The sequence below is a fragment of the Trichosurus vulpecula genome, chromosome 8, assembly GCF_011100635.1.
Source record: "Trichosurus vulpecula isolate mTriVul1 chromosome 8, mTriVul1.pri, whole genome shotgun sequence".
In the NCBI taxonomy this organism is placed as follows: Eukaryota; Metazoa; Chordata; class Mammalia; order Diprotodontia; family Phalangeridae; genus Trichosurus; species Trichosurus vulpecula.
Genome location: NC_050580.1, coordinates 22,254,578 through 22,326,666, shown reverse-complemented (window position 1 = coordinate 22,326,666; position 72,089 = coordinate 22,254,578). Strand labels below are relative to the sequence as shown.

Here is a 72,089-nt window from a genome sequence, read left to right as displayed (position 1 = left end):
CATATCTTAATGAAAGAAAATTGTTCTGGCAGTTGGATGAGGATGCAAACAACAAAAATAACAAGAACACACACACACACACACACACACACACACACACTCAGAGTCGAAAGATTTGCATAGCGCTGTCATATATTATTTCACCTAATTCTTGTAATAACCCTGTGAGCTAGATGCTATGATTATCTCTATTTTACAATTGAGGAAATGGAGGCTGACAGAGGTTAATGATTTGCCCAGGGTTATCCAACTAATAGGCATTTGAAGTAGAATTTGAATTCAGGTCTTTCTGATTTGCAGTCCTAGACTTTATCCGCAGCACTGTCAAGCTCCTCAGAGAGTATATAAAATTATATTGAGAATATATTGGAATAATTTGGGTTGGGTGACACTGAGGGTCTCACTAGGGTGGTGGCAATGAGGCAAAGGGGCCAAGTGCCAAAGATATCGCAGAGGTGGAATTGACGAGACTTGGTAATTGGATATGCTGGGCAAGGGCAAGGGAAGCCAAATATAATCCCCAAACTTCAAGTGTGGAAGACCAGATAAAAGGTAGGACCACAGACAGATGGAAGGAAGTCAGGATATCGTTGGTCCATTTATTTCAGTCACCTTTTCTTAAATGAAACAACCATGTGACTTTCCCTCTCTCTGGCTGGGGAGGGGGAAGTGGAAATCAAACAAAAGCACTGGGCAAGCGTGGAAGAAAGAAAAGTGATGTGGGATCAAGGAGGAAGAAATGGCTTAAACACAGGGAAATGCTTACCTCCATTATCTCTAACGTAACAAAGACATATTCAGGTAGGATTTTGAAATTTGAAAAGCCCTTTCACATATGTTCTTATTTCTTTTGATTATCACAACAATCATTCGAGGTGGTAAGGGAAAGTATTGTCCCCAGTTTATAGGTGAGGAGGCGCAGGCTCAGAAAGTTGTGACTTTTGCTCAAGATGATACCAGACTACTGCTGCTTCTGCTATACTCCATGAAAATCCCTCATTTGGGGCCAATGCGCTCTACCTGACATGCTCTCCTTCCCCAACTTGTCCATTTTAAGAAAGAGGCTGAATAGTTGAAAAGTGCCTAGGGGAGAGTAATTATATGAGATTCTTTCTGATTGAAGGAACTAGAAATTGGGAAAGGCTTGGCGAAGCGTTAGGGGGAACAGGATCTCTTATCTTTAAGTATTTGTATGGTAGAGAGATGAGCTTTATTCTGCATGGCTGCAGAGGAAAGAACTAGGAAAATCGCCGACTGAGGCTTGGTGTTAGGAACCTCCTCCTAAGCCCTAGTTATACAAAAGCAGCATGGGCTTCTCCATCACTAGGATCTTTGGTTGTCCCACTCGTTGGGTCCATTGTAAGGGGGATTCCTGGTCAGGTACAGATTCAAAGGCCTCCTGAGATCCCTTCTGATTGATTATATTCAAATATAATTTGACTATTTTGATTAAGCCCAGTTTCATTTAAACTGTTATTTTCTTCCCTCCTCTCCTGCTCCCAATGCTGGTCATAAGATTTGGAGCTAGAAGCAACCAGAGAGATCATCTATTCAAATCTACTTTTAGAGATGGGAAAACTGAGTCCTCAAGTGGGGAAGTGGGGAGAGCCAGCACAGCACAGCTTAGTGGGAAACCAGGGCCTGAACGGACTGAAAGAAAAGTCGAGTAGGTTGGAACAAAAAGCTGGAGGCTCCCTGGCTGAGTCGGTTGTGAATGGGGTCCTTGAGTGAGGTCTGTGCTAAACTACAGGGCTCCTGTGATCCTTTCAATTCTGGGGTTCTGGGATTCCTACTCATCCATTAACGGTCAATCAAAATGCCATCTCTGGGAAGCCTTCTTGAATTCCCCTGTCTCCACCCAGAAACAGCCATCCGCCTCACTCCTCAACTAGCATAGAGGCTGAAGAGTCCTCAGAGGTCATCAGGTCTTACTCCCTCATTTTACAGATAAGGAAACTGAGGCCCAAGGAGTTAAGAGACTTGCTCAAGGTCACACAGGTTCTATCAGGAGCAGGTTTTGAACCCAGATCCTCTTCCCTATAGAGCCAGTGTTCTTTCCATTGTGCCTCAGTGCTTAGCTCTGTACCTCTAATGCATTCACATGTAATGTTGTATTTCACAGCTGGGGTGGTGTTTAGTTCCACCCTCCCCCACTAAATGAATTCTAAAATCCTTCCACCTTTAACTCTCAGCCTATTATCCTACTAGATTGTAACTCCTTGAAGGCAGGGGCCTGATCTCATCCAGACTGCATCTCACTCAGGGCCTCATCCTTGTCTATTTCCCAATTCTCTCCCCCTCAATCCAGCATACTTCTGCTCCCCTCTTAAAGCACTTCTCGTAACCCAAATATCTGGGTTAGACCCTGAGCTCTGTACTCAGGTGTCACCTCCAAGATCTCTCCTTATCTACACTGTATCTTTCAGCCGCCCAGCAGGCAGTAGGTGCTCAGTAAATGGTTACTGTAACTTCACGTCACTGTGTCTTCTGTGTATAAATGTGGCCTCCCATTTAAAAGACATTTTCTATCAGGATCATTCTAGAGGTTGACAGGACATTAGAAGCCACCCAGTACAAGCACCCTCCCCCAACATTGGAGAGACTTGTTTGTATTTGCATGGGCACTAAGTGGTAGGGATTGAGATCTGAACCCAGGTCTTCCTCTGTCTAAACCCAACCTATCCGCTAAGCTATTTTGCTGGGTAGTGGTCACAAGCTCTCCTCAAGTCATTGATGAGGTCACCAACTGCCCAGACTTAGCAATTTGTGCCCCTTCTCCTTGAAAAGAAAAAAACCTTGGGTTGGGAGGAGGACAAAGGAGGCTGTGATTCAGGGGGAAGACCTCTGGATTTAGAGAGGCGACCTGAGTTCAAATCCTGATTCTAACCCACTCATTGCGTGATAAGACCCTCCTCCTCTCCAGGCCTCAGTTTTCTCCCCAGTAAATATCAGAGGGTGGGCAAGATGCCCTTTGAGGTCCCTGCCAGCCTTGAATCTATGAACAAATAAACATTCTTCTGTAGTCACTCTCCCCCTCCTGTCCTCCTTCATCCTGGCTATTTTCAACTTCTACAGCCTGTAGATCTGCCCTGCCCACGAGACAGAAAAATCTTCCTTGCCTTCTATACCTTACTGAAGCATTGACTTGCATTTGGCCAGGGACTCTTTTGCTCCTCATTCCCTAGGGGTCTCTAGTAGGCTTCTTTAAACTAGTTCACTCTGGGTTCCAACACTTCTCTTCTCTGGACCTCAGTTTCCCAACCTGTAAAATAAGTGTTGAGCCAGATGATGGCTGAGATGATGACTCTTTCCAGGTCTAGTTCCCTAGGACTTGGGGAGGGGGCAGGCCATGAAAAGCCAGCTCTCTGACTTGTGGCCTTTTGGCTGGGGACTGGACAGGCAGGGGGAGTCAGGAAAATAGGGAGGACACATGTAAACAGGAGGGACATAAAGTGTCCTTGGCTCCCTCTTCTGAAATCCCACTATCCCTCCGGGTCCCACCTTGGCTCCTTAACTTCATTCTATTCTCACCCAAACATCCTCCCCTTCACCCTAAGGTCTGTGAGTCAAACATATCACCTAGGCATTCAGGCACCCCTGGAGTGATCTGTGGGCCATCCCTGGAGCCAGAGGCTGCATTTCTAACAAGTTCCAAACTATTTGACTTTGGAGATGTCGCTCCCTTGGTTTTGCTCCTCAAGTTTCCTCCTTGGTAAAATTAACACAACATTTTCAACCCCCATCTCTCTGTACTGTTTGCAGAGAAACCCTTTGGGATCATACAATTTCGAGCTGGAAAGGATCTTGGAGATGGCTTTGGATTCTTTAATTTTACAGAAACGTAAACTGGCCCAGGCAGGGGAGCGACTTCCTCAAATTCCAGTAAGTCCCCCCCGAAGCCAATGCTCTCCCCCAAATGTGAGAGCCTGGGGCTTGGAATCCCAGTTTCTGGACATTTCAGGCTGTGTGGCTTAGGTCCTTCTCCAGGCCTTAGCTTTCCAATCTATAAAAGGAGACGACTGGACCCGATGATGGTTCTCAAAACTGAGACCTCAAGGCACTCCGTAGATGGGAGCTGTTCTTGTTAAGAGTAATAAACTGATAAGGTTGGGTTATTTTCCTAATGGCTGACGTTAAAATCTGCTTGGGGGCAGATTTCTTTGAAACAGGGAACTTGCGATCCGCTTTAGACCGGGAGCTCCCAGACAGCAGGGAACGTTGCACCCTTTGGTTGCACCCTCGGTGCTTAGCGCGTGCCTGGTACCTAGTAGATACTCGAACCCATTACTTGTGGAATTGATTTGCAGAAAGAAAACTTCGTCAACGCAAAGGTATTGTGCTTGGGCACAGAGAAGTTGTGATTTCCCCAGTGTGCTCAGAAAACGCTCCTTCCAGCATCGGAGGCTGGCTGTCCACTCACCTCTCCTCTCTTGACATTTATAGATGGCTTTTATTTTTCTTTCAGAAAATCAAGTTAAAATTGCACCATCTTGTTATATTCATAAACTCACTTCCCCCTTAGAACGACCCTCGGAGGTACCTATTACAATTGTAATTTCTCATATTTTATAGACGGGGAAGCTGAGGCTCACAAAAGTTAAAGAGATTGGCCCAGAGTCACTCAACTGGTGACTGTCGGCGGCGGCATTTGAACCCAACTTCCTAAGCTCTCCGCTCCACTCCCAGCTGGCGGGGTTGCCTGGGAGAACTGGCTCCCTCCTTGGCCGTGCCTGGAGCCCCAGAGACTCTTCGGCCAGCTTCCCTCAGTCTGTCCCCGGCCCTAGGCGCCCGGCAGGGAGACGAGCGAGCGAGCGAGCGAGCTCGCAAGTGAGCGAGCGCCCCCACCACCAGCCTCGCCGCCTCCGTCGCCTCCTCCTCCTCCTTCTTCTCCTCCTCCTCCTTCCCCCGCCGCCGCTCGCTCAACCACAACCGGTTCAGACTGGCCTCGGTGCCCCGCAAAGGAGGGAGAGGGAGCGCAGGGGGAAAGAACTTGGCCGGGAGGAGTGGCGGCGTCCCCGGCGGCAAGAGGGGGAGGGGAGGGACGGGGGAGGGGGCGGCTGGGGAGGAGGAGGAGAAGGGAGGAGGAAGGAGGAGGAGGAGGAGGAGGAGGAGGAGGAGGAGGAGGAGGCAGCCCTGGGGCGACAGGGAGGAGGGCACCAGCTAGCTGCTCCATGTGGCCGCCACCACGGGCTACGCGCTCTGCCCGGCCAGAGGGCGGCGGCTCCCCTGCGGGGCCGGTGCTGCGCGGCTCGAGCCGGGTCATTGCCCAATCCCCCTGCGGCGGCGGCGGCAGTGGCGATAAATAGCAGCGCCCTGGGCCGCGGGGCCACCAGTGAGAGAGCCGGAGAGCCTGCGGGTGGACCGACGGGCGGCCGGCCGGACAGGACGTGCGGCCGCCGCCGTCCCTGCGACCCCTGGGCTAGCTGCGGCCCCCGCTGCAAGGGAAGGACCCGTAGCCCCGGAGCGCCGCCAGGTAAAAGAGTGACAGCCGTAGAGCGACGGGGGCAGGGGGCAGGGGGCGGCGCACCCATGCCACTGTCACGGCCACGGTCGCGGCTACGACCACGGCCACTCTCCGGCCGTACTTCCTGCCCTCCCTGGCTTCGGGGCGCTAGGGCTCCGAGCAGGAGCGGGGGGCGGCTCAGGCTGTCACCGGCCGCCGAACAGTTTGGAACTGGTTCCTAGCTCGCTCACTGGTGATGTGTGTGCCTCTGTGGGGGTGTGTGTGGGTGCGCGTGAGTGAGAGTGTATGTCTACGTGTGTGTGTGTGTGTGTGTGTGTGTGTGTGTGTGTGTGTGCGTGTGTGTGAGCGCGCGACACCTTCCTTTGGGGCTCTCTTTTCAACCCTTCCCAGAAGAGAGAAGGTTATAACCCTAGGGCTCCGCGGGTAGCTTGCAGAGTGTGGGGGTACTCCTCGGGACACTGAGAAGCCGGGCAGTTTCAGGTTGGGTTGTTTCAAAGTTTTCCGCATCCAAGGAAAAGGGGCCCCCTGGGCTGCGGGGAAGGGAGGGAGGAGCCGCCGGACTAGAGCTTGGGCACTCGCGCAGCGGGGTCCGGGACGGCAGCTCCCCGCTTGGTCGGAGGCTGTGGAGGAAGGGAGCTAGGAGGAATCCGAGGCACTCTGCTGGGAGCGGGGCTGCAGACTGGCCCAGAACCAGGGTGGGAGGAGAGCCTGGCGGTTGTTCAGCATCACTGAGCCAGGTTCAGCACCACCTGAGAGGGAGCTTGCGGGAGAGTTTGGGTTTCGCTATGGAAACTCAAGCAGCGGGCAGGAGCGATCTACCAACTCCGGGAAAGTAAGCTTTGATTCCTTCAGTTTTTGGCTCGCGTTAGGTAGCCCTGGCTTCTGTCCCAGCAGTCCCTATAGAATGTGGTTAAGAGCGACTTCTTGTACCTGAAGGTATTCAGAAAGCTCTTCGGCAAAGTCACTGCCCAGTTCTTGGGTGCAAAGTGCTGGACAGAGGACTGGCGACTGGTGAAACTGAGGCAGCCCCGCCCCCGCCCCCGTCGCGTACAATAGAGTCTGAAGAAAGGCTGGGGGAAGGGAAGAGAGGGGAGCAAGGAAAAAGACACAAGTTCCTTAATTACCCAACAGGTATTTATTAAGCATCTGCCGTGTGCCTGGCATTGTGTTGACTGGGGAGACAAAGAAAGGCAAAAACCCAGTTCTTGCCATCATGCAAATAACTATGTATGTGACTGATCTATCTATTCAGTGTAAATGGGAGGTCTATCAGAGAGAAGGCACAGGAGCCGGGAGGGACTGGGAAAGGCCTCCTGAAGAAGGTGGGGTTTGAGCTGTCTGAATCGGAATCAGGCAAGCCAAGAGGATGAAGTGAGGAGGGAGGGCATGCCAGGCACAGGGGACCATCATTGCAAAGGCCTGCAGTGGGGAGATGGAGTGTCTTACTTGAGGAACAGTAGGGAGGCCAGTGTCACTATATTGTAGAGTATATGGGATGTGAAAGGTGGAAGACTGGAAAGGTGCATGTGGGGGGGGGGGGGAGCAGGTTAGGAAGGGCTTTGAATGACAGGTGATTTTATATTTGATACTGAGAGTAATAGGGAGCCACTGGAATTTATGGATTAGGGGGGGTGACCTGGCCAGACCTATACCTTGGGAAGATCACTTTGGAAAGCTGAGTGGAGGGTGGAGTGGAGGTGGGAAGAGACATGAGGGAGAGAGAAAGGCATGGTCAACTAGCAGGTGTGAGATGATTAGAACCAGGACCAGCATGGCACCTTTGTGAGATTAGGTGCTGTGAAGCTAGAAAGCACAAGGCTTGGCACAGATTGGATCCGTGGAGTGAGGGTGAGTGAGGAGTTCAGGATGACAGAAGGTTTAGAAACTGGATGATTAGGATGTGGTGGCCTCCAGAAGATAATGAGTTCAGTTGGAGGCATGTTGAATTTAACATGTCTGCGGGACATCTAGTTCCAAATGCCAATAGTTACTTGGGTATATGAGTTCAATATGTAGCTCAAATTCAAAAATTTTAAAACAAAAAAACCGATCAGCAAGGGTGATTGGTTCTTAGAAGTCCCCTCTCCCTTCCTTCTTTTTTCAGTCAATCTGTAAATTGTCTTTTTTTGTTGTTGTTGTTGTCCAAATGTCAAATGACTCCATCCTCTCTTCAAGGATGTGAAAATGAAGACTTATATTTATAACCTTTTGGGATTAGTTGATCAGCAGCATGGCATTATGGGTCAAGTGCTGTCCTTGGAAATGGGAAGACCAAGTCCAAATTTTTCCTCTGATTCCTACTAGCAGCTTGACAAATGGGCAAGTCATTTTACTTCCTCCTGAGAAAGCACTGGGTTTGCACCTAAAAAAGGATTTGGATCAGTGTTTTCTACATCACATTTATTGAGCATAGTACAGGGGTGGGAAACCTGCAGCCTGGAGGCCACCTGTGTTCCTCTAGGTCCTCAAGTGTGGCCCTTTAACTGAATCCATTGGATTCATTGTCATTGTCAAAAAGCCACTTGCAATCTAATCCATTCAATCCAGTGGGCATTTGGTAAGTGCATATTGTGTCCAAGGGTCTGGGCTGGGCATTGAGTGTACAAACACAAAATGAAAAATGAACCCTCCCCTCAAGGAACTTACATTCAATGGTGAAGAAAGCCTTGAGATGCTTTGAGAAAGAAGACAAAAAGAAAAGACTATTTGGCTCCCACCCACAGGTAGCTGAGCATTTAAAATAGAGAAGGTAGACAGCAAGCTGAGAAGAGAATTGAATTTTAACATTGAACTGTTAGGAAAACCTGGGCTGAAGTCCCCTCTGTGACTACTGGCCATGCCACCTCCCAAGTCCTATCCCTTCTCAATGCTCTCTGGCTACGTCTCTAAGACAATTGCAGAGAAGGTGCTGACCCACATTGCTAGAGGTGGTTTACATACATTTTGGTATGATGACTCATCTACCAAAGTCATCATAGGTCCCGTACCTACTTTTATCTCTGCTTTGGGGATCCAAACACTCATCTACTCTTGGTAGATATTCTTGTGAATTTCTAAAGCTGAAAACTCATCCTTCGACTAACCTGGTGCAGTCTCTCCAGACTCAGCTAGGCTGGTCAATGGACCACACTCTATTGCTGGTTCCTTACTTGGACCAGTGCTGTCTCATATAATAAAGTCTCATATAATAAAGTATGCAGTCATGACTAGTAATTTTTGCACCCAATTCCATTGGCACACCCATGAGCAAAGGAAGGAGGAGAAAGCGTGGCTCCAGATACAGTGAGGCCACTGCTGGGTTGTCCTCTGTAGACTGCAGAGTGTAGTTGGCGGGGAGGAGCTCACAGGAGTGTGTCTGCTTAGGGGAGGAAACCACTGGAACTTCCTTTTTAATTATTTTTGCTAATTAGGTGATACCTTCAGTTATTTCTATGGAGCAGAACTTCTAATACTGCCTGTACCTTCTGAATACTCTTACGCTGAGGCAAAGCTCTGGTCACACCATCCCAGTTGCTGCTCTGAGTAAATGTAAATGGAGTTAGAGAAGAGAGAGAGGTCTCAGTAAAGTGGCAATGGTGGGGCCTTATTTACGAAGGAGGTGGACCTTCAAGGGTTGATAGGATATAGGCAAGTATGAATGAAAGCCTGGAAATAGTGGGGAACATTGTGTCCCTAGGAAACAGTAAGGAGAGCTTGCTGACTTGTCCATTTCCTGTCCTGTAGACAGTATTTAATTCTGGTGCTATCTCTAGCTCCTCACTTTCTCTGATGTTTTCAATAGATTCTTAAAGCCAATACACACTTATTAAGCACTTGCTGTGTGTGACAAGCACTCTATGAGGTACTGAGGATAAGAAAGTAAAAAGAAAGTCCCTGCCATCAACCAGTGTGTATCCTCTGGGCAGGACATAACATGGACACAGATAATATACACAAAGTAAAGAATATGCAACTTTGAGGGGCCACAGGAGAGCAGTAACAATGTGGTGGTGGGGATGGTGACAGGAAAGATCGGGAAGCATTTGAGCTGAGCTCCAGAGGAGTTAGGGATTTCCAAAGGTAGAGATGGAGGTGTACAGTAGACATGAGGAGTGGGGTAGAAGACTCCATTCTGTGCAAATGCAGAGGGTGGGAAGTGGAATGTTATATTCAGGAAATGGCAAGCAGGTCAGATTGGTTTGAACAGAGAAAGTTTCATTTTTCTTCAGGGCCTAATAAAGAAGGCAGAGTGGGGCCACTGGACAAGCAGGTAGTCAGGAGACCTGGGTTCTAGTCCTGGCTCTGCTAATAAATCACTGTTGGATCTTAATCAAGTCATTTGACATCTCCAAGCCTCAGTTTCCTCATCTGTAAAGTGACAGATAGGATGTTCACTTCCACCTCAGAAACTGTTTTGAACACCGGCTCCTCCGGCCTGATTTTTCTCCTTTCCCCTTCAACATATTCTAAGACTGCAGCCACTCTCCTGATAGAAAATCTTTGGTAAATAAATGATGCTCCAGGATAGTTCCAGAAAGAAGATCTCTGAGGTCAAGGGACAGGTCTTTTTTGCCCACTTTTGCTGTCGATGTGGATTAGGGAAGAGGTTCAAAGCGATATGGCAGTATATATTTGTGGGAAGAATTGGGGTGACTGGGATCTAAGTAAGGATCAGTAACCCTATCTGACTTCCCCATTTTGTCAGCTATCATCTCTCTATCCCCTTCATTTCTTTTCAACACAAAAGTTGGAAAATAAGCTCTTGATGAATACAGGGACAAAAGAACTAGGTGTCTGTCTTAATTCATGTCCTAAGGAAAGGAAGCAACACTCTTGGGGTCAACTGGGGACAGCTGGTCACGTGCCAAAATCACCTAATGATTTAGCAGTGTTAATTGGCCACCAGGTAGGCTTGAAATTGTTTTCCCTCTGAAAGCTGTGGCTATTAGCACTGTGACACATTTAGAAGTAGGCCTGGCCTCTGCTCTCATTAGACTGCATTGGAGCATTGGGTTCTGTTCTGGCTTACATGTTTTAGGAAGGCCATTGCCATGTTGGAGAGGAGGGTAGCCTGGATGGTGAAGGACCCTGAACTGATGCCATGTGACAATCACATGAAGGAATCAGGGATGTTCATGAACCCCCTGAAATCTATCCACAGACCCCTTGGGGATTCATGAACCACAGGCTAAGAACCCCTATTTTAGAAAAATTCTGGTAAAACATAATCGCCCTGAGCTCAGGGACTGTCTCCTTTTTGTAGAAACAAAAGACATATTGCACTTTTCAAAAAAGAGAGAGATAGGGAGAGAGAGAGAGAGAGAGAGAGAGAGAGAGAGAGAGAGAGAGAGAGAGAGAGAGACAGAGAGAATGTGCTGCAGTTGCCTGGGGTTATTGTCCAAGGAGCTTTTCTTCACATATGAGTTAGACTAGATGGGCTAAAGGTTCTGTGATCTTGACAAATGGATCCTTGCATTCTGTCTACCTTCTTCAACATAGAATTAAAAGCCTTGAAAGATCCTTGAATTTCCATTGGATCAATGAGCTGAAGGATTTTTTGGCTTGTAGGCACCTAATTAATGGAAAAGTGGAAATAAACCTAACCAGGTACAAATGAAGCATTCATATGCTCTCATACTTATAGCCTTAAAAAAGCATGTTGATTGTGTTTACCAATCTAAGCTCCATTTTACCTAGGCCCATGGCCTCAACATGGCAGCTTTAGTCAGTATCTAGAGAAGCCCAGGTGAGGCCATGTGAGGTACTCATGGGTAGATTGCTGAACTTGGAGCAGGAAGACTGAGTCTGAATCCTTCTCCTGCCCCTGTCCTGTCATACTTACCAGTTACATGGCTGTATCTCTTAACCACCCTGAGCTTCCATTTCCTCAAATGTCAAATTATTGTTTTTGTTGGTTGTTTCAGATGCCAGAGAATCTGCCCTTAGCTTTACATCAGTGTGGTATCTTGTAACCAAGTTGGCCTGATCAGTTTTGGCTTGAATATCAAGAATGGAAGTAGTTGCAAGGAAGCAAGCAAGTGCCTGACTAAATAGACAGTTAGAAGCATTTTCAGAGGGGAAAGAAAAAAGACAACACAAATCTTAGTGTGACTAACAGCAAGAGCAAACTGGAAAGCAGAGGTCAGCAGACCCTGAAAACAATATTGAGTACTGGATGCCAGGAACATGTGAGGGAGATCTCTGGTTTTTGTCAAGAATTGGGCAGTCCTGTGTTGCAATTGGAGCTCTGGACTTGGAGCTAGGAAGACCTAGGTTCATGTGCATTCTAGCTGTGTGATCTCGGACATGTGCCTGGATTTGTATTGTATCAGATAATCTCTAATAAGTCGTAGAGATGTCTCTGCTTATCCCCTTCATTTCAAATGCCTTCCCCTCTCACAAAAGGGCAGGAGAATTTTTCCAGACAGCTCTCTCTCTCCCTCAGCTTTTTCATCTGTGAAATGAGGAGGTCTAGTGCTGGATCCCTAATCCCACGATCGTATTACCTGACAGTTTTTCCAATTTCATGATCCAAGTTCATTCAACACAATTTATTCCTTGATTGAGGTAACACTTACACGAGCACGCACACACACACACACACACACACAAGCTATTTTTGACTTAAACAATCCAGTCCAGTTGTGAGACCTGGTAGGTACATAGGAGCAAGGAAGAGCTCTCCTGAATAACCATGGGAGTCTGTTTAGCTAAGTCGGGGGGATGGATTTCAAGGCAAAGAAAGGTCCAAAGTAGGATGCAGAATACTGGAAAACTGTTAAGCACTCCTCAAGATTTCTGAAGGGTTCAAAATTTCTTCTGACTTTTTTTGCCTGGTTTCTGCTTTTCTAGGGGTACAAGTCAATGACGATGTCAGAAAGTATGCTCATTTTCAGAAGAGTTCATTAAAATACCTTAGATTTTTCTTTGAAGAGTCACAGAATGGTGCAATGAATAGATGGCTAGTCTTGAAGCCAGAAAGTCCTGTGTTAAAGCCCCACCTCTGAGCCTGGACAAATCACAGGCCCCTAGGCTACTTTCTAAAACTGCCAACCTGGTGCTAACCTGCATTGGTAGAAAGGTATTTCCTCACCTGGGAGATGCCGATACTAGTGAAATCATAGATTCAACTCTATCCTTATGTTAAAAAAAAGCAGCCAGCTTCCCTAAGGATGACAAGACAAGTACCACAGGGACAAATGGTAAGTAAGCTAGCCCTCCCAGTTTCACTGGCTCACAGAATCTTTGAGCTGGAATGAGCCTTCAAGGCTAGCTAGTCAAGTGAGTGTCTGAACAAAACTCTCCTCTGTACTCTTTCCTACAGGCGCCTCCCTCCCAACCCCCAGCCTTCTCTTGGACCCCTCCGAGAGGGACTTCACCGCTTACCCTGGTAGCCCATTCTCTTTTGGGGAATGCTTTCGTTGTTGGAATGCTTTCATGCCCAATTTTTCACCTTTCAGCTTGTTTCACCTTTCCATCTTGCTTCCATTTCCTTAACATCTCCTACATATGGACCCTTTTCTCCATTCACAAAGCTGCCACCTTAGTTTAGGCCCTCATCATCCACCCCCTGAATTATTACAATAACCTTCCAATTGGTTTCCCTATCTCAAGTGTCTTCCCACTCCAATCTATTCTCTGCACAGCTGCTAAAGTCATTTTCCTTCCACAGGTCAGACCACACCATCCTTTTACTCAATGGACTCCTGTGACTTCCTATTTCCTCTAGGATCATACACAAAGTTTTATTATTGGTGTCTGACTCTTCATGGCCCCTTTTGGGGTTTTCTTGGCAAAGATGCATATAAAGTTAGTCAGTCAGTAAACATTTATTAAGTGCCTACCATGTCCCAGGCATTGTGCTGAGGGCTAGTCCTCTGGCTTTCGAAGCCCTTTACAGCCTGGCCCCTTCTCACCTTCCCGTGGATCATACATATACTTTATTATTGGTCTTCTTTCGGCTCATCACACACAATGCTCCATCTTCCCCCTCCACACCTTTATATGTTTGGAATGTTCTCCCTTCTGGTTTTCTTCAAGAATCAGCTCAAGCTTGTCTTTCTGCAAGAGGCTGCTCCTGGTCTCTTCAGATACTACTGCCTTTTCCTCTAAGGTTACCTGGTATCATCTTTGTACATGTCCTGTGAATACTTTGAATGTATATGTAGTCTCGCCATTAGAATGTAAACTTCTTGAGGGCAGGGGCTGTTTTTGCTTTTTCTTTTTATCTTTAGTTCATTGCACAAAGCTTGACACATAGCAAGCCCCTAATAAATACTTGCTCATTGGTTGATTGCCAGGCACCAAGGATACAACAACAAAAATGAGAAACAACATCGTAGCTCCTCAAATAGTCTATTTCATTTTAAATTCCTACAGAATCGACAAGTGCGTCCATATTTTAGTGAATTGAATGAACGAGCTGGGTGTTTAATCATTAGGATCGCACAGCAGTGATTGATCCTTTCTCCCAAAAGTAAGTGCCTCTTGTTGGGGTGAGAGTTTGGGCTAAGCAGGGGCAGGGTGAGCCAGCTGGCTGCCTTTGGCCAGGGCAGCTCACAGCCTCAAGGATTCTGGCTCCTTGGGACCGTTCCCATTGAAATCCCGGAGAGAGACACAGAGACGCTTCTCTGCACTCTGTCTTGGGACTGAAGTTTTCACCCTCTGGAGCCCTGAGGGAAGAAGTAAGCTTGTTATTTTCTAGCTAGGGAATGATGGGACGGCTTTTTGGGGATCTGCCACATCTAATGGTGGCATTCATGTGACCCCTCTCTGCAGGAACACAGGAGAAATGCCCCATGGGAGAAGGGGACATAGTGACAACAAACCTCTGGTTACCATCTCGGCTGTTGGCCCTTTCCGTCTAGATTACAGTTGGCTTAAAAAATCCTTCACCAGCAAAGAGATTTCAGCTATTTTGTTCTCATCTTTTGAGCATTTCTGATGTTGGTTTTCTCTGGAGGAAATTAGGGTCTTGGGAGTTCAGGTATGGGACATAACTAGGGATGTTTCATTGGCTCCATTTGGCATCACGGCTTTTTCTTGCCCATCCCCTTCCCCAGCACACACAGGCACTCTCACTTTTCAAAGAAGCCCAAAGCCAGCATGTCAGTTTTGCAGACAGTCCAACAGTTTTTCTTCATCCCTATTTTTGCATATTTCAGAGCTAAAACCATAGGAGCACACTGGGTTAATAATTGTTTATTGACTAATTGACTGACAGGTTTTCCCAACAGTCTTAGCTTACTCTTGGGCCACCCTGTAGCTTTATAACTGGAAAAGAACTGCACCTAAGAGAGATGGCTTAACTGAGATCACATAGGAAGTGGGGCAGGGCTGAGATGTGAACGTAGGTCCCCTGACCTCAAATCTAGCCCATTGGTCGCTCCATAGCTTCACCCTCATCTATTGGATTCCTCCTGTCTTTGATATATTGGGGAAATAACCTTGTTGGCTTCCCATTGCACCTTTAACTTTCTAGGGAATTGTGTTTTGCTAAAGCAATGAACTGCCTGGTCATTCTTCCCTTGAACTAAAAGGCTTTAAGCCCCAAACCTGAAATATTAAAGAAAGGAGATCCTGATGGTAAATATCACCTGTCAACCACTCACCGATTTTTCTCTATCACAAAAAATCTATAGGTTCGCACCCTTTTATCTGAGACTTTTGAAGATCTTCCATGAGAATTAATGGAATTCTAGGATAGCTAGCCATTGACTGGCCAAAGGTTGGCCAAATCCCTCATGGCCTTATAGAAAGCAGGATGTGCTCTCTAGGGAGCTGGTCTAGAGCCAAGGCAGGAGACAGCTTTGAAGAACAGAACCTCTGGGAACTGAGAAGAAAGCCAGATCTGGCTGTTGGGAGTTGAGCTGGGATGAGGAGCAAGCCTAGAGAACCCAGCAGAGCAACTTTCCCAAAGGTTCCAAGCCCATGGGCAACAGCTTAAAGATACCAAGAGATGAAAAAGGACATCAGGGCTCCACGGTGCTTGGGGGCATGAATGGCCTTGGCCGCATGTTTTACCCAGGTGTGTGCCTCTCACCCATTGTCTAAATATGTATGCTTCCTTTTCCCACTGAGAATTTTACTATTATTCAAATAATTTCATTTAAGTAAATGCCTTTATTTTGATCTAATTATATCTACTACTTGACCAACATGGGTACCCTTACAGATGGGGGCTTATGAGCTATGGATTTAGACATGCAGACCTATAGAGTACCTTGAACTTAAGGGCAGCCAAACACTCCAATTCTGGGAACTCAATCTGTGAGTGTAAGTTGGGGGAAGGGTAGTTTTCAGAGGAGGCCGTATACAATTTTAACTGTATAATGTTAAATATTTACACTAATTTTAACTAAAAGCACTTCAGGGCCACCAGCCAGGAGAAAATGGTGAAATACAACAATTATAAAATAAAGAAAATAGATGCATTGAGGATAACTACCTAAAGGGATGATAACATTAATATTAGCTGGCTAAAATTATTATTATTTATGATGATAAGAATAGCTTATGCTTCCATAGACTTTTACAGGTTGCAAAACACTTTGCATGCATTATCTGATTTGTAAGCAATAACAGTAACTCCATATGCTTAGATTTCTTTAGATAACTTCTTAGGGAAATCAATGTTTTCATCTAGAGTTCTAATTTTAGTTATTTTAAGCATTTTTGTGCTTCTAAAACATTATTTCTGAATTTTAAAAAATACCAAGACATGATACCAAGCATTTTTATAATTTTTGACATTTGTGACTTCCCCCCTCAAAAGATTGAAAAGAATGAAGGATCTGCTTCAAAAATCCCTTAAGAAATTTAGAAGTAGAAGAGTGACTTTGATTTGTCAGTGATCTGGGTTCTCTCCTGTATCTTCCTTCTCTCCTTGAACTTTATTTTTGTCTTCAGCTTAACTGTCTGTTGATAGAGAAGCATCAAAGGCTTGGAAATCACTCAAGTGAGGGATTTGGACTCCTCTGTGGTCCTGCCCAGCAGGAGCATTGGGGGAAAGTTGCTGGGAGCTTGTATCAAGTCTAAACTTGATATAAGAGTACACTTGCAATGAGATCTCTGAAAAGTAGAATGGGCTGCCTTGGGAGGTGGTGAGCTCCCTGTCATTGGAAGTCTTCAAGCAGAGGTTAGATGACACACAGATAGAATTCCTGGGCAGGTATAGAATAGACCAAATGACCTTCAAGCTTCCTTCTAGCTCTCGGGTTCTGCCATCTAGTCCATTTTACTCATATTGGCTATGAAGAGTAAATTAGAAGAGGTATTTTTGTTTCACTTTTTTTAAAAGGAGATCTGGAGTTTCATCATTTTTAAAAAAAACTCTTCTACCAAAGCAGAAAAGCATTTGCTCTCTGTAGCAACAGCCCATCTCTGCTTTATTCAGAGGCCAGAACTCTATCCCACATCTATGCCATACTGTTTCTTAGGATTAGGGTATGCTGGAATCCTCAAAGAAGTGTTGTCAAGTAGCTAACATTCTTTTAGAAAGGCAATAGGATATGGTGGATAGAATGATGAATTTAGAGCCAGTCACACTTGGGCTCTAGTCCCATCTCTGACATACACACTGTGTGTGACCCTAGGCAAGTCATGTCAACTTCAAGGCCTTAGACAACTGTCTAAGACCGATCTGCTCAATTTTAGATGATAAAGATTTCCTTTGACATATCTAGGCAGTGTTCTGTTACCATGTCTCTCAGTACGAAGGCTGTAAAGTCAGACAGGGCAAGAGCCCTTTCTCCCTGAGATCTATCCAGTGCCCCACTACTTTTTTTAGACTTGGTGAAATTCCTTCTCTGCACAATGGAGGTTTTGGGAGTTGGTTTCTGCTGCCCTTTTTGGCCCTAGGTCCTTGTATAATCCGGGTACAATTTCAAAACAGATTTCCCCAAGGCCCTGCAGATTTGGCAACTTGTGCATGAGTTAACCCAATGTTGGCACTTTGGCACTGTGCTTGGATGCATATGGAATGAAAACAAAAATGGAAAAAGCTTATGGGGCAATAAATAGAATTAGGAATTCTCCTTGAAACCTCATTTATTGTGGATATTATCCAACCGTTTGAGTACATCATCAAAAAGCTTTCATCTCACATCTGGGGGTCTTAGTGTCCTAGAAGCTTAGTAGGAGTCAGTGGGATGATGTGGGCTACTGTAATGTTGGGCAGCTTTGAAAGGCACAGTTTCTGAGAAGGAGGTGCCCTTCAAACAAAACCTAGAGAAGCACTCATTGAATGTTTTTTTTTTACTGGGGCCTATAGGAGGAAGAGGTAGCCCTTCTTCTTGCCAAGGCAAACCCCTCTACATGCACAAGTGACCCTATTCCATCCTATCTTCTCCTGAAGATTGCCCTTCTATCATCCCGATTTTCTCATTAATCTTCAGTCTTTGTCTTCTGGCTACTTCCCTGCTGTCTGCAAAAATCTCTCCATTCTTTAAAAAAAAAACCCACTTGATCTGATCATCCTCACTAGTCATCTTCCTACATCTCTCCTTTTTTGGGGGCTAAATTTCTTGGGATAGCCAGCAGCAATTAGTACCTCCACTTCCTTTCCTCTCACTTTCTTCTAAGCTCTTTATAGTCTGCCTTCCAAATTCATCATTCAACTGAAACTGCTCTATCAAAAGTTACCAATGACTTCTTAACTGCCGAATCTAATGGTCTTTTAAAATCTTCATCCTTCTCCATCTCTCTGCAACCTTTAGCATTGTCAACTACCCTCTTCTCCTCTCTAGTTTTTGGTGACATTGCTCTCTCCTGGTTCTCCTCCTACTTCTGTGACCACTCCTTTTAATCTCCTAAGATTGATCTTCACCTAGGTCATGACTACTAGCCATGGGGATCACCTAAGGCTCTATCCTGGGTCCTCTTCCCTTTTATGTTTATACTATCTTGTTTGGGCATCTCAGTGACCATTGATTCAATTATATTCTCTATATAGATGATCCATAAATGTAATTATCTAGTCCCAAGCTCTCTCTTGACCTCCAGTTGCCTATTGGACATCTTCAAGACTGAACTCATCTTTCCCCTAAAACTCATCCTTCTTTCTAACTTCTCTTTTACTGTTGAGGGTGCCACCACCCTCTCAGTCACCCAGGTTCCTTGACTCCTTACTCCAAATCCGCCCCCCATATCCAATCTGTTGTCAAGTCCTTTTGTTTCGACTTTTATAACATCTCTTTTATTATTCTCTTCTCCTTTGAAAGGCCACCTCTTTGGTCCAGGCCCTCATTACCTGATGCCTGAATTATTGTATTAGCCTTCTAGTTGGCAATAGTTTTTTCTTCTTCCTCTGTGCTTCATGCCTTTCCCCACTCCATCTTCTGCACAGAAGCCAATGGGATCTTCCTAAAGGGCAGGTTCCATCATATTACTCTCCTTCTCAGGAAATATCAATTTAATGAATTCTTGATAAACTTCAGTGTCCCCTCTTACTTCCAGAGTCAAATATAAAACCCTTTTTGGTTTTTAAATTCCTTCACATCCTGACATCTTCCTGCTTTTCTAGTCTTCTTTCCCCTCCATGTACTCTATGATGTAGCACACTGACCTCCTTGCTATTCCTCATCCATGGCGCTCCATCTCTTGACTTCATGCATTTTCTCTGGCTGTGCCCCATGCCTGGAATTCTCTCCCTCATCTCTCCCTCATCTCTCCCTCCTGACTTCCCTGGCTTTCTTCAAGCCTCAACTCAAATCCCGCTTTCCTTCTGAAAGAAGCCTTTCCTACTTAATACCAGAGCCTTCCCTCTGAATTTACCTCCAGCTTGCTCTGTATCTATCTTGTCTATATATAATTCTTCGCATGTTGTTTCTTCTGTTGGAATGTGAGCTTCTCAAAAGCAAGGATTGGTTTTGCCTGTCTTTGTATCTTAGGTGCTTAGCTCAATGCCTCACACATAGTAAGTGCTTACTAAGTGCTTGATGACTTAACTGTGCTCTGCCCTGGTCAGACCTCATGGAGTATTGTCTTCTTTCCTGGGCACCACATTTTAGGAAGGCTGACAGGCAGCTGAAGAATGTTCAGAAAAAGACAGTGAGTGTGCCAGGGTTTTTTATACAAGTGTGGGTTGATTGGCTGCCTTCTGAGGTCCCTTCCACCTCTGAGATTCGTGACACTTCCCGTGTCCTTGGTTTTGTGTCTCACAATCCAAGGTTGTCATAGAACACTTAACCAGAGTAAGGCTGTGGAGGCAAAATTGTCTTCCATTTTCAGCCAGTTAGTGGGTCACTATTTCTCAGGCAATTAAATAAGTGGCCCATGATTTTTGCTTGAAATGGAGTCATAATTGTCCCTCTACTCTCAATTCAATTTGGCAAGTTTTAATTAAACGCCTGAGATGTACCATCAATGTACACATTTGGTAAGTCAACAAGCATTTATCCAATGTGTGCAGAGCACTGTGCTAGACTGTGGATACCAAGTTAAAATGAGAAACAGCTCCTGCCCTCAGGATTCTTGTGCTCTGCTTGGAGGTATACAGCCTGTACCCAGAGAGGTAAACGCTGAGTAATTGAGGAAGAAGAGAGTGCTAATAACTGAGGTAGGATCAGAGAAGCCCAGGTGTAGAGGCTCAGAGTAAGCTAAGGATTCTCAGAGGCCATGCTGAGGAGGAAGGGCAAAGGATTAAGCATTTCTGCTTGAAGAAATACCAGCCACTGAACGATGTGTTATTTATTGTTGGTCATTCACTCTACAAATCAACAAACACTCATCAGCTACCTAGTATATCCCACAGATTGGAGATGCAAAGCCAAAAATAAGACAGGCCTTGCCCTCATCTGAGGATTTTAAGAAGTTGAGGCTGATTGTTCAGTTTTATTCACATTAAGCCTAAATGTACCTCTCTGAAAATTGGCCAGCTCATACAGTCAATATGGGTCAGAGGCAAGGTTTGAACGTAGGGCTTGTTGGCTTTTTGTATGTGTTATAAAATGTCTTTCCTATCTTCCTCTCCTGCCTGGAACTATGCCTCTTGCCTGCCTCCACTTACACCTGCCTCTCCTTTTCAAGTCATCTAGGATAGTCTCAGGTAGCCCACCTGGCAGGGAGAAAAGAAGGGGTGAATCACCCTCCTTACTCCCAAGGCTGATCCACCCTTCCCCTGACCCCAGGACAGATCTAGCCTTTCAATGTTCCAGGGTCTGACTCCTCTTTTCTTATCTTCTACCTCTAGGAAGAGTCTAGGCCTCTTCATTGGCTCAGACACTTCAATCCTACCCCGGTGATAAAGGGGTTGGGGGCCCCCAGTCTCATTCCTTTGAAAGGCAGACAAACCTTGGTGTAGCCTTGACTGGAAAGTTTCCTGACTGGATCTAGGTGGGAAAAAACGGAGAAAGCTGTTTTTCTAGAAACGTCTAAATTCCTGGCAGTGGAAAGGGAAGTGAGTGAGTCAGTCCTAGGACTAGGAAAGAAAGGGAGTAACAGGAGAGCCAGCCCAGTATTCCTGGAAGGGCTCCCTCTCCCCTGGCCTGGGCAGTCTCTCACCTTGCCTGGTGGAGGAGATGACTAGAGAACACTTGTTTTGGAGTTAGGACACCTGTCCAGGCTCTGTCACTCATTCTGTGATCCTGGACAAGTCATTCAACATCTTGGAGGCTCAGTCTTCCCATCTGTAAAAGAGGGACAATCACTCTGTTCTGCCTCCCAGGATGGTGGGGAGAAAAGTCCTTCAAAGGGCTGTAGAAATGTCAGCTCTCCAATCCAATGTCTTTAATGGGTACCTACTACATACATGGCATTGTACATCATAAACAGCTAGTTCTATACATAATAATTTGAAAAGTGAGAGAGAACTAACAATTGGGCTGGAGGGGGGTGGTGACAGGCAGTGGCAAGTGACCCCCTGAGCTTTGGAGGAAGCTCCAGATTCTACGAGGTAGAGGCCAGGAGGGAGGTCAGCCTTTGCCAAGACTTGTAGGTGGGACATGGAATGCCAAGAACAAAGTGTAATGAGAGACCTCTTTGGCTAGAATGCAGTGTGTAAAGGGAAGTAACTAATGGGCAATAAACCTGGAAAGGTAAGCTGGAATCAGACTGTTAAGGCCTTTTAATGCTGGGATGAAGAGTGTGTATTTTATCCTAGAGTCAACAGCACACATGTGAAGATTCTTGACCAACAGTGTGGTGTGGTCAGATTTGTGTTTTATAAAGATTATTCTGGAATCTGCCTGGAGGATGAATTGGAAAGGAAAGCAAGGAGGTGGCACACTGTTATTTATGTTGGCAAGATACCAAAATATAGACTTTTTCTTTTTTTTAAGAGTGTATTAAAACTTGTCTCATGTGGGAGTCTGACATCCTACACCAGTAAGCTAGGTTAACTCAACCAGGGTGAAAGATTCAAAAATAACAGACAATCGGCATGATTCCAGTCAGAACTGAAACTCAGCTAGGACCTTACACTGGAAGAAGGCTTGGCATATGTGTGTGTGTGTGTGTGTGTGTGTGTGTGTGTGTATGTATATGTATATATATATGCAAATACATATATATGTTTCCATTCATTAGGCCTCTTTGCTTTTCACCCTAAGCCTGCCTCCCATATCTTTCTTCTCTCCTCTTCCACTACACAAATGATAGTTCAGAGAAACTGTATCCCAAGCCAGTAATTTTGACTTGTAGAGTCGAAATTCCTCATGGTGGAGGCCATACGGTGACATGGAGAAAAGAGCTGGGTTTGGATTAAATGGGTTAAAAATGACTGTGTAGACTAAGGCATGCGGTCTGATGGATGGCCCACAGAGAGCCTTCATCAAATGGTTGGGCAGGCCCAAACCGGAAAAGAGGAAGAAAGTGGGCTCTATTGTTTGGGAAGTCAGGGAAGAATTCTAACCATGGCAAACTGTTTCCTAGTGAAACCCCATCATTTTAATAACAAAATTCTTCTGTCAGTGATGTATGGCTATGAATCGGAATGTTTCAATCTCTGAAAGGCCAAAGCTACAGTTGACCCACAGGACTATGGAGATACACATGGCAGGCATGAAAACATTGTAACATGATTTCAATGATCAAGAAATGTCATAAGGGGCATCAAAGAAACATGTGATTGGCAAAGGAAGTGGCCGGTAATGTAGGGAAGGAGGGATAAAAGATAGACAGCCAGAGGGGGTCTGTACCTAGAGGAAGGCCTTTCCCATATTGGAATGCAGGGCCTCTGCAGAAGATGGATAGAAAAGCATACGAGAAGGTGTGGATGGGTGACAGTACACATCATTGCTGAGATAATCCATAGTTCTCTGGAAATATTATCAGCATAATTAATTATTAGCTATGCTATGTTTGTATTGTAACAGTCATTTGGGTAAGACTTGGACCCCTGCCAGGTTTGGGGTGGGGGACAAGTTGGTAAAGACCCTACAAGTTCTATTTTTTCCCAGTTTGAAAAGGGAAACTATTGTGGGATCAGACCTGGAGGGAGTAAGCAAGGGTTTTACGTCTCCGTGGAAGGGGCCACAGAGAAGGGAATCGAAGAGAGAAATTTGGAGAGGTGGAGAGTGAGAGATAGACTGAGAAAGAGTGGGGACTTTGGAAACTGGGCCAGAAAGAACCAGCAAGGCAGAGGCGACAGACGGGAGAAATGAAGCTAATGCTGGGCTGCCACGGGCCCTCCGGACATCTCAGGGGAGAAGACCTTGTCTGACGCTGCCGGAGGTATCCGTGTCTTCAAGGATGGCGGGAAGTTCCAAAAAATGATCTGCTCTTTCCATAGTGTCTCTTTCCTGTGACTGTCCATTAATATAATAGGTAACTTTCATATAGCACCTACTACGTGCCAGGCACTGTGCCAAGTGCTTCACAATTATTAGCTCATTTGCTCCTCAAAACAACCCTGGGAAGTTGGTGCTATTACAATCTCCATTTTACAGTTGAGGAAACTGAGGTAAAGGTGAAGTGACTTGCCCAAGGTCACACAGCTAGGCTGTGTCTGAGGCCAGATTTCAACTCAGGTGCTGTCTCCACTGCTCTACCTAGCTACCCCCATTAAGATACTGTAACTTCCTCGGCTTGATTCTTTGCCTGAAAATTTCTGGTAACCTGAATCCTTGCCTCAACCACAAAGAGGGCTAAAGATGAATAGAAATTGAAATCAAGGCAGAGAGTCAAACCTCTGCCTAAATGTTAGGAATTTTCCTAACTGGGGGCTCTGAGCCATCATGATGGTACTTCTAACTTTTCATTTAACATGAGCTATAGGAAACATCAGAGGGGGAGCCATTATATTGCTTGCTCCTCAGCTGAAGAAATGACAAATTTCTTGGTCATTCGTCACAGGGTGTGGCTGATTAAACCTCAGAGACAAAGAGGATTTTCAGCTATTTATGAGTTATTACGTATGGCCTTAGGAAAGTTTCTTCCTCTGTAAGCCTTCTAGCACTGATCTATGATCCCTTGAATTTCTCCTCAGGAAAACTTTCCTTCCCACCTCTCCCTGGCAGCTTCTTGTTCCTTTCTCTCCAAGGTTCTTTTTGCTTTCTGTGCATTTTGGTTTCACCTTGGATATGTCATGTCTGTGTTGTCTCCTCCATTAGAATGGAAGCTCCCTGAGGGAAGGGCTGTTTGGTTTTTGTCTTTGCACTCCCGGGGGCCTAGTACAGGCATTCACTAAGCACTTAATAAAAGGTTATTGACTGGTTCAGCCTTTGAATCTTGAAGATTCCTTCCAGTACTAAATCTATGATTCCTAGCCTTAATATTTTCAGCAGGAAGGGCAGTAGCCTGGTGTGGTAGAATTTATAATGTAGGCATTTGACTTGTGGTCAAAGGTCTCTCAGCTTCAAATCTTGCCTAAATTTGCCAGGGGATGTGGGGTTGATTGCATCAAGAGTAGCATGAAGAGGAAGACCTCAGTAAAGTTTAGATTCCCAAAATATCATATTCTGGATTTAAGAGCCCAAAGATATACACCCATATTGTCATTCACGCCTTATCCTTCTTCTTATTGAGTAAGCATAAAAGAGGGAATGTGCTTAATTTGTACTGGCATATACTCTTCCTGCCTAAATTATATTCATTTGTTTGTTTCCTTCCAGGAAAACGTAAGTTCTTTGAGGGCGGGCGTAGGCTCTTTTTCATTTTGTCTTTGCGTGCCTGGTGTTGAATGAATGAATGAATGAGACAGTAACTTGATGTGGTAGACACAACCTACACCAAGTTCTAAATGTCCTTTTCTTTTGTGTTTTCATTTTTGCTTAGGACTTGCCACTGAACCACCTCCTGATTTCACTTAATGATGGAATCCAAAAAGCCCCCTGATGGTGGATGGGGCTGGGTGATTGTCATCGCCTCCTTCTTTACTCAGTTTCTGTGCTATGGGTCCCCATTGGCTGTTGGAGTCTTATACATCGAGTGGCTGGATGTTTTCCGTGAAGGCAAAGGAAACACTGCCTGGGTTGGATCCCTTGCCAATGGAGTTGGCTTGATTTTAAGTAAGTAGCTCTAAATAAATACCTTGTCTTGTAAAGGGAATTGAAGAATCTGGTATTAAGCTGCATTAGTGACCTCCAATTTGGAGTCTAAGGATCTGGGTTCAAATCCTGATTCTTCCATTTTCTACTTGAATGACCTTGGGCAAGTCACCTTCCTCTTCTGAGGCTTCCTTTTTCTCCTCTGTAGAAGGAGGGTATTGGGCAGCATAATCTCTAAGGTCTGTTCTCATTCCACATCTGTAATCTTTTGATTCTAGGACCATCTCATAGAGGCATCCTTGCTCAAACCATGTAGGGTGGGAGACAGGGCAAGCAAGGGGTGGAAGTAGAAGGTAGTATGGTCTGTACTGCCATCCAGTGTGTACAGTCCATAGCACAGGGTCATTCTGTGCATCCCGCATTTGTACTAGAATGTCCTAACAGCTGGTTGCTTCCCCATGGTCCAGTGATTTCAACACAGGACATTCAGTTCAATTCACCAACCATTTATTAAGCAGTTACTACTGTGTGCCAGGCACTGTGTGAACTGGGGATACAGAGGCAAGAACAAAACTGCTCCTGCCCTCAAGGAGCTTCCATTCTACCAAATTACATTTGGTGTGGATTCAGCCATACCATGATAAGTCAAATTGCATTCCCTAGAATGAAACAACTTGGTGAAGGGGACAGGACACTAAATTTAAGGTCAGAGGACCTGGGTTCAAATCCCCAGTTCTGCTATCTACTACCCATGTAAGCAAGCCACATCACCTCTGTGGGGCTCTGTGAAATTGAGGGGTTGGGTGAGAAGGCTTGTTCCCTCCCCTTCTCCTCACCCTGAATGCATTTCCACAATTGTGTAATATGATTAGTAGGTCTAATAAGGTTGCAGAGCCTTTTTGTTTTATGTAATCAATTTTATATAAAGATCTGCAATCAATCCTTTCTATACTAAATCTTGCCTTCCGGGATTATCCTGAAATACTACAGGCATGTACTGATCCTTCATGTTTCCTTCTAAGAAATCCATTCTTCCGAGTCTCTCCAGTTTCCTGAAGTTGCCTGATGATAGGTGCTTTTACATTTGCCAACCACACGTTCTCATAACTTTGGGAAATAGGAACTTCTACTCTTATTGTCCCCACTTAACAGTTGAGAACACTGAAGGACTTGCCTTTGTTCACACACAGTGATGAAGTGTCTGAGGTGAGCTTTGCATCCAGAGACTATTCTTACTCTGGATCTCACACTCTAGCTACTTGGCAAAGATGCCTTTGGGAAAGAAGCCATTCTTGAAAACCCGGTAAAGATTTTAGTTTTTTGCCTGAAAAGTGACACTCAAATCTACCTGGTTTACCAGTTGTTGAGTTTCCTCCTAGACATCAAGTCTGAGATGTTATAACATCATTCAGAGTCCTGCCTCCTTTAAGCCTCCAACTAGCTCCACACCCCTGCATCACTCATTAACAGAACGCTTATAAAATAGTTTGGACTGTGACCTAACATCGCCATCATCAGTCCTGGCCAGTCTATCAGACTGTCTTGCAGTCTTGTGGGGAAAGCACTGGAGGAGACACTAAGGCTGTTCTCACCTCTTACTAAGTGGATGACTTGGGGAAGGTCTTTTCCATCCTATGGACTTCATTTTCCTCATCTGTAAAATTAGGAAATTGGGTGAGATGATATTTAAGATCTGGAGACCACTGTCACAGGGCAAAAGACCCAGTAGAACCACTTGCTTCTTCCTACCTTTCAGGCCCAACCCCTTCGAGCCACCCCACCTTCCTGATCTGCACCAGGAGAAAGAGAAACTTTGTCATCTACCTTTGGTTACAAAAAACACAAGTTTGTCATGTTTTGTAGGTTGTGTTGCAGTGCTCATGGCAGGTTGTTTTTCCCCCAGGATTGTACTGTTTAGTCTGTGAGGTTTTGCAGAGTATAAATGGTCCCCAGAAATAGACAGACCTGAAGGATCGAGAGAAGGCTCTTCTTCAACTCACAGCAGACCCCGAAAGAGTATTGATTTGTTGTGCTCTGCCAATTAATCACAAAATGTAGGTGGGCAGTCTTTACAGAATCAAGAGAAGATAACAGTTTACTCCTCTGGAGCTTTTCCCCCTCAATGAGTGTAGCAGATTGTAGTGCGAACATGGGCAGCAAGCTAAAAATCTCTTGGCATTTATCTAGGTTCTTTTCTCTAGATGATGATTTTTTACTTCTTTCTAACATTTTCATCATTTTCAAAGAATTTCCTTTGGTTCCCTCCTTTTTTATTTTTTGGTCTAGACCTTTGATTAGTCTGTCAACCCAACAAACACTTATTAAGCACTATGTGCCAAGGAATGTGCTAAGGGCTGGAGAGGTATAGAAAGGCAAAAATCAAGTCCCTGCTTTCAGAGAACTCACATTCTAATGGGGAGACAGCACATCAATAACTGGGTGCATACAAGATATATTTATAGGTCAAAAGGAAGGTAACCTCAGAGGGAAGGAACTGCAAGCCTCTTGTGGATGGTGGGGTTTGAGCTGAGTCTTGAAAAGGGAGCCAAGAGATAGAAGGGAGAAGGGGGAGTACTCAAGGCATGAGGAACAAGTGGCCAGTGCAAGGGCAGGGAGTCAGGAGATGGGCTCTCCTGTCTGAGGATTAGCAAATCTATCTGAATTATAAAGTGTTTGGAGGGAGACCAGAATGTGAGAAGATTGGAAAAGTAGGAAGGGGCCAGGTGGTGAAGGGCTTTCGAAGCCAAGCAGGATTTTCCATCTGATGCTGGAGACAACAGGGAGCCACTGGAGTTTATCGTGTAAGGGGATGACATGTAAAAGATGACCTGCTGATTAGGAACATCCCTTTGGCAACCGATGGATTCCAGTGGGGAGAGACTTTGAGATAGGGAGACCCACCGTCCAAATAGTGCAGGTGTGAGGGCTCCTTGGAAAGGTTCTGGGTAAAGATCCAGCTAGAGGTGGCTCGAGATGGGTGGCCTGAGATTTAATTAGTCTAGGGAACTTCTGGTGTAGAAACTCCAGATCTTCCATGCAGATTGGCAACTCCTCTTTAACTTACAATCTTAGAGTTACCTGCCATGCTGAATCACACGTGTCAGCTAACAAACTATATAATCGAATAGTAACTTTTTCATGATCTAACTGAAAAGGATCAGATTAGATGGTTGGATGACCTCTAAGGTCCCTTCTGGCTCTAAATCTGTGATCCCGTTGCCTTCTTCTAGGTTATCTTGAGCATGAATTAGCATTTAGAAAGGGAGAGGCTGTCTCACTGTACTGTATCCAGGCCAGATCCCATCCAGAGTACCATGTTCCCAACTGGGTGCCTGACCCTTTTTAGAGAAGACTCCCAGAAGCTGGAGAACATCAGGAAGATGGCAGCTGAGATGGTGAAGACCTCCAGGCCAAGCCAGGGGAGACTCAGTTTAAGGAAATGAAGTATTTAAGATGGAGAAGAAAAGACTTGGGGGAAGAACAGGGAGAGATCATGATTAACCAAGCAGCTTCAGGCATTTGGAAGAGGGACAAGAATTGTTTTATTTAGTCCTCGAGGGCAGAAGTAGGAATAGAGGAGAGAAGCTTCAGTTGGGTAAATTTAAGCTGGATGTCAGGAAAATAACTGACAATTAGGGCTATTAAAATGCTGTTTTGGGGCATAGTAGGCTCCTCCGTATTTGAAGTCTTCAAGCAATCTGGATGGTTGCTTTAGGGGATGGTTCTTATTAGACTAAATTGCCCCCAGGTCCCTTCCAATCTTGAGACTCTGAGATTTTGTGATCTCAGCTCTCAATGAATGAAAGGAATGAATGAACAGAAACAGCATTTATTAAGCCCTTACTATGTGCCAAGAGCTGATGATACAAAATAGAAGCAGAGTCAATCCCCGTCCTCAAGGAGTTTATGGTCTAGTAGTGGGGAGAGAGCATCCTAAACATAATAAAGTTTGTATAAGCCATCTTTGGGAGCGTGCTTTCATGCTCAGTATTTTATTTAGAGGTTTATAGCCTTATGGATTTTACATTTGTTAGAGGCCAGATTTGTACTTCTCCTTTAAGCCTGAGAATTCCAAGATTTTCCATCATTTGAGTAATGTTATTTCAATGTCCTAATGGCTCCGAGCTCATGATGAAGAAGAAATGCTGGTTATAGCACTGGATTTATAAGCCCTGGCCTGAAATGATGACAGAGACCTGAGGGTCTACAGATAAATCAGGCCTCAATGAAATCACAAGTACAAATAAAAAGCGAACATCTTAATGGAGCATTGCTGGGTATTTGCTGCTGTTTGTGTTGGCAGGATTGTTTAGTGGTCTGCTCTTCGTTGGGTAGCTGGCTTTTATGTCAATCCAGCAATAATTTTTTCCTTGTGTATGTCACAGAAATATGTGAGATACACGAAAGTCCTCTTCTGATGCCTCATTTTGGTGGGAAGGGGACCCAGGGCCTCAAATGCTATGCTCAAGTTCTGGTAGGTTCTGCCAAGATAGAAAGGCTTCAGACATGGGCCTGGCAAGGGATGACTTTGTGTTTGTTTGGCCTTTGCAAGTACGAGGGTTTCATTTCAAGCTTATCTACTGAATGATGAAGTTTTCAGTGGCATCAAATCACAAAAAACATTTACTATGGCAGGGACTCTTAACCTGTGGTCTGTGAACTACCACCATCTTAGAGGAGAGACTGTGGATAGATTTTGGGGAATCTGTGGACTTGGATGGAAGAGAGATTACATCTTTGGTTTTTACTAACCTCTAACTGAAATTTAACATTTCTTTCAGTTATGATTTTAAAAAAAACATTGTTCTGAGAAAGGGCCATAGGCTTCCCTAGCCTACCAAAGAAATCCAGGACACAAAAGAGGTTAAGCACCCCTAGACGAAAGCATTGTGGGTGTATCCTGCCCTGGTGGAAGGGATAACTGTGGGATAAAATCACAGATCCTTGAGATGTGAAGTACTTTATAAAAATGGCAGGTTGTCGCACTTTGATTATGTATTGGCTCAAACAGGGCCTAGAAATCTCAGGATCTGCACATTGTCCAGAGAGATGTGAATCTCAGAACATGTTTTTTGACTCTATCTCTATCCGAACCCTTTTAATTATTATCATTATTTATTATGTATCACATTATATAGTATTAATTAATTATTAGTTCCAGCTTTGGAAAAGACTGAAAAGGCCATCAAGTTCAATCCTTTCATTTTGCAGATAGGGAAACTGAGGCAGAGAGAGGCTAAGTGAATTGCTCAGGATCACTTAGCCAGTAAATGTCTGAGGTAGGATTTGAACTAAGCTCTATCCTGATGCCAAGTCCCAAGCTCTCTCCACTGCACCACCTTCCTGCCTCTAAGTTAGAGATGACTGGAGAAATTCTCTCTGTTTTTCCATTACAACTCTTTCAACTAGTCCCCTGTAGGTGGGAGATAATGCCAAAGATGAGAGCTGGGAGGGACCTCCAGCCACTTCATTTTACAAATGAGGAAACTGAGGCCAGAGAGGTGTATGCCTCCAACATGGTGGTCAGCAGCAGAGCTGGGATGTGAAGCCAAGACCTCTGGCTTCATCAAAATTACTCTTCTCCACTATCCCACACCTCCTCAAAACACAGCCCATATCAGTGCCACCTATATACACATTCTTGATTCCATTTGAATCCCAGCATTGGCAGAGGACCCAAAGAGGAGAGGAAAGTCCATCCCATTGGGAGCCTGGGTTAAAATCCCAGCCCTGTGACTAACCATGCCCTTGTGACCTTCACTCTCTTTGCCTCTTTGGGCCATGGTTTCCTCATCTATAAAATGTGAGGGCTGAACAAAATGATTCCTAAGGTCCCTTAGCTTGAAAACCGTATGATTAGTCAACCTCGTTCCTTTGTAGAAATCCCCTCAAAAAGCATCTCTGCCTGAGAAGGGGTGGTCTAAACTCCAGAAATAACCAGTCTAGTGACGATCCAGCACTTCCCACTTTGGACATGGTAGGAAGGTTTTCTTGATGTCAACTCTTAGTTGACCTCTTTCTAACTTAGATCCATTGCTCCTGTCTAGCCCTCCAGGGCCAAGCAGAATGAGGCTGATCCCTCTTTCCTGTGATTTCATTATTACAGGGAACTCTCTACCAATGCAGCTCATCAGTCAGAACCAATAGTCAGCCCAGAACACTGAGAGGTGAAGTTACTTGCTCCTCCAAAATAATCAAGAAGTATTTAGTGAGCACCTACTGTATACCTCTTGCATGGAGCAAAAGTTGCTCTGTGTGTGAATCAGGAGCTGCCGAAAATGGAGATGGTCTTCACAGTCTTTTTCTGCTCATTGATGATCCTAAGACCCCATAGGAATATGGAGCTTTTATTTCCTAAATTGTATGTTCTTTGAGGCTGGGGAGGGGGAGTCGACTTTCCATTGAACTTACGGTTTGGTTTTGTTTTGCTTTTAGGCCCCATCTGTAGCCTCTCTGTTGAATCCTTTGGTGCAAGAGCCGTCACGATCTTCAGTGGCTTCATGGTGGCGGGGGGCCTCATGATCAGCGCCTATGCCCCAAACCTCTATTTTCTGTTTTTTTCATATGGAACTATTGTCGGTAAGAGACCTTGTCCCCACCAGGGGCTTCAACTGTGTGCAGGTCAAATGCTATTTTCCGTGTGTGTGTGTGTGTGTGTGTGTGTGTGTGTGTGTGTGTGTGGATCAATTGAAAATCAATAGATAGATAGATAGATAGATATGGATATTGTCATTTTATGTCCACTTCATTTCTAAATATATCCATCTTCTCTCCCTTCTACAGAGAGCCGCCCATTATCAAAAAGAGTAAGAGACATAATAAAATAATTATAATGATAATTAATAATAGTTAATATCTAGGCTGCTAGGTAGTTCAGTGGATAAAGTGTTGGATCTGGAGTCAGAAAGGCTCTCAGTTTCCCAATCTCTAAAATGGGAATGAGAGTAGCACCTACCTCTCCCAGGGTTGTGAAGCACTTGGCCCAGTGCCTGGCACGTAGTAGGTCATATATAGACTTTAGCTGTTATTATCACAATTATTATTCTTATAAGATCTATACAACCAAGTCTTTCTAGTTTAGAGTTGTGCACATCAAATGAAGCAATATTTGTGAAGTGCTTTGAGCGCATTAAAGAAGCGCATGGATGCCGGCCGCCATTTTTAGTATCGTTATTGGCATTATCACTGTCATTGTTGTGTTCTGTTATTATTAGCTTGGTAGACCACTAGACTTCTGGTCCACCCTTCCCCCTCTTCCTCCCCACCCCCCCCCACCCCAAGAGACATGAGGGGAAGAATGCCAAAGCCACCTGACATCCTGGCCTACAACAGGGCTACAAGAAGCCACAGGGTGGAGGGATTGTATTTAGGTCATGGGTGTTCACCCTGGGCAAATGCACTGAGGTGGGAGATGGCGTCTGCCATTATACAGGAAATGGCAAGTGGGCCACTGTAGTGTTAACTGGAGGAGAGGTGAAGGAGTTGGTGAAGTGTAACCTCTGACAATTGGCAAACCTGTGGTTAAAATGCTATTTTCTTCATATCCATTCCTTGCTCTGTAGACAGACTCCACTCTCCCTTCAGTGATCTTTCTGAGATTGATGAAGAGAAATGCTTTCCTAGCCCAGTTTTCTTCCTTTAATCATACAAACAGACAAAATCTGCTTCACTTTTATTCTTCTTAGCAGAAGAGAAAGTTTTTATTGGTCTTTTTCTGGGAATATCATAAAAGATGGTCCTTTGTTTACTCTCTACCAGCAGTCATATTAAAGTACTTCTGGGTGACTTCCTGGTAAATCTGTGTTTGTGGGGATGTTATCCTAAAATGAGCACAAGAGCCAGTCATCTGGCTATCTGGTCTACACCAGGCATTCTTTGCCTTTTTTGTATCATGGACCCCTCAAGCAGCTGGGGAGAATCTATGGACCTTTCCTCAAAATCATGGTTTTAATGCATAAAATAAATTGTATAGGATGACAAAGGGAACCTATTATACTGAAATGTAGACAGCAGTTTGCTGGTAAATGTTTAACAAGCAGCTTTGGGCAGGTGGATGTACATATGACAAAGTTTAATCTGCATTATTCACATCTTTGCCATCACTTTCTTAACCTTGACAATAACAGAATGATAACTCAAACCCTGATTTGTAACATTTGGTGATTTCCGAGGTGTAAATGTTCACACCAAACAATTAAGACTTCTGAGCTCATACTAGCTGGCTCCAGCATGTCCCTAGGGAAAAAAAAAGGTGTGTGTGTGTGTGTGTGTGTGTGTGTGTGCATTATGAAGGCAGAATTTATAATTTCAAAGAGAATCATATATATGTCTGAAAGGTTCGGAACTGCAGGATATAAGGAATTCTCAAGGTAGGAGGCAGAAGAATTAAAGCATGTACTTAAGCTCCAGAGTAACAGACCCACAAACCAGCATCCCCATTTTGATATTTGGATCAAAAGCCTCCAGGTCCAATAAGTCCACCTCACAAGAGTAACCAGGAGGCCACAGAGAAGCATGATGGTATAAAGCAAAATCATATACTTGCTTCCCCTCTATGGTAAGGACCTCAAGTCCTTGCTCAGCACTCCTTGATCCACACATACGTAGGTCAGCTCTGCTACCAGCAGCTCCTGCTTCAGCTTCGGCTGTAGCTGTCTCTGGCTCCAACGGAAGCTGTTTTTAACCATCTGGCTAGCAGCTTCTGCGGGGGTGTAAGGTGCGCCGGGAAAGCACAGGTTCTTTCAATCTGCTTAATCAAGGGAAGCAAGGTGAAGGGGCCGACAAGCTTACTTTAATCCAACATACAGACAGCATTCAGTTAGTTCAGGGGAAAAATCCAGCACCCCGAACTTCAGAACATTCATTTAGTTCAGGGAAGGAAAAAAAAGCCCCTGCTATCCCAGACATGTAAACTAGGCCCTCCCTGGAGTTAGCCCTACCCTACCAAGGTTCCACACCTAACAGGGCTCTGGGCCTGGGGCCCAGCACCCAGCAAGGCTCAATGAGATAAACTGAGTCACTCAAAGAAAACAAAGGCCATTCTGCTTACAGTGTGTGTGTGTGTCTATGCGTGTACACATACACATATATATGAATATATATACATTTATACACATATATATATATACACATATACACACACTCACACACATATATGTACATGCATGAATATAGTTATATACATGCACATATGTACATATGCACAAATATACGTGTGTGTGTGTGTGTGTGTGTGTGTGTGTGTGTGTGTGTGTGTGTTTCTCCTCTCTTTCAAGTTCAGGTTCACTAGTCTATACCATGGAAAACATCTGGGTAGTTGTAACCACACTGAGTGGCATATAGTAGGTAAATAATCTCTTTCCAGAGCCTCAGTTTCCCCATTGTAAAATGGGGGAAGGGATGGAGTAGATGTTCCCTAAGGTCCCTTTTAGCATTAAATCTGTGATTATAAATCTAAATGTGTGAGTAACTCACTGTTGCTCAAGAGTTTCCTGTCCTTGGGTACCCTTATGATTCTCCTCCCAAAATAAATACCTTCTCTATGGAAGTGACTAAGCAAGATATGGATTTGGATTATTGACCATATCAGCTCCTTATTGTTTAAGGCAGTGTTATGTTCCAACTGCTTTTTCCCTTCCCTAATACCAAGGGATCCCCTAGTTCTCCTGTTGTGGTGGAGGGAACCAATGAAATGATTAAATGATGGGAACAGCTAGCTGGTGCTATGGATAGAGTGCCAAGCCTGGAATCAGGAAGATCTAAGTTCAAATCTGGCCTTAGACTCATACCCAGCTGTGTGACTCTGGGCAAGGCATCTTAGCCTTTGCCTGCCACAGTTTCTTCATCTGTAAATTGGAGATAATAATAGCACCTATACCTCACAGGGTTGTTGTGAGGACCAAATGACAGAAACAAGATGAATGAATACAAGACAACTTGAGGAGGAAGGGGAGGGAGCACCAAGGGGATCAGAAAAGACTTTCCATGGTAATGGTCCAGGAGTTGAAACTGGAAAGTAGCTAGGCATTCTAAAAAGAGGAGGTGAGAAGGACCTGTAGTCCAAGCTACAGTGAGGAAGGAAGGGGACAGAGGTTCCAAAGCATGGAGGCAGCAGATGGAGTACTGGGTTTGGGGAATTCAGTGTTTGGTTGAAAGAGTCTGTTCTGTGGAAAGCTGCTTGGCAGATGTTGGCTAATAGATCACGCAACTCAAATGGCATTTGTTCGTGTCATAGGAGGAGCAGTTAACTAGGAATGTCTGTAACCTGGAGAATAATTGATAGGAAGGAGGTGACAGTGGTCTTCAGGTATTTAAAGGGTGATTTTTTGGAAGAGAGATTAGACTTGTTCTGTTTGGTACTAGAGAGCAGAACTAGGAGTGATGAGGGCAGGTCCCGGAGACAAAGTTTTGATGTCAACATAAGACTTTCTAACACCTGGTTAGCCCAAACTGAAATGGGCAACCTCAAGACTTGATGGATTACTGCTGATTGGAGGTCTTTAGACAGGGTACATTTTAGTAAGAGTCATGTATGGGTTGGATGGATTCCCTCTAGCTCTCAAAATCTGTGAGTTCACAGAGCTATGGACAATGAAGACTGGAAAGCCTGGAGTCAGAATGGGAAAGGCTTTAAGGATTATACTGAGGACCCAGAGGCAATAGTGAGTCACTGCCATTCCTTGAGTGGGGCAGGGGTGACACATTCAGATCTATGCTTTAGGACTATGGATTTGGCACCTCTGCGGAGGACGGATTCAACAGGGAAGAGGATGGCTGCTGGAAGACCAGCTAGGTAACTGTGGTGATAGACAAATAAATGTATTTAAAGAAAGATTAAGGACTGAACAAGTTGTACTTTACTGAAGTAATGTCTTCCTTCCTTCCTTCCTCTCTCTCTCTCTCTCTCTCTCTCTCTCTCTCTCCCTCTCTCTCTCTCTCTCTCTCTTTCTCTCTCTCTCTCTGTCTTTCTTTGTCTCTCTCTTTTTCTTTCTTCCCACCTGTTTTGGCTCACATTTTAGCAAGGAAAACCAAAGGTAGGCTTCAAAAGTGGGGATCAAGTCTGAAAGTTTGTCAGACTAAAATGAAGCTATAGGAAATCTCAGGTTGTCTTGACCAGGGCAGATTTGGGTTTAGGCCAGACAGCTGAGGTTGATGGATAAAGCTTACTTCAAAGCTGGATTTCACTGGGAAGGGGACTGACACAGATCTTGGGGAGCCCCACACTTTTGTTGAAGGTTTTATGAGTTGCTGTGGCCCAAAATAATCATCACATGGTGGCTTACCCACAGCCAGCATGTCTCTGATCTTAACCCCGCTGGTCCATGGGTGTTAGACACACTGTCTGTTGTCAGACCTGTCATTGAAGTTTTTCCAGATTAGTAGGACCTGTCAGAGTCTGCACTCTGCACTCTGGCTAGCATAGCTTTTCATCCAAGTCACCCCCACACCAGGATGACATATCAGAATTGGATTTTGTTGGAATGCTTAACTACCCTCTACTCAAACCCTGGCAGAGATGAGGAATAAAGAATAAGGAAATGAGCTGGTAGCAGTGAAAGGGAGACGTGATCATCCCTAGGCTACATGTGGTGTAGCCATCCCTACAAGAGTCCACTTTTCAATATTGAATAGAATGATGGAATTTCAGATTTGGAAGGATCCTGGGGCTTTCAGTCCAACCCATATTTGAAGAGATTTCCCCTTCACCTCCTAACACAACATAGCTAAAAAGTTATCATTTACCTCCACATAAAAATGTTCAATGACCTCCCAGGGTCCACTTTGGGATAACTCTGATTGCTAGGAAGTTTTCCCATACATTAAAGCTAAATACGCCTCTTTGAAACCCCTCCCCTTTTTGTTCTTGTTCTGCCCACTGGAAAACAGAACTAATCTAACTCTCCTTCCCTTGAGTGAAAGCTGATCAGATACTTGAAGAACACTCCCATGTCCTCCCTAAGTCTGCTCTCCTCCCGACTAAATGTCCCCAGTTCCTTCATCTGATCCTCACACGGCATGTGATCCTCACAGTCCTGAGGCCCTTCAACAGTCTGATTGCTCTCCTTGGATTACTTTTCAATTGGTCAATGTCCTTCCCCAAACAAGGTATCTGGGCCACACATCAGCTTGCATGTGAACCTAGGCAAACAGGAAAAAATTCACCTCTTTCAGCCTGGAGAAGGTCAAGAAAATAGGATGATGGGTCAGTTGGTAGTTCGAGGAAGAAGCAACTAAGATTCTCTCTTTTTATCAGAGAAAGCAAGGTTGCATTGCTCAATCAGTCTATATACTTTGTGCCAGGCACAGTGCTCAGGAGCAGGCAGAAAAAGGCAGAAAAAACCGTTGAGGATTTTATATTCTAATGGTGGACACAAATATTAACTAGAAATAAAAGAGATATATACAGTCATTGGAAGGTAATATTGGAGGGGAAGGCATTAACAGCTGGTGGGAGGAGTGGGAAAGGCTTGAAGGAAGTCAGTATGCTAAAAGATGGAGGTGACAAAGTTGAACATTGCAGGGATTGGGGTCAGCCAGTGCAAAGGCAAGATGATTGGTGGAGTATCATGTGGGAGGAACAACTAGCCAGCCCACCAGTATGCTTGGATCATAAAGTTCATGGAAGGGAATAAAATGGAAGAAGCCAAGGAAGGTAGGGGAGTAGAGATATGAAGATACAGAGAGATTGCCTGAAAGGCTTGGTGGAGAGGAAACTTCGATGGAACCATTAAGATTGAACCCCCTGTTAACCAGGAGGATGTTGTACACAGTAACAGCAATATCCCACAAAGGATGACTTAGCTATTCCTTCCTTCCATTCTTTTTTAAAATTTGCATCTTCTTGCACATGGAAATGTTTTACATGATTGCACATGTATAACCTATGTCAGAATGCTTACCATCTCAAGGAGGGGGCAGAGGAGAGAGAAATAGAATTTGAAACTCAAAACTTTGAAAAAATGCTAAAAATTATTTTAACACATAATTGGGGAAAAATATTATTAAAAAATTAAACCCTCTGCTAATGGGATCCAAGGCAGATATGAAGAAATCTATGATCTAGAAAACTTTGTTAAAAGTTTGGCCAAGTTATTAATTGATAATGGCTCATTGGATTAATTCATGCTGTGATTTTGCATATAAGTCCTATGGTCTTTATTACAGGTGTGATTTCTTGTTTTGCTGTTTTAGGCCTTGGATGTGGTTTATTATACACTGCGGCAGTGACCATTACATGCCAGTATTTTGATAAACGCCGAGGTCTTGCACTTGGCCTGATTTCAACAGGTAAGTGTTCTAACTCTATAAAGGATTTGCAGCCTTCAAAACTTGTTCAGAAAATAGTACCCACAGCGAAATTTATACAAGTCAACTTTCCCTAGGGGTAGAAATACAAGTACTTGATGTTCTCTATTCTTTACCCAAGAGGAACTTTCACTCACCCTGGTATATGGGGGTGGTGCCATGTCTAGTCAGCTAACACTTAAGGTGGAGCTGGGATCTCGTTAAATGCTGGTGTGTGTTTGGTTTCCTCCTAATTAGGAGGTAAACTCCTGGAGAGCAGAGAATGTCTCATTTTTTTTTTTTGTTTCTACTTCCAGGACTTGGCACCTCAGAAGCCTTAATCGGTGTTCATTCGTTCATTCATTCATTCATTTGTTCATTCATTTATTCAAATTCCTTCCATGGCTGCAGATTGCAAGCTAGCCACACCTACTGTCTTGTATAAGTCCTTTCTTGAGTCTTCCACAAAGACTCTAATGCACTGAGGATCTTCTTTCCCCTCTAACTGTCCACCTGTCTTCACTTCCTCTTGCTGTAAGACTGGCTTACCTTTTTTCCTGCCACATGTATCCTGGATGAAGCTTTTCATGGTACTCCTTGTATTTATGCCCTTGTTGTTAACATCCTATAGCTTGATTAGATTCATAGTGCATCTCTTCACTGTCCTTTGTGACCTATGAAATTGTAATGTAGATAAAAGCCCTTGAGCTTCTAGCCAAAACCAAAATGGTAGATGAGTCAGTGTAGAGACACTCAGTCTATAACTTAATATAGTGAGATTGTTTCTTGGGCCTTTGTCTGTCATCTAGTGTAAAGATGTGCTCACTAATGGAGCCAACTTTATATTTGTATTCTTTTCCCCTTTCCTAATTTCATATGAGTAATTTAGACGAGGGTGTCTATTAAATTTCTTTTCTTGACTTGAGTTTGTTTTTGCACACTTTCTTTTGAGGGAGATAAAATAAAATTCTACTGTGAGTTACTTTATTCTTAAGAAGCTGATGTCACAATTTCCAAAAGTTGTACCGAGATCTACACTGGTCATTAATGGGTCTTATTTGCCTCAGAATCAGAAAAAAAAATGTAACAAATATTCATCACAGAATAAAAGCAATAGCTCAAGTGTCTATAGTGATTTATAGCCTACAAAGTACTTTCTTTACATCTCTATGAAAAAGGTACATTCCCATTTGGCAGATATGGACACCGAGGCTTAAGGAGGTTAAATGGCTTTCCCAGGGCAATACAGATGGGGAATATCTGAGGAAGGATGTGAACTTAGGTCTCTCGACTCTAAGGCCAGTACTCTATCCGCTGTAATTGTTATTAGCAATAAAAACACCTGGCATGAATTACTTTGAGCTTTATAAAATGCTATATTCACAACAACCCCATGAGGGAGGTCATGTAAATAGTATTACCTCCATTTTAAAGATGGAGGAATTCATCAGAATCAGAGAGAAGATTCACTAACCCATTAAAAATGAGTGGCCAAGCTGGGACCTGAGCATGACCACAGAGCCACATTTCACTGCTGCTCTGCTTAGAAGGTCTTGAAAGTCTTGTAGGAGATGTAATGGAGGCTTGATGCAGAAAAGAGGCAGCATGGAGAGGGGATGGAGAGATGGTCTTAGAGCTAATAAAAGCTGGGTGCAATTCCAGCCCCTGACACTTAGCAGCTCTGTGACCCCGGGCAAGCCATATCACCTCTTAGTGCCTCAGTCTCCTCAATAGTAATTGCTCAAATTAGATCACAAAATAATGTATGTCACATGTGTTAGCTGTTGTTGTTAGCCCTCTTAGGATATAAGGCCTTAAGGACACCAGGATCCAAAAAGTGACATTTCCCCCACAATACTCAACAAAAGTGCCTTATGTCAAAATGCCTTACCGTGAATTGCTTTTCAAACTTTATATAAAGTTGTCGTTGCTGATTCCATTACCTAAGAGCTGTCATCCCCAGGAGAATGTATGCTCCTTGAAGATAAGGCTATATTCATCTTTGTTTTTGTATCCCCAGGCTCAAAATGAGCACTTTTGGAATGAACCAAATGAATGAACGAATGAATGAATCTCATATGAATTAATCTCCTTCCCATAGTGCAAGAAGAATCTTATCCATTCCTTCTTCTCCAGTGGTACTCCTACCCATGACCTCTCATAAATTCCCCATAGAATATGATGAGAGTAGAGGGATATTTCTATAGATTGAGAGTGCTTCACTTTTTTTCCATGTACTGGCCATGTGGTTATGCCTATGGGTCCTTTTCAGAATAATATTTTAATGTAAAAAATAAAATTTATGGGATCATAAAGTCAACCAATTAAATTGAAAGACAGTCATCAAAATATTGTTTAAAAAAACAAGTTCACGGAACCCAGGTTCAGAGGCACTGTTCTAGAGCTCTGGAAATTGTGGAGATGCCCACATAGCATGTGGGCTGCCAGCCTGACACCACTCCTGTGTGCCAGCTAGCAAGCCCATCTCCCTCTTCACACTTATATCTTTTGGATGATATCTATGGAGGGTATAAGTGCTCAATAAATATAGTTTTTATTTCTTTCATCTCCCTAGCCTTGCGACTTTGTACAGATCGTATTTAATTTGGCAGATACACACATCTGGTAAATGCTGGGAATGATGATTGTTTTTCTCCACATGAGGCAGAAACACAAATCTCTAGAGCCCTCTGAGGCGCCTAATGGCTCAAGGTACCGAGCTCAGAACATTACAGGGAATAGTTATGTGTTCCAAATGGAAAAACTACTAATGGGCTTTGAAAAGTCCAGAAGGTTGGGGTGGGCTCGTGGAACATTTCCATGTGTTGTTTGGAAACTTTCAAAGTATGCATCTCCTTACAAAGACATGATTACATTTCAATTATGCCCAGGTCAAAGCATGTTGGAAGTGTCTAGTTCTGGGTGGATTTTATAGAGAGGGCATTGATAAGCTGAGAGTAGAGTGATCCAAAGAGGGCAACCAGAAAAGTGGGGAGTCTTGATTTCATGCCATAAAAGAATTGGTTGAAGAAACTGGGGGTGTTTAGGCTGGAGAATGAAGACTTAGGGAGGCGTGATGATCGATTGCAAGTATTAGAAAGACTGTCACATGTGGCAGAAGGAAGGGATTCATTTTGCTTGGCCACAAAGGGCAGAACTAAGAACAATGTCAGGACTGTTGTGAGGAATAAAATGTTCTATTAGGCTTCTTTGAAAGGTATGGGAGGAGGGAGGATTCCTAATCACTGGAGGTCTTCTTATGATGGCTGTGTTCTCCTCCCCCTGCCCCTGCACCTTGTCGGGTGTGATTCTTAGTCAGATAAGCCTTAAACTAGCTGGCCTTTGAGTTCTGTGATTGTCTGAACATACTGTTTAGAATCTTTGAAAAATGCTAGCATTGTCGACAACCTCAGGAAAGAAATTGTTCATTCAGTCAATCAATAGTCAATAAAAATTCATTAAGCAGTTACAATACGCCAGACAGTGTTCTAGGTGACAGGGATCCAAAAAGAGGTAAAAGACAGTCCCTGCCCTCAAGTTGCTCATAATCATTCAACAACTGTTTCTTGAGCATCTACTATGTACCTAACACTATACTAGGTGCCATGGATAGAAAGATAAAGACAAAAACCAAATAGTCCCTGCCCTCAAAAAGCTTGTAAATTACTGATTTCCCATTCTTTTATAACTTCTGGTTCTCTTTTGGGGAATGACTCGAGAGTAACCACAAACAATTTAGGAAGGGGGACCTATGATCCCAAAGCGGAACGTCTTATGCATCACACCACATGCCCACCAGTCACTTGGTCTGTTTCTGGGCATCTGGGACTGACAGATGGATGTTGATGGGGAATCCTTGGTGAAGAATGTGCTCCAGATGGCAGCAAATTCTTCTATCACTTTGTATTTTGTCTATCTCTTTCCTCTTGGTGTAAACCACTTTAATGGATGATTATTTTTGTCAAAAAAGCATACTTCTGTAAGAATAGCTTATTTCCTCCCTGTTGTTTCATGGGGGTATTTTCCAGTGCAATTCATTTTTAAAACACTAATTTTCCCATTCGAGGGAGACTTAAAATGGATCAGGCCCATTTGACTTAATTGGACTTGGGCATCATAAGCCCTGGCTCAGAGTCCCAGCACTACAACCAAATGGTTTTGTCACCTTAGACAAATCACTTCCTTCTCAGGCCCTCAATTTCCTCCTCTGCAGAATGGGGAGATCTTCTATGGGATAACCAAGCTCCCTTTCAACCCTGATATTCTATGATACTCGGCCACACTGTGGATTTGTGGATTGGAAGCACTCGCTCATTCAGAGTATCATATTGAATTTGTAGCTATCCTATTATGGCCCAGCAATGAGGGGGGTCCCTCCCAGGAGGGGCACGAGATTCCTTTGCCTGCCCCTTTTTTCTCCCAGTGGAGTCACAGAGCTCGGCTCATCCACTTCAAGGTCTCAGTTCTGGGAGTTAAAGGAAGGGGACTGCCAAAGGATCCTCTTTGGGTCAAGGTGAATGTGCATGGCTCTTTGGATGCTCTCCAGGAAAGACTGTGTTGGAAGCAAGCAGGGAGTAATGCATTAATCACCCTTTAATGAAGTACAGTGAGTACAGAGGCAGCTGGTGTGGCCAGGAGGACACCAGGGAGAGTCACTTAGGTAACTAAATCAGAGTTGGGAGCAGCATGGAAGCAGAGAAGGCAGGAAGGACAGGGTTTTGGGGTCCCATTTTTATAGGGTTTGGAGGGCTGCTCTAACTCTATCCATCCCACCTTAGTTCACTGACATATCAATTTCATCTCAGAGTTATCAAAGGCCAGCTTAGGGATCCCTAATTTACAAAACATTTTGCTTGTTTTACTGTGACACCTCTGGCGCTTATCTGCAGATTGCGGGCAATTAATGGCGCCTAGCTGGCTTCTCCTAATTTAGCACAGTCTTAGGATGTGGCTTCAGTTAATTTGTCTGATGGTTTTGCAAGTGACTTCTGTATTCTTCTTTACATTCTTACTTCCTATTATTGTAACCTTATATTGGCTTCTTATGTACTTACTAAACTAACTGGGTGGGCAGGGGGAGTGGTTAGGGGGAGCAGAACAAGATACAATTTCATCATAGTAGCTGTAGAAGACATCTTGGTGAGGGGGGAGATTGGAAGCAGAGAAACCAAATTGAAACCAATCTGATTTACTTATCTACTTGCTAAATAGAGTCATTATTTAATAGAATTTATGCTCTTTGAGGGCAGAAACTGTTTCTTTTTTTGTCTTTTAATCCCTAGCCTGGTACACAGTAGGTGTCTAATAAATGCCTATTAAATGAATGAGTAAATATACACTTCTCCACATTTAAAAAAATCAAAGCATTTAGAATTTCCCATAAAAATGACAGCCAAGTTTGCTAAGAAAATATGACATGGGAAGCATAAACTTAATCTTGAGGCTCTCTCTTAATGATTATGATAAAGACTGATCAGTCCTCTTTTCCTCTCCAGGTTCCAGCGTTGGACTTTTTATATATGCTGCACTTCAGAGAGAACTGCTTGAACTGTATGGATTAGATGGATGTCTGCTCATTGTGGGTGCCGTGGCACTAAATATATTACCCTGTGGCATTTTGATGAGACCCTTGGGATCTTCTACCAGCCCTCCACCAGAAAAAGCACCTGTTGAAAGTGTTTCTGCCCAATACTCCATATACAATGAGAAAGAAAAGACCCTAGAGGAGAATGTTAGCATCCTTGAAAAAGGCTACAGCGAAGAAAAATTTGTGAGACCTTTGACCATTAGTGCTTCCAAACAAGAGAGTTCATTACATGAGAAGGAAGCAGCCACAGCACAGACGAAAGAAACTGATGTTTACAAAAAGAAAGTCGTGGAAAAGAAGTATTTTTGTAAACAGCTGGCCAAGAGAAAATGGCAGCTGTGCCAGAGCTACTGGGCAGGAACAGTTCTCTTATTCAAGAATAAAGTCTTTTCTGCACTTTTTGTTGCTATCTTGCTTTTTGACATTGGGGGCTTTCCACCCTTGCTGATGATGGAAGATGTTGCCAGAAGTGCAAACGTGAAGGAGGAAGAATTCGTCGTGCCTCTTGTTTCAATCATAGGCATTATGACAGCTGTTGGAAAGATTGTCTTGGGCATGCTGGCGGATGTCAAGTTCATCAACACTGTCTATCTCTATGCGGCCACCTTAGTACTGATCAGCCTGACCTTGTGTGCAATTCCCTTTGCCAAAAGCTATGTCTCATTGGCAGTACTTTCTGGGATGATAGGGTTTTTAACTGGCAACTGGTCCATCTTCCCATATGTGACTACCAAGACTGTGGGAATTGAGAAATTGACCCATGCCTATGGGATTTTAATGTTCTTTGCAGGAGTTGGAAATAGCCTGGGACCACCCATTGTTGGTAAGATTTGGGGGGTTTTGATCATAATGAAAATCAGCAAAATATGTTTTCTTTTGTTGCTTATCAATCAATCAACCAAAAATAATTTATTAAGCCCTTACTATGAACTAGGCACTGTTGATACAGAGACAAAAGTCAGATACAGATACTGCCCTCATGGAGCTTACATTCTATCTTGGGAGGCAACATGTACATGTACTAGTATATATGAAACTGATATAAAGTAATTGGAGATGAGGTGGTACTGTGCCAGGCACTGAGAATACAAACACCAAAAAAAGAAATATTCCTTCCCTTCAGGGAACTTCCATCCTACTGAAGGAATCTGGCCCATCTTGACAGTAGTTGTATACATTTGTATGCACTAGGTTAAGTTGAAATGGAAGTGACAGGTCACATTCACTGAGTGCTTTAAGCAGAATTGTAACTAGGGTGGGATGTTATTTTTTGAGGGGGGAAGGCAGGGCAATTGAAGTTAAGTGACTTGCCCAAGGTCACCCAGCTAGTAAGTGTGTCAAGTGTCTGGGGTCAGATTTGAGCTCAGGTCTTCCTGACTCCAGGGGTGGTGTTCTACTCACTGTGCCACCTAGCTGCCCCAGGGATGTTATTTTTAGTTCATATTTATGAGCATTTTCCCAGGGCAGCAAATTTTGAGCACATTAAGAACACCTGCAGTCCTTCAGCAGCAAAGAAACAGAAGAATGAACTCGAAGAGTAAGCTGCTAGATGACCTAGAGCCTCTGAACCGTGGCATCCCAAGGCACCTCCTCTCTTCACCTGGCTTCGCTTTCTCTATCTTACCCATTAGCTCTGGTTCTCTGTGTATGTATCTTAGCTTTAAGAGTTGATTTGAATTTCATTTTGTGCTACTTGCCTCATGCAGAGTTTGTGCTGCCCCAGGCACAGAACTTGCTAATGTCAGCTTTGGTTTTCAGATGTACAAGCTACCTTCCTCAAACCACCCAGTGGTGCCGGAAGTAAAAATACCATTATCCCCATTTTTATGGAGGAGTATGTTGAGAGGTTAAGTGGTTTGCTAAAGGCCAGATGGTGTCAGAACCGATATTTGAACCCAAGTATCCTGACTCTATATCTTTCCACCTGGCTACCTTCTGACTAGTTTAGAATACAGAATTAAGAAGTCATGACATCTATCATACCTAAGGCTCTGCTTTGCCTATTGGGTAAAGAAATCATCTATGGAGCCAATGTGCCATTACCTCCTTCCCCAGCACTTGAGGGAAAGCCTGTCTTTTCAAGAGGGCTATAAAATCCACTTCCACAGGCTCGGAGAAAAGGAATTGCAGTGTTGTGTCTAGGACATACAGTAGAGAGAGGGAAGGTCAGTTTGGATGGATTGTAGACAACCATAAAGGGAGTAATATATAATGAGGTTGGAAAGATAGAGCTATGTCGTGAAGGTCTTTAAGCTAAAAAAGAGCGATTGATATTTGATCCTAGAGGCATCAGGGAGCCATGGGAATTTATTGAGTAGGGGAGTAACTGCTCAAATCTGTACTCAAGAAAATCAGTTTGCATTGGATGTCTCTCATCCCTCCTCACCCCCACCTCACAGAATTGCTCTCTTCCTTCAAGACACAGCTCAAGCACCACCTTATACCCCAAACTCTTCCTGCCTTCCTAACAATATCATAGGTTATCTATTTTGCATTTATTCTAGATATTCATATACACATATACATGTATGTATATACACACATATATATGTGTGTAGATGTATATGTGTGTGTGAGTATATATACATATATGTACATGCTGTCTCCTCCAGTCAAATGTAAGCTCTTTGGGAGAGGGGATTGTTTCATCCATTGTTTTGTATGCCTAGCACCTAGTGAAGTGCCTGCCCGTAGTCATCTTTTAATTAATGCTTATTAACTGGTTGATTAATTAATGCTAGAATGCTAAAGAATGTGAGAGATCATCTGGTCCAATTACCTCATTTTGTTGATGAGGAAACCGAGGCCAGGAGCTTAAGCAACTTGACCAAGTTAATAATGGTAGCTAATCAATAGTCAATTGACAAGCATTTACTAACTGCCTACTATGTGCCAGGCACCCTGCTACACACTGGGGATACAAGGACAAAATGGAGCATTCACTGCCCTCAAGGGACTTCCATTCTGTCAGGCTAGGCAACATGTATATATCACTTAGGATAAATTAAAAATAAGTACAAGGTCATTTGGCAAGGGAGGACACGAGGTCATCTGGCAAAAGAGGACATGAGCAATGGGGGCTTGAGGGCTCAGGAAGGACTTTGTGTGGGAGGTGAAGGATGATCTTTAGAGGGCTAAGAGGGCCAAACATTGAACAGATGACTTAGGGTTTGCCAAGAGGGTAAAAGAGCGTAAAAACCCCTTATCTCATTTGTCCCTCGCAACACCCCTAGGTGGTTGGTGCCATCATCATCACCACCACCACTATCATCATCATCATTCCCATTTTACAGATAAATAAACTGAGGTCCCAGTAACTTGCCCAGTTCCCTGCAGTTACTATCAATCCAGGTCCTCCTGACTCTCAGGGCAGTGTCCATTCTATTCCACCATGTTACTCCTAGGTTAGTGAGTGCTGACTCTGGGTCCTAATCGATGTCTTCTAACTCCAAAGTCACTGCTCTTTCTCCTATACCATACTGCTCTCCCAAATCCACCTAGCTGAATACCCAGTCTGAATTTTATTTCAAATCTTTATTGCCTCTCAATTCATTTTAACAAGCATTTTTGAGTACTTACCATGTGATAGCTTGGCACGGTGGATACAAGGTTGGCCATAGACGAGTTATTAGATTTCATAGCCCCCAGCCTCAGTTTAGCCATCTGTAAAGTGTCTTGCAGTGGGAAGCACCATGGTTTAGTGGAGGAAGTCTGTGACTTGGAGATCTACTGGCTGTGTGACTGAGAGAGAGCGACCTCCAACTCCCTCAGATCTAAATTGCTGAGCAAATGCTGATCTACACCAGCTGAGAGAGTTTCCTCACTGGAAAATCTCTATTGAGTTGGGGCCGGGAGGAAAAAAAAGTAATAATCACCATTGATATAGTGCCTACTGTGTGCCAAGCACTATGCAAAATGCTTTACAAATGTTACCTCTTGGAATCTTCACAAAAATCCTGGGAGGCGCCATTACTATCCCCACTCTATAGATGAGGAAACTGAGGCAGAGAGGTTAAGTGACTTGCTCAGGGCCATTCAGCTAGTAAATGTCTGAGGTTGAATTTGAACCCAGGCCTTCCTGACCTCAGGCCCAGTGCTCTATCCACTTTGCCATCTGTAAGTCAAAGGAACTTCTGTCTACCATGAGGAATATGATCCATAGACAGGTAAGTACAGTGCACTTGGGTGGAAGAGCTATGATTTCACCTGTGTAGAACACTCTGGGTGTGGGGCTCACTCAACCAATTCAGCTCATGACTGGTCTATGACCGAGGAAATAAACCCTGGGGAGTTGCTCGAGAGAGATTAAGTGACTTGTCCAGGGTCACACAGCTAATGAAAGTCTGAGGTGGGATTGGATCTCAGGCTTTGTCCAGCCACTCACTCGGCTCTCTATCCAGCACGCCATCTACAAAGTATATATGGAATCGTTTCCAATGGGAGAGGGTGCACAGAACGGATTCGCTTTGGGGAATCTGAGGGAAAATGATCCATCCATCCATCCATGGTTCTTTTTGGCAGGTTCGTTTTATGACTGGACGCAGAGCTACGACATCGCGTTCTACTTTAGTGGCTGTTGTGTTCTGCTCGGCGCGTTGATTCTGCTGCTTGCTGCCATTCCTTGGGGGAACATGTGCCACAAAGCCAGCACCAAGCCAGCCTCAAGGCCTTATGTGTACCGAGCCGCGTCTCAAGCGTAGGGGACACGGGGATGCCTCTTAATGCCATTTTATGCTCTCTCTCTAGCAAAGTCCTAAAGAGGTTTTGCAAGTGGCTCAAGTAGTCAAGACTCTTTTTCTATTAGACCAATTCCCTGGTGGCTGGCTCTGAGCCACCATCGCCATCCCTCTCCCCCAGCCTCGTTGGGCTGTATTATCTTGTTGCCCATTAAGTGGGTCTCTTTTGCTACACTGTCACCCTCAAGGTCTTGAAATGGCTGCAAACTTAGATGGCACAAGGAGATGCCTCTCTGCATCAAGGAGTGACATTTCCCTACCCACTTTGCCAGCCCCATAATGAGATACCCAGAAAGGGAAGTCTTCTGCATTTCAAACTGTGAAGCAGCCAGTCTAATGAGATGCACACAGATGCCACTGGGGTCTTCTGGATCCCCTCTTCTCTTGGTGACTCTAGCTGATTAACCACTTGAAGTTTTGTTTTAAAAACTGATCGAGAGAAGCAACCCAAATTCACCAGGGAATGAAAATTTTTCTGGAAAGAGGCATTCAAAATGGCAGCTGAGCCAGATGACAGTCCCTGTTGGGATACCGTGATATTGTCTTATTTTTTGTTTCCTAAACATCTTGAGTTCATTCAGTGTCCCACTGAACACACACTAACAGCACAGTTTCCTGGCCTCAAGATGTTTGCAGAGGGGCAGGTGAGCTCCCACCATGCTGCTATTCTTGGGACCTGGTCTCCACTGTTTGCTAAACAAAATGTAACCCACCCTCATTAGGTGGCACCCACTCAACAGATGTTCTGCCAAGGAAGGGGCCAGGTGGGAGGCGGGCATTTCTATCTCTATGTTTCCAAATTGGAAACCCTGATTTTGATCATTCCATTAGTGCAAATGGGAGACTTCCGTTAAGTTTGAATACAGCCCAGCTGCACATTTGCACGTCTGCCAGATGAAGCATTTGCTGCTATAAATGTGGCCATTCTTCCATGATAACTGTTTACAATGTTTTTCTTCAGATTTGAGGGGAGCCATGGGTGTGTGTGGGGGGGAGGGCATTGGTTAGGTGAAAAAGGGGAATGAGAAATTGGTGCTTTGGCCCAGCTAGGCCTAGGAAACCCATCTTAGAAAGAGACATTTAACAAGTCCACGTTGTTCTAAGGTACTTCTCATATGGAAAGAGTAACTCTCTTAATGTTCAAAAAAGAGAAAAAAGCCACTGAGGAAGTTTCGAAGAGTCACAGATGGCTTCTTAAACAGGGATTACCCTTTCTCTAGTGCCAAAATTCTCTCCTAATTTTTTTGGAAGTATACAGTATGAAATTTTATTTTATATCTCTCTGTTGTCTTCCTTCTGAGGCATCTAAAGCACTTTACAATCACAAATTGCCTCACAATGTCCCAGGGAAAAAGTAGCCGACACTTTTGTAGATGGGGAAACTGAGAGGTTGGGAGATCCAGGCACTTGCTTGAGGTCACCCTACAGGGCAGTGACGGCTCTGGATAGAACTTTTGGACCCCACTCCCATGGTTTCCAGGAATTTTTGTGCCTTACTCCATGGTCACCATGAGGTGTTGGCTGGTGAGAACAGTCATTAAGAAAGAAGAAAAACTCACCAGTGGGTTTTGTGTTTAAAGCATCTTTCTATTTTTCAATGAGAGTTCGGGATGCTCATTTCTATAATGAACGTAAATGACAAGCTTGTTTATGTCATACAATATGGACGTATTTGCCGTGAGGGGATTGTCAGGGTGTCTTTTTTGCCGTGTGTGTCTGTTAATTTTGCTCTGTTCTTGTTTTTCCCACTGTCTAGGAAATGTATTTTAAGTACAATAAAACATCTATTATTTCAATTTAGGTGGATTTTTCTGAGTGGTCCCTTTTATTGTTATTAGCATATAAATCAGAAGGGTCAAAATATGGAGTTGTAAATCCCATCTCCACTGTATCTAGCCCAGCAGATAGAGTGCTGGGCCTGGAGCCAGAACGACCCAAGTTAAAATCCTGCCTCAGACTCTTGTTAGCTGTGTGACCCTGGGCAAGACATGAACCTCAGCCAGCCTCAGTTTCCCCAACTATAAAATGGGGATAGTAATAGCATCTACCTCCCAAATTTGTAAGGATCAAATGAGATATTTTAAAGTGCTTAGCATAGTACCAGACACATAGTAGGTACATAATAAATGCTTGCTTCCTTTCTTTCTTCCTTTCTTCCTTCCTTCCTTCCTTCCTCCCTCCCTCCCTTCCTTCCTTCCTTCCTTCCTTCCTTCCCTCCTTCCTTCCTCCCTCTCAGCTCAGTACATCACTTACACTGTATTTTGCAATTCAATTCCATTCAGTACAAAAAAGCATTTACCTGGACAGAAAGGAAATGGCCCCTGCCCTCAGGAACTTACATTATATCAAAGGAACAAAGCATGCGCACAAATAAATCTAGAACATGGAAAATTGAGGAGGGAGAGAAGGAGGGAGAGAGGAGGGGAGGCTACCAGAAATGAGCCTTGAAGGAAGTTGAGTGTATTCAGGGAGGTGGTGGTGATGAGGTAGTCCATGTAGAATGGAATGCGTGGAGTAGGAGATAGCATTTCCACTTTGACTGGGATGTAAAGAGCACGAAGCCAATCAATACAAAAGAAGTCTAGAGTGACAGATGGGAGCCAGATTGTGCAGGGCCTTAAAAACCAGAGTGAGGAGTTTGCAGGTTATCCTCGGGGCAACAGGGCACTGAAGGCCTCTGAGCAGAGGAGAGACTAGTTAAACTCATATATGAGGGATGTTCATTTGTCAACTGTGTGGAAAATGGAGTGAAAAGGAGGGAGACCAGAAGCCGGGAGATAAAGTAGGAGGCTTTTATAATAGATGAAGTAGAAGGGGATGAGAGTCTGAAATGGGAAGGCTGTAAGAGGAGAGAGAAAGGGATGTATGCAGCTGATGCTGTGTAGGTAATAATGGTCCCACTTCATAAATACAGGAGTGGAGTAGGTGACCTTGAGAGGAAGTGAATCATCTCTCCTTGGAGGAATGCACAAATGCAGGCTGGATGACCATTTGTGGAGTTCGATAGCCGAGATTTATAGACTAGGTGGCCGCTGAGGTTCTTTCCCACCCAGGGGGCTGGGATTCAGGTTAAGCAGCAGTCCCTAGGAAAGCCAATTTGCTTATCAATGTGCATATTTATATTTAGGCCAATGGTTTGGCAAGGTGTTAGCCTATCACCTGTATAGAATTCTCTCAAGATACGTTGTATGGGTGAAGATTTTTTTCTTCCTGAGTCTGTTTCATCTTGCTGAAGGGAACAACTTGTGTAATTTTATTACATCATTATACCGATAGCTTATCTCAAAACAAAAAGTAAATAGAAGCATTTAGAGCTGTCCAAAAGTGGACTGGTCCTCTCTCCAGGCACCTCCTCCTCTGTCTTCCCTCCAGCTACCTCCCCACCTATACCAGCGACCATACCCTAGAGGATCATCTACCCTAGAGCTCTGTTCACTTGATTGCACCTTCTTTCCTGGGACACCATTTCAAGAAAATCCCAGTCACACTTCACTTCTGGCCTCCCTTCCAGACATCTCTTTCATGCCCAACTGCCTGATGTCCACACCAGAGCCCACATCACCTCCCTTTCCCAACCTTCTCCCTCCCACCCAGTTCTGGTACCATTAGGAAGCATGAAAAAGTAGGCTCACTCCTCTGTGTCCTCTCTCTCCATGTCTGTAAACTTTCAGAACCAAAACACCACATGAAAAGCAATTTGCAGAACTCAAAGGTGTCTATAAATGCTAGCAGTGGGCTCCACTCCTCTGTAGGCGTTGCTTCTTCTAATAGAATGTAAGCTTATTGAGGGATAGGACTACCTTTGTTTTTATCCTGGTATCCCCAGTGCTTTACTGTGTTCAATACCTTGTAAGTCCTTAGTGACTGCTTTCTCATCCATCCATCCATCCATCCATCCATTCACTTACATGGCATGATTAGGGTTCTAGGTAATCCAATATGTCCTTATCCTACTCCTAGCTTCTAAAACAAAAGATAACCCCTAAGCCTTGGGTGCTTTTCTCCCTTAGGAAATTAGGTTTTGTGTTGCTCAATTTCTTAGAAACACATCCAATCCCAACTTGCCCCATCTCTACAGCTCCGAATAAGTTCCTCACAACTTCCAGGGCATTTCTAAAAAAGGAAAGAAAAATTGTATTTTGGGGTGAAATTTTACCATGGTGCCTAAAATTGTGCCTCTCTTGGTTTTGTTTTAATGCTGATTGCCATCTGAGCATGGAAGAGCCGGAAGAGGTAAGCTGGAGGGAGTCTTTGACTTTAGATAATAAACATGGCCACCACTTGGAGTGATTTGCAGTTTGTAACATATCATATATTCATTATTTCTTTTTATTTTTTTGCAACCATCCTAGGAGGTCAGTGTTATAGCCATTATGATCCTGGTTTTTTAGTTGAGGAATCTGAAGCCCAAAGATATCAAGTGACTTTCCTAGGGTCACATGGCTAGTGAACTCTAAGGAAGACCTCAGTCTTTCTGACTGCAAGGCCAATGCTGTACCCATTCATTACATTAAAGGATTCCAAAGGGGCCTTAGAAGCTACCTAGGCTGGCCATTTTATTTTAGAGATGAAGACACTTGTGCTTCCTCTCAGATAACAATAGTGATTACTATTACTCCTAGATGTGACGGCAGATAGGATGCTGGACTTTAATACCAGAGTTCAGATCTGGGCTCAGATACTTACTAACGAGCTGTGTGACCTTGGGCAAGTCACTTAACCCCTGTTTGCCTCTGTTTCCTCAACTATAAAGAACTGAGGATACTAATAGCACCTACCTCCCAGAGTTGTTGTGAGGACCACTTTGTAAAGTGCTTGGCACAGTGTCTGACACATACTAGCTGCTGTTCCCTTCCCCTTTTCTACATCAATAACTTTTAAACTATCGATCTTTTAATACATCTATTGTCACTACAGCCACCAGGAATCCTTTGCCTCTTTAGCTGGAAGTTCCTGGAATCTTTAGGATCATCATTTTTGGAGCTTGAAGGGACCATAAACATCACCTAGTCTTGCGTCTTGCTTCTTATTTTCTGAAAAGGGAAATGAAAGTGCAGAGACCTGTGTACAAGGTCACACAGATGAAAAATGACAGGGATGGGATTCTAACTGGGGCCCTCTGACTCAAAATCCACCGGCCTTTCCAATGGGTGACTTCAAAGGCTCTTCAGCCGTAGTCTGTGAAAAGACCATAGGTGTGTGTATGCAGGGTGACACAGGGATGGAATTTAGTCATAGTTTTTTTTCAGGAATCGGATTGCTGGATATTTGTATGATAGATATGTATGTATATATCTATCTATTTATATAAAATATTTATTTATTAAACAATAAAAAATTAAAATTTATTAAAATTTACTATGTACCAGGTTTTGTGCTATATTCTGGGGGTACAAGAAAGGGCAAAAATATCACCTGTCCTCAAGGGACTCACAGAGACAATATTCCAGTAACAAGATATGTACAGAGTATTGTCCATTACTCTGAAAGGGGAAGGCACTAATGTATGTGTGTGTGTGTGTCCACATGCGTCCATGTGCTCATTAAATATTTGAATTGACATGAATCATTTTGGGGAAGCAAACTGGGCCTTTCATTGTGCCTAACTAAGACAGCTTATACAGCTGCCTCCCAAGGGAGTTTCTTTATGGAGTTTTAAATCCTTAAGAGATTAGCACCTCAGCACATTTTTTTCTCAAATTAGTACAGTCACTCAAAAACCCTTTGCTAAGGCCCCTTCCTCTGCTGCCTCCTCTGAGCCCAAGATCTGGGTCATGAGATGCTAGGAGATCTGGTTCTAAGTGTCCCAGCTTCCAGTGCAGCAACTCATTTCTTTTTTTTCCTTCAAGTTTTGGCAGAAGTATCACATTTCTTTTTTAAAAATTTTTTTCAATTAGTTAATTAATTTTTAGTTTTACTTTACAACATTCAGTTCCTCAAGCTTTTGAGTTTCAAATTTCCTCCCCCTCTCTCTCTTCCCCCCTCCCCACCCAAGACAGCATGCAATCTGATATAGGTTCTACATATACCCTCACACTAAACACATTTTCACAGTAGTCAAGTTGTAAAGAAGAACTATAACCATGGAATGAACCATGAGAAAGAAGAAACAAAACAGAAAAGCAAACAAAAAAAGGAGAGAGAGCAAATAATTTGCTTCAATCTACGTTCATACTCTGTAATTCTTTCTCTGGATGTGAATCATTTGCTCCATCATGAGTCTTTTGGAGTTGTCTTTGAACCTTGCATTGCTTGAGAAGAGTCAAGTTTATCACAGTTAGTCATCAGAGGTACTTAGTGTCTGTAATTGTGTATAATGTTCTCCTGGTTCTGCTCACTTCACTCAGCATCAGTTCATGTAAATCCAGGGTTTTTCTGAAATCTACCTGCTTCCCATTTCTTATAGCACAATAGTATTCCATTACATTCATGTACTACAACTTGTTTAGCCATTCCCAAATTGATGGGCATCCCCTTGATTTCCAGTTCTTTGCCAACACAAAAAGAGCTGCTATAAATAGTTTTGAATTTATGGACCCTTTTCCCACTTGTATGATTTCTCTGGGATACTGCCCTAGAAGTGGTATTGCTGTGTCAAAGGGTATGAACATTTTTATAGCCTTTTAGGCATAGTTCCAAATTGCTCTCCAGAATGGCTGGATCAGTTCACAACTCCACCAGCAATGTAACAGTGTTCTAATTTTCCCACATCCTCTCGAGCTTTTATCATTTTCCTGTTTTATTATTTTAGCCAATCTGACAGGAGAGATGTGGTAACTAAGAGTTGTTTTGATTTGCATTTCTCTATTCAATAGTGATTTAGAGCATTTTTTCACATGACTATAGATATCTTTAATTTTTTCCTCTGAAAACTGCCTGTTCATATCCTTTGACCATTTATCAATTGGGAAATGACTTGTATTCTTATAAATTTGACTGAGTTCTCTGTATATTTTAGAAATGAAGCCTTTATCAGAGATACTGGTTATAAAAGTTCTTTCCCAATTTTCTGCTTCTCTCCTAATCTTTGGTTGCATTGGCTTTGTTTGAACAAAACCTTTTCAATTTAATGTAAAATTATCCATTTTGCATTCTGTAACTCTCTCTATCTCTAGTTTGGTCACAAACTCTTCCATTCTCCATAAATCTGACAGGTAAACTATTCCTTGCTCTCCCAGATTGCTTTTAGTATCAGCCTTCATATCTAAATTGTGAACCCATTTTGACTTTATTTTGGTATATGGTGTGAGATATTGGTCTATGCCCAGTTTTTGCTATACTATTTTCTAGTTTTCCCAGCAGTTTTTATCAAATAATTAGTTTTTATCTCAGAATCTGGAGACTTTGGGTTTGTCAAACAGTAGATTACTATAGTCATTGACTACTGTGTCTTGTGTGCCTAACCTATTCCACTGATCCACCACTCTACTTCTTAGCCAGAACCAAGTAGTTTTAATGACTGGTGCTTTATAATACAGTTTAATATCTGGTATGGCTAGGCCACCTTCCCTAGCATTTTTTTCATCAATTCCCTTGATATTCTGGACCTTTTGTTCTTCCAGATGAATTCGGTTATTATTTTTTCTAGCTCTATAAAATATTTTTGGTAGTTTAATTAGTATGGCACTAAACAAGTAAATTGATTTAGGTAAAATTGTCATTTTTATTATATTAGCTCAGCCCAACCATGAGCAACCTATGTTTTCCCAATTATTTGGATCTGACTTATTTGTGTGAGAAGTGTTTTGTAATTGTGTCCATATAGTTTCTGGGCTTGTTTTGGCAGGTAGACACCCAAGTATTTTCTAATGTCTACAGTAATTTTAAATGGAATTTCTCTTTCTATCTCTTGCTGTTGAGCTTAGTAACTCATTTCCTTGTGGCTTACTTCTGATCGGTTCAGAAGGTGTCCAGAAACTTGGTGGTGAAGGTGAAGTTGGGGCTTTTTCAGTCATAGCTAGCTGGATGAACAGGGAGGATGCCAGCTCTAGGGATTTGGTATCCCCACTCCCCAGGATTTGAAACTACATAGGCTTTCAGTCTGTCCCTGTAGCCCTAAAACAGCAAAGAAGCCAGAGCATAGATCAAGAGCTGAAGTGCATTCAGAAGGCACTAAATCCAATCCTTCATCTAACAGGTGAGGAAACCAAGGGCCAAGAGATGCAGTGGCTTCCCCCAGATCACCCAGGCAGTAAATGGCAGAGCTGGCATTCTAACTCAGGTCTATCAAGTTCAAATCCTCCAAGTCAGAACCATTTCTACTGGACCACAATGCCTCTTGGTCTCTTCCTTATCAAAATTTCCCAGAGAATTTTGACCTCTCCTTTGCCTCTCTCTAACTCTAACTTGTCTGTGTATGTTTCTACTCATCCCTCCTTTCTGCCCCCAGGTAGGTTGTTAGCTTCTTGAGGAGACGACCTGTGTCACTTTCATCTCTGTTATAGATGCTTAATAAATGGTAGCTGAATTTTATTGGGTTACTATGGGGGTGGCTGCAGGTCAAAAGCTGTGTCCTCATATGTAGCAAGTTGTACAGTTCTGGAGCCTAACTATTCTGATTTAAGCAGTTGTTCTGTGACAGATATTGAATGGTATGGTGTGATGTGGTGGATGGAGTCCCATCTGTGACATTAACTAGTGGTATAACCCTGAGCAAGCCACCCACTCCTCTGAGCCTCCCCATCTGTCAAATAAGGGGGCTAGACTAAATAACCCCTAAGGTCCCTTCCAGCTCTAAATCTATCATCCTATAATCATACCATCAGTGTAGGGGTTCCCACATGGACAAAATCATAACATACAGGCTAACTATAACAAGAGTCAGCTACTGGTGGCCATGCCCCATCTTGGACTTTGTAGACCTGAAGGCATCTAAGCCAGCCTGCCTGTCTGCTGAGCCAAAGGCGTACACAGGCCCGTCTTAGGCTTAGCCTCTCTGAGCCTCAATTTCCTCACCTGTACAAAATGGCAAAAATGATAGCACCTAGCTCACAGGGTTGTTGTAGGGACCAAATGCTGTAATGATATATCTAATATAATGTATTATATATAATCTTTGTAAATCTTAGAGCACTATGTTGATGTATTGTTGTATTATCAATATGAAGTCTGGTCCAATATCAGTCTCAGTTTCTCCAGCAGCCCAACTTCCAGCTCAGTCAGAGCCCCTCCCCTTCAGCCCATGAGTACCTGGAAGCCTTGAATCAGCTGTTGCTGTTTCCTCTCTCAACCAAAACTCCTTAGGAATATATCCCTCACAGATGCCCTCCTGTCCTGATAGGAGGGACTCTTCTTCCCTTATCCCCGTATCCCTGTCTGTCTGCATGCATAATGAGAAAACAGAGAGGCAGACTCCAAGGACACTTCACTTGCTCTCAATGGAAACTAGATCCCAGTTACCATATGGGACCAGATTTCTAGGGCCCAGTGAAGTCTGACCTCCCTGATGGCCTTTGTTCTGCTTGCAGCCCTAATCTACTTTAGTGAATGGTTTTGATGGTTGAGTCCCTACATGCTGACTAGGTCTATTCCCCATGTTGGACGATAGGCTTGGCCAGTGAGACTGACCATTGAGGGCAATGTTTTGGAGAAAGACCAAAGGGGAAAATGGCTTCGTTCGCTTTTGATGCAGGATCCTGAGAAGCCAGGCCAAGAGGTTCCAACAGTCAGAGAGGAGAAAGCTTTCCGCTCACTTAGTCAAGGAGCTGGGTGGTACAATAGATAGAGTGCTGGTCCTGGAGTCAAGAAGAACCGAATTCAAATCCTTCCTCATATACTTACTAGTTGTATGACCCCAAGGAAGTAATTTAACCTCTGTCTGCCTCAGTTTCCTTGTCTGTAAAATGGGGATAATAACAGCACATGCCTCATAAGGTTGCTGTGATGATTTAATAAGAGAATATTTTGCAAACCTTAAAAAATGCTACCTGTAAGTGTTAACTATCATTATTAATAAGAGCATGTTAGGGCTAGAAGGGCCATAGAGGTCATCCAATCCAACCCTCCTATCTTTTCAGAAGTCTTGAGGAGGGCACTGGTCTCCTAAGCAGTCAGCAGCTGATCTGGATAAGAACTCAGATCCTTTGACTTCTCGGCTCAGTGCTTTTTCCAGGCTCCCTTGAGCCGCACTTGAGTTCCTAGGGCCTCATGGGAATAAACCAGCTGCAACTGGTTAAGGTCATCTTCTGTCCCTGTGGAGGCCTAAGGGATGGTCCCTTGGATAGGGACACTCACCTTCTAAACAGGTTTGGGAGGACAGCCAGGCTGGGTTGAGGCAGAGGTTACCCTGAGTTAAAGTCAGACTTCTTGCCTCTCTCTCCCTCATCTAGTCCACAGTGGGAAGGAAACAATCTTCCCGCTTGGTGGGAGGTAGAGAGGGTGAGGTGTGCAGAGGGGGATGTGAGAAGAGTCCTGGTCAAGAGAGAATATAATTCCTCTGTAAGTTGTCTGAGTAAAGTATGTATTTCCAAAGGCCAGTAAGAAAGGTTGAGTCTCAATGGGAGGAAATTTCTGATTTGACTTGTGAATCTGATGGTATTTAGAACTGAGTCTGGTACTTGCTAGAGGTTGTGGAGGAGAAGCAGAATCAAGTAGTAGAAAGAATATTGGACTTAGTGTCAGGAAATGTGGGTTTGAATCCCAGCTCTGCTATATCTTACCTATGTTACACTTGGGTAAGTCACTTACTGTAACATCTCTGGGCGGCCATTTCCTCATCAGTCAAGGGCTGAGGCTGGGCTAAATTATGTCTCACACCCTTTCAGCTCTAGGTCCGGTGATTCTATCCCCATCTAGCAGTCAGAGCCAGAGGGCTCATGAGAATAATTCATTAAGGAGACCAGAGTAAGAAGACTCAACTTACAGAATTTGAGTTGGAAGCAATCCCAGAAACTGCCTAATATAAGCCCTACTTGATAGGAATCTCTATCCTCTCCCCAATAGGTGGTCATTCAGAGTTTGCTTCAATATCTCCAATGGAGAAATAATGAGAAAAGCAGAAATGAAGTGATCTTAGCATTACCAGGTTTCAAACTACATTCTAAAGTGCTACTGGAGTTTCCCTACTTCTTTAGTCCATGGAAAATCCTTCCTTTGTTCTTTGACCTCCTTGGGGTAAATGTCCAGCAGTGGTATTGCCAGAGCAAAGGGTATGAACAGTTTAGTCATTGCTAAGCATTTATCCCAAGCAAATTAAAAACAAAAGGAAAATGGCCACAGATGCATCTCTTGTGGTAGTAAACATTCAGAAGAAAAGTAGGTATTCCATTGACTGGGGCAAGGCTAAGCTGGCTGTGGCACGTGCAGGTGATGGGACATTTTTATGCCAAAAGAAACAATAGATACGAAGAATTCTGAGTCACTTGGGAGCATTTATATGAACTAACACAGAAGGAATATGCAGAACCAAGAAGCAACAGACAGTAATTTGAGTTATAACATAAAGGAAAACAAACCCTGGACCATGTCACATGTAATGAGAAACCTTGGCTCCTTGACTAAAAAATATCTCTCTGTCTCCCTCTCTGTCTCTGCCCCTCTCTGTCTCTCTCTCCCTCTCTCCCCTGTGTTTCTCTCTCCCTCTCTCCCCCATGTTTCTCTCTGTCTTTCTCTCTCAGTTGCTGTCTGTCTCTGTCTCTCTGTAGAGAAGGGCTGGAGTAAAATGCAGATTGAAGAAGATGCTTTCGATATGCTCTATTTTGCTGAACTAGACTTTTTTGTTGAAAGGGAAGTTCTTGGGGTGGTCCTGGGAAATGATGGCAGTGTAAAACTAACCCCCCAAAGCTATCAATAATACATTTTAAAAATCCTCCACTGCCATGGAACTTACTACCTCCAAAGTTGGGACTGTAAGTGATACCAAGAAGTATTGTGGGTTGGGGGGCTGTGGGTTGTCTTACACTAATTTTTGCAAATTGTAATGTGTCTTCTGACTTTCTTTTTCTTTACTAAAACATTTGTATAATAGGGACACATTTGAAGGAAGGGACTACATTTTCTTGAGGCTCTTGTCCTCAAGGATGTTATTGACTTAAATTACAAGCACTTTAATTTCTGTGAGACTCTATGCCTAAAGCATGGGATAATTGTGTCAGGGAAAAGCAGAGACTTTGGAAAGAACAGAGAGGCACAGAGAGACAGACAGAGAGACATAGAGAGACAGAGAGACAGAGACAGAAAGACACAGAAACACAGAGACACAGAGACAGAGAGACAGACACACAGGGAGACACAGAGAGACAGATGGAGAGACATACAGAGACACAAAGAGAGACAGAGACACAGAGAAAGACAGAGAGAGAGAGACAGAGAGAGAGAGAGAGAGAGAGAGAGAGAGAGAGAGAGAGAACATTGCTGTAGGGAGGGACTCAGTTCTGAGCACATATGACAAGAGGGAGCTTCCCTGCTTTTGTTTCAGCCACAGAGCAGACATCAGCCCTTCACATACCAGAGGACACAGTGTCTTCCACGACTTGTTTGAGTCTCTGCTCTGTGTGCTGAAGGTGTTTTCTATGCCTTTGTTAATTGTTTTAGTCACAGGCGAATGTTCTAATTTTTCAATGCCTATCCCTTGTCTGGTCTCTTATCCTGGTGCAATCTGAGTTTCAATGACCTTTAAAAGCCTGAGCTGAGCTAGGATAGGGGTTCAAGCCAAACCAAGTGCACAGCATGCCATGTACTAAGTCCACTAACCCAAGTGAACCCAGGGTTGATGTATACGGGGGCTACCTTCTCAAATGACTCGTTGCCAACCTTTGGGGCTTTTCCATGGAGAAATATTTTCTAGACTGTTAGTGGAGGGTGGGAATGGGTAAGATAACTTTGTTCCTCTCTACCAACTCCATTCCTAAAGGCAATTTAGCAGTTTTGAGACACGGAGGCCCCAGGCACAATAGTGAACAAACTCAGGGAGGGTTGGATTTGATCGCCTCTAAGATCCCTTGTAGAGCTCAGTCTGTGATCCTTTGAGTTGGCTCTGGTGGCTTCACTGCCTCTGTTCTAGCAGATTTGGAGAGGAAAGAGACCTTAGACACTATCAACTCATGGCTCTGGAATTGGAAGAGATCCCAGAGCTTGTCTAGTCTGACCCTGTCTTTTTTACAGATGAGGATCCTGACCCCTCCATGCCCCGCCCCCCTCCCCCAAGAAGGGAAGGGAGCTGACTAAAGTCAAACAGGGAGCCAGCGGCAGAGCTGATATTTAAACTCTGGTCCTCTGGATTCCAATCCAGGATCCTTCTACACCAACGCCAAAAACTAAGGCTTAGGTTTCCTATCTCTAAAATTCAGATTAACTCTTGCTCTTCTTTCCTCAAATCACTGTAGCCTTGGCATAATGGATAGAGCTGGCTTTGGAATTGGGAAGCCCTGGGTTCAAGTCTTGCCTGTGACACATACTCACTGTGATCTGCCCTGCAGTAAGCAAGTCTCCTAAGACTATAAGTTTCAGAAAAGGTTCTGATTTGCTTTGAAGGACACAATTTTCTCATCTGGAAGTTCCCTATATTAATGAAATCACAGGTCTGGTCCTTATCCCCTCAAACACCCTGAACGGTCTTGGGCTGGTCTTAGAGCCAAGCTCATGGCCACATAGCATGTTTTGACTTCTTTGTTGCCTGTTAGATCCTCACAGTTCTCCTGGGGGTGAAAAAGTACAAAAAGATTTTTCTTGATTTGGGTTATACAATTTTGTTCTGTGTAACCCATACCTCTTCCTAATTCACCTACCCTCCCTCTTTTCTTCTTCCAGGCCTCAGGAAAACTTCTGGGCAGTGAACTTTCCCACAGAGCCATGACAGTGCTACAGTTTTCCATTGCAGCCCCAATGCAGGCTATGGTGTCAAGCATGGTGCCACCAGGCACAAGAGAAGCTGGGATTCAAATGCAGCCCTTAGAGAAGGTAAGTGTAGTCTGGGAACAAACTCAGACAGAGTAAAAAAGTACATCAACCAGAGTCCAAGAATAAAGTCTGCAACATGGCCTGGACTCCAAGCCTTTCTGGGTTTTTTGTTTTGGGGTTTTGTTTTGTTTTTTACAATGGTGGATGATGGAAAAGAGGCATGTTTGCACTTCATTCAAGGAACTGTTTCCTGTCAATTAGAGTTATTAAAAACATAATGGGCTTCTCCAGAGGTGGCCACTTTCCCATCACTGAAGGTCTTCTGTTTTGTAGAGGGATGGTTGTTCAAATGCAGGTACGGCTCAAGAATCAATTAAGTCCCTTCCAACTCCAAGGTTCTGTGATTCTGAAAGGACTAGTCACTTGGGCATCACTGGCCTTGTTTAAAAAAAAACCCAGAGGCCATGATCAGAGCAGTATATTCCTGAGGGTGGGTGGGGGGTGCGGGGGCAGGGAGGGAAGATTGAAATGATTGGAAACAGTCCTAGGAGTTGTTGCAAGAGGGGGTGGTGGAGTGCAACTGGTTGAATCAGACTGGGTTTGGTGTTCTCCAAATGGAGGAGATAGAGACTCCTGGAGCTAGCGGGATCTTTGAAGGCCACTTTGCTGTACTCCCTCATTGTACACATTTTTTAGGGAACTGAGGATGACAGAGGGCAAACTCATCCCACAAAACTCCAAAAACTATTTTTTGTATCAAAACCTACTCCTACCCCACCCCATACAATATAAGCTGCTTGAGGGCAGAAATGATCTCAATTTTGTCTTCCTAACCCTAGCACCCAGAACAATGCTTTGCACATAGTTGGCTCGTAGTAAATGCTTATTGAATTAAGTTGAACCCTGTCGATGAAGACCCAGGGCTGAAAGAAGTTTCAATGATATGCTTCCAATCTTCTCATTGGGGACCTCAATACAAGCCCAGATCAGCTGACAATGTGTCTCCATTGGGAATCAAGGACAGACTGATCATAGCTACTGTCTGCAAAGGGCAGGGCTAGGATTTGGATCCAGGTTCTCTGACCCCAAATCAGCCATTAGAATTCTAGACTTGGAGTCAGGAAGACTTGATTTCAAATTCAGCTTTAGACACTTACTTGACTTTTGCGGGCATCAGTTTCCTCATTTGTGAAACGAGAGGGTTGGATTTGATGACCCCTCTCCCCCGGATTCTCCATGAATTTATGGGTGAGTGTGTTACAGACTTCGGGAGAATGTTTTATACTAATTGTACCAATACTGTATCACCTTAGTAAATACCCCTTTCTAAAAGCTATTCAAGACTGACTGACTAAATCAATTCTTAACTCATAATATTGGGTTGAGAAGTATACTGGTGAGGACTCAAGCCAAAGACCTCATGGACTGCCCTTCAGCTCCTCATAGGTACCCCTAGAACCCTAAAAGGGAGACATTGCCTTTCTTAGGATCCCCTGAGCTTACGTGGGCTACACAACCATCTGCTCGTCCATTAGACGTGATGAGATATGTTCCTTGTGCCAAGATAATAGGTTTAGGACTGTAAGGCATTTCAGAGGGCATCTAATTCAACTCCCTTATTTTTCGTATGAGGAAATAAAGGCCAAAAGAGGAGGTGACTTAAACAAGGTCATGCAGGTAGTGTCAGACTGAGACTGTAGTATTTTTGTGGCTCAAGCTTCCTGTAAATAGAAATCACTCAAGCAATTACTGAGTCTCAAGACTGTATATTGTGACTTATCCAGCCCCGAATTTAATTGTTAATTGTTTTACGTATTGCTTGGAATTGCAGGGGGGTATTATTAGTCCGTCTGAATTTTCAGGCTCAATTTATTCCTTTAACTTCAGTTTTTTAGTCCCAGCCCCCAACACAATGCTGGCACAGAGTCTGGTGCTCGATAAATGTTTACTGATCAATGAATACACCCATGTGATAGACAATGTAGCTCTCTCTCTACACCTGTGGTTCCCATGTCTGGACTGAAGTGTAGGGGAGAAGGTTTTTTTTTTCTTTTTCAATGGGAGCAAGGGAAGAATTGGTTGGGTGTAGAGAAGTCACATAGATGAGCGGCTTTGACTTTTTATGCTTTTAATTTTTTTATTCAGTAGCACTGAGGAAGATGAGCTTTCTTGATACTTTTCTATCAAGGGAGCTGGCCAACACCAGGGGGCAATGGCGCTATAGGGCTGAAGAAGCATTTCCAGGGCTGCACCACCACCTGGTGGCGAAATGTAGAAGTTCAGAAATTGCATCCATCCATTTTGTTCTCATTTCATGTAATCGTTGGTGATCATCCTTCATTTTCAAACAGAACCAGTGGCATCATGGGACGATGTCGTGATTTGCACGTGATTGGGATTTAAGTGAGGCAGAGTTGCACAAAGTTACCAGCCTCACTTTCTCTTCCAGAGTCATCAAAGTCCAGTGGCAAGACAAAAGTCAAGACAATTGTTGATGGCCCAGGATGCAATGTATGACCTTGCGTCTTCGATGCCTGACAAATCTCCAAGCACTCCCCAGCAGCTGCTTCAACCCCTCTTCATGGCTGTTGGAACAAATTGTTCTCATCTGTCCATTCTGTTGGGGGAAGTCTTCGCATGCTTGGGGTAGACATCCCCCCAACTCACCAATGGATTTGAGGCCTTTTGGTTGCCCTCAACCTGGTTTAGCCCATATACCGAGACATTTTTACTGGGGTGTGCCCACCGTGCATGCTCCAGCTTCTTAGAGACACAGGTAAGAGTTGGGTGAATCAGGTGGACACCAGAGGTGCTAGTCCTCCTGAACCCCCCCCCATATATATATATATATGATATATAAGTATATATATATATATGTATATATATATATATATTATATAATTAATGAGAGTCTGAAGGGTCCTTCGGCTTTTTCAATCTTCTCCAGACTAAATGAAAATCAGATTTGATCCTGAGCTTCCTCCTGCCTCCTGAACTGCATATTATGGAATCAGGTCATTTAGCCAATCAAATTCTGATAACCAGACAGCTGTGCCAAAAATGCGAATATGGATGTTATTGCTGTTACTTACATTCAGTTACGTCAGGATTTCCACAGACAGTTTGGCATAATGGTGGACCTGGCTTCTTCACTGTTTTCTGCAGGGGCTAAGCTAATGTTCTCCTGAAGCTCCATTTATCAGGCAGATTAAACACTTTCTGGGGTCCTGGTAGATGGGAAACCCTGCTCCACTCCAAAGCCCTTCATTTCACAGATGGGAGAATTGAGTGTGGGTTATCCCCTACTTAGAGACAGATATGGATGGATGACAGAATATAGGAATTCAGTCTCTCCCCAAGATGTTCGTCCTACAGGAAGATTTCCTCTATCCATCCTTGACACTCTGGGGGTTTAGTGTGAGGGGAGGGGGTTTTGATCCTCTCTGCTTCCTAAGGAGATCCATTATCTGGGGCATAACCCAGACCTTATTTTCATGCCTATAGCTAGGTGAGAGGCAGCACTGAAGACAGGTATGTTGACAAGCAAGTTGACTTTCAAACCAAGAAGTTCAGTCATTTCAGTCATGTCTGACTTTTCATGACCCTATTTGGGTTCCAATTCTAGCTCTAACCATGATGAAATGAGTTATTGTGAGTGAATAACCTAATTCAGCAACCATCTAAGACTCTAAGTAGTAGATGCATTACATGAAGCAGGAGCTGACAAATTGATACAGACCTGGCTTCTGACCTTCACCAGAGGGACATTGTGAAGACTGACTGAGGAATAATGAAGAAGGAGGTCTGCGAATGATAAAGAACCATAAATAGTCTCCATAGTCAGAGGAGTGAGCCCTAGCATTGTTTTCATGAGAAATATGTTCAGAAAAGGGGACAGGGCCCTGCAGTTTGGCCAGATGACATCACTCTGCTTTAGTCTGTGTAACAAAAACCTGGGAATATAAAAATTTAGCAGGATGTCCAAAATATCTTAAGGGAAGTCCAATCATCCTAACTACCTTTTTTTTAAAAAAAAAATCTGCAACATAGATTTTAATTATTTATTTTAACAAGAGCAAAGTTTGTTAAAAATGTTCCCAGTAATGATAATTACAGTCATTAAGGCCACGTGGATTGTGTAATTTTCTTTTCAGGTTAATGATTTCTCAAATTTCAGCTTCTCTTATTACCTATGATTTGAGGGAAAGTATTAAAATCTGAAATACTCTTCATAGGTCACAGTTTTCAATACCTGCTTTGTACAATCAGTGTGTGTGCGTGTATGTGTGTGTGTGTGTGTGTTGAGGGGGTGTGCATGTGTTGAGGGTGTGTGTGCATGCATGTGTGTTGAGGGTGTGTGCATGTGTTGAGGGTGTGTGTGCATGCATGTGTGTTGAGGGTGTGTGTGTGTGTGTGTGTTGAGGGTATGTGTGTGTGTGTGTGCATGTTGAGGATGTGTGTATGTTTTGCAGGGTGCATGAATTAGAACAGCCCAAGCTTCCTGCTTACCATTGGCCCTACCTCTTTCCATATTTCCTAAAGACATCTCATTCCCTCCTATCTCCTATCTTTTGATACAGAAGAGTATGGCCACTGCTTTCCACAAAGCTCATGAGCAATCATCCAGGTAAGAAAAGGTCAGTGATATTACCAGTGTGGGGCAAAAAGGGCTTTACTCCAGGTTGCTTAAATTGAGAGTGAATTTGCAGACTTTGTATTCCTTCAGGAGGTAAGTACAACCAAGAGAGAGCCTGGCTACATTTCCCTTTCAGGATTCTAGGAGTGTGCCTGGAAGGTTGGGGAGGTCTGTTCTCTGATGCCATCGGCTGGAGCCCCCATTTCAAGTATGTTCCTCTCACTGTTATTGACTAGTGTTCTGGTTCCATTTAACCAATTAACCTGAATTAGCTGTTCCAAAGGGATATTTACTTAAGAGATATAGGGAGAACAAAAGTACAAAAATCTCTCCCAACACCTTAGGGTCATATTCTCTCCATGTTATTGTTGTTTGTCCTTCATTTTCCGGGAGGACCAATGACATCATGGGGTGATGTCTTGATTCATGCATGAATTGGGTTTAAATGAGACCCAGCTGCATAAAGTCATCAGCCTCACTCTGTCTTCCAGAGTCACCAAAGTCCAGTGGCAAGACAAAAGTCATGATGACTGGTGATGGCCTGAGATGCAGTGGCTGACCTTGGCATCTTCAATGTCTGACAAAGCTCTAAGCTCTCCACCGCACCTTCAAGGCTGTTGGAACAAATTGTTCTCATCCTCTCATTCTGCTGGGGGAAGTCTTCACATGCTTGGGGTGGACTTGCCTTTAACTCACTGAGGAGTTTGTGGCCTCTTGGTTACCCTCAACCTGGTCTAGCCCATCTGCCAAGACAGTTTTACCAGGGTGTGGCCACTATGCATGCTACAGTTTCTTGGTGCCACAAGTGACAGTTGAGTTGGACACCAAAGATAGATGAGCAGCCCTGAAAGGGGCTCAGCCAGCCTTTCTACCAGAGGTGCTAATCCTCCTGAACTCCCCATACACTCTCCCCATACTTTGTCTCTGAGGAGAGTAGGTTCAGATTGAGCACAGTTTTTATATAGCATTGGTCCTACTAAGAAAACGTCCAAATGAGGCATTAATGCTCGATGAACCCTTGTATCTGCTACGCTGGGTCTCTGAGGTCACTCTTCTGGGCCTCCACTAAAACAGCTCTGGCAAACGTTGGCTCTGACTCTACTCTCAGACCTCCCAATGGCTCTTGCTCTCCTGAAATTCTGAAACTCCTGAGGTTGTAGCCTCCAATATCCTTCACCCCAAAACAAAAGAACAAATGCCAAGGCAAAGAACCAAGGTTCATATTTATGGGTCATATGTTGGCCTCTGATAGTTAGGACCTGAGGCTTCTCCCCTTACATCATTGTCCCTCCAGAACATCTTCAGGCAGGAAGAAATCTCACTAAGAGAAGAGAAAGTTTCTCGGTTCTGAATGCCCCGCCCCCATCAGTGGCAGCTGTGCAGCCCAGAAATAAGGTTCCTGCTCACACGGCTAGCAGGCTGGAACCAGATATGGAATGTCTGCCCATGCTCTGAAGTTCACATCAGCACTGCAATAACCAAGTGCTACCCGTAGACTCCTAAGGGCTGGGCTCATCAGCCAGGCCCTCATGTGCTGATTACAATTAGCCAGAACTTGGTTGTCTTTTAGTGTTCTGTCCATTTACATTATAGGCTGATAGATTTAGGACCCCAGAGGCCATCTAATCCAGTCCCCTCAATTTACATACAAAGAGACTGAAGCTCAGAGGCTGATTCATTGACTTGCCCGTGATTCTACAGGTAGTAAGCAGCAGAGCCAGACCCTGTGTGTGTTTATCGTCCTTCTGGTTCTTCTTCATTCACTCTCCTTTAGTTCATGAAAGTCTTTCCAAGTGTCTCTGAATCCCTCATATTCATCGGGTTTTTTTTTCTGGCTTAATAACATTAAATTACATTCATAGGGCACAATTTGTTCTTCTATTTCCCAATCAATGGGCTGCCACTTTATTTCCTATTTTTTTTGCTATTGTAAAAAGGCTGTTATTAATATTTTAGTATATATGTATATGATATATAAAATCTATGCATATACATATATAAATATACAAATATACTTTTGCATCTACATATGTATGCCAAGATATTCATAGCAGTAGAGAGAAAAGAGAAAGAGAGAGGTGGCATAGTATTTATATATGATTGGTGTATGTATATATATGTATATATAGCCTCTTGCTATACATGTAGAGAAAGATTAACTAGAAAATTATTACAATAATCCAGACATGAGGTGATAAGGATCTGAACCAGGATGGCAAACATTTGAGTGGAGAAAAGAGGTCACATACAAGAAATGTCACGAAGGTAGAAACCACAAGACTTGGCATCAATTTGGATTTGTGGACTCAGTGAGAGTGACACCAAAGATTTGAGAGGAATGTAGAGGCCTCAGAAGTAATTGGGAAGTGGAAAGAAAGTTTGGGTGGAAGGAAAAAGACAATAAGTTCTGTTTTAGACATAGTAAGTTTGAGATGCTTATGGGACATCCAGTTTCAATGTTCAAAAAGTTGTTGGAGATGTAGGACTGGAACTCAGGAGAGAAGTGATCGTTGGGTCTCCAGGTTCCTTCCTGTTCTGAAATTCTGTAATTCTCCAGAGCCCAGGTTATGCTCCTGGAGGCATCACAGGATGCTCAACCATCAAAGAGAGACTTGAGAAAGTTCACTGTCCTGTATTTGCCTCTGAAAGGAAGAACCAGAGAAATGTAGGCTAACACATTTCAGGAAGATTTTTCAATGGAAGTTGAAAAGAAAAGTTTTCTGATTAACCAAAAGACTGAATTTCCTAGAGTATTCTGGGTAAGCCCAGCTTTCCTGTATGTATATAATATAGTCATATATTTATACATTCTTTGCACTAGGCTTGTAATTTCCTTGTTGTAGGAGTCACTTGATAAGGATACTCTCTGCGATTTAGAGTCTTTGTGGACAAAACTTGAACTCAAATCTTTCTAGTTCTTGGGCTGGTTCTCTCTCCCCTACACCATGAGCTTCTGGTCACATATGTACAAACACAGAGCAAAATGTGGATTTTATAAGTGATGTGTATATGTTCATATATTTGGCAAAAAGACATACTCTGGTTGGGAGGAAGATATTGACTCTTGAGGCAGGGATGGTTTTGTTTTCCTCTTTCTATCCTCAGCACCTAGCAAAGGCCATGTCCACTGTGGGGTCTTGATAAATATTTGTCAAGTTGATTTAGATTGGGGTTGATAGGGACAAGGAGGAGAAGGGACCAATTTCCACTCAGCTGTTACCTATCCCCCACTCAGACATTAGACTGAAAATTCCTGAATCCAATACGGGGCCAACCCTGCTATCCTGGGCCATTCTTTTGTATGAGGACAAATAGTCACATAGGCGTTGACGAATAATATATCTTAGCCTCATTTTTGTAGGAAGCTACATTTCCTTTCCTAGAAGATTCCCATCTGATATGGCAGCCACCTTTGCTTTCCCAGGAGTTCTGAATCTATAAAAAATGCCAGCCTTTAGCAGTAGGTGAGATTATAGTGAGGCAAACTCCCCCAGTGCCCATTATCTGGCTTACTCATCCTCTCCACTTCTCCCCAACCCAACTCCAATGACTTATGTAGTGCAAAGTTGGGCAGAAAAAGGAAGGATTTCTAAAGTTTTCCCATGTTAATTTTTGCTGTGTTCCTATACTGGGAGTGATTATTAATGGGATAGAGCACTTTCTAGGGGATGCAACAAGTGAAATCAGAGAGGAAATATATTACTTTTCTTGCCTCTGCAAAGGAAGCAAGGAAAGTGTCTTATGATGCTTCTTTGGGGCCAAACTTATGCTTTATAGTTTCCTAGCATTCAATTTTGATAGTTCTGCTGTTGCTATTCTTTCCATTTGCCTTGTTACAGTCATGAAGTATATTGTTTGCCTGTCTCTGCTGACTTTACTTTGCATCAGTTCAGGTAAGTCTTCCCATGCTTCTCTGTTTTCATCACATTTGTCATTTCCTACAGCACCTTCATATCCTATTATATTCATTTACATTTGTTTTTGCCATTCCTCAATTGATCTACCCTATTTCCACTTCTTTGCTACCACAAAGAAATGCTGCTATAAATATTTTTGTATATTTAAGGCTTTTCTTTTTGTCAATGAATGCTTTGGCATATATGTCTACAAGTGGAATCCCTGGGTCAAAAGTATGGACATTTTAGCTATTTTATTTGCATAAATTTCCAAATTGCTTTCCAGTATGGATATACCAATTCATAGTTCCACCAGAAGTGCATTAATTGACCTTTCTTTCACCATCTCCCTCAACATTGATTTCTACCATCTTTTGTCATCTTTGCCAGTTTACAAAATTTAAGGTGAAGCCTCAGGCTTGTTGTGATTTTCATTTCCTTTATTTTAAAATTTTTTAATTTTTTTCCAATTACAAGTAAAAATAATTTTTAATGTTCATTTTTCTTATTTGTTTAGCTACTTAGTTTTCAACGTTCACTTTTAGAAGATTTTGGGTTCCAATTTTTTCCCTTACCTTCCCTAACCTCTCCCTCCCTTTCCTCCTCCCTCCCCAAGACGACAAGCGATCTGATATAAGCTATACATGTACAATCATATTAAACATATTTCCATATTAGTCATGTTGTGGAGGAAGAATCAGAGCAAAAGGGAAAAACCGTGAGAAAGAAAGAAAAAAGAGAGAAAATAGAATGTTTTGATCTGCATTCAGACTCCATAGTTCTTTCTCTGGATGTGGACAGCATTTTCCATCATGAGTCTTTTGGAATTGTCTTGGATTACTGTATTGCTGAGAAGAGCTAATTTCTATCAAAGTTGATTATCACACAATGTTGCTGTTAATATGTACCATCTTCTCTTGGTTCTGCTTACTTCAGTCAGCATCGGTTCATTCAAGTCTTTCCAGGTTTTTCTGAAATGCACCTGCTCATCATTTCTCATAGCACAATGGTATTCCATTATATTCAATTACCACAACTTATTCAGCCATTCCCCAATTGATGGGCATCCCCTCAATTTCCAATTCTTTGCCACCCCCCAAAAAGAGCTGCTATAAATATTTTTGTAGATGTGGGTCATTTTCCATTTTTTTAAATCTCTTCAGAATACAGACTTAGTAGAGGCATGGCTGGATCAAAGGGTATGCGCAATTTTATCACCCTTTGGGAATAGTTCCAAATTGCTTTCC

General features: G+C 43.5%; 1 protein-coding gene across 1 annotated transcript; it reads left to right on the top strand.

The window, feature by feature from the left end:
- The first annotated feature begins 24,689 nt into the window (after positions 1 to 24,689).
- SLC16A9 (solute carrier family 16 member 9) lies at positions 24,690 to 48,839 on the top strand. Its single transcript, XM_036769533.1, has 5 exons — positions 24,690 to 24,888; positions 31,303 to 31,446; positions 38,059 to 38,154; positions 43,647 to 44,561; positions 48,260 to 48,839. The coding sequence occupies exons 1-5, from the start codon at positions 24,690 to 24,692 to the stop codon at positions 48,436 to 48,438; spliced, it is 1,533 nt and encodes a 510-aa protein (XP_036625428.1). The 3' UTR covers positions 48,439 to 48,839.
- Positions 48,840 to 72,089: the final 23,250 nt, after the last annotated feature.

Excerpts from the sequence above, each read along its gene's own strand:
- SLC16A9 (XM_036769533.1), top strand. The coding sequence starts at position 24,690 with ATGATGGAATCCAAAAAGCCCCCTGATGGTGGATGGGGCTGGGTGATT. Across the intron at positions 31,447-38,058 it reads TTCATATGGAACTATTGTCG|GCCTTGGATGTGGTTTATTA; the intron begins GTAAGAGACCTT and ends TTGCTGTTTTAG. Across the intron at positions 38,155-43,646 it reads ACTTGGCCTGATTTCAACAG|GTTCCAGCGTTGGACTTTTT; the intron begins GTAAGTGTTCTA and ends TTTCCTCTCCAG.